Source organism: Rhamphochromis sp. 'chilingali' (assembly GCF_963969265.1).
Source record: "Rhamphochromis sp. 'chilingali' genome assembly, chromosome: 8".
In the NCBI taxonomy this organism is placed as follows: Eukaryota; Metazoa; Chordata; class Actinopteri; order Cichliformes; family Cichlidae; genus Rhamphochromis; species Rhamphochromis sp. 'chilingali'.
The window spans coordinates 30192176-30264264 of NC_137935.1; the positions used below are offsets into that span (position 1 = coordinate 30192176).

At 39.9% G+C, this 72089-nt stretch overlaps 2 long non-coding RNA genes across 2 annotated transcripts; both read left to right on the forward strand.

Moving 5' to 3' along the window:
• Window positions 1–22849: 22849 nt before the first annotated feature.
• Window positions 22850–23850, forward strand: LOC308401340. Its single transcript, XR_013972534.1, has 3 exons — window positions 22850–23123; window positions 23216–23279; window positions 23580–23850. It is a non-coding gene; the product is annotated as an uncharacterized lncRNA (long non-coding RNA).
• Window positions 23851–31106: 7256 nt separating this feature from the next.
• LOC308401232 lies at window positions 31107–32544 on the forward strand. Its single transcript, XR_013972496.1, has 3 exons — window positions 31107–31380; window positions 31473–31536; window positions 31837–32544. It is a non-coding gene; the product is annotated as an uncharacterized lncRNA (long non-coding RNA).
• The last annotated feature ends 39545 nt before the right edge of the window (window positions 32545–72089 follow it).

Here is a 72089-nt window from a genome sequence, read left to right on the forward strand (position 1 = left end):
CTACTATCCTGCAGCTTTTAGATGCATCCCTACTCCAACACAGCTGAATCAAATGGTTTGATTACCTCTTCAGCATGCCATCGTGTTTGGCAAAGGCCTGATAACAAGCCATTCATTTGATTCAGCTGTGTTGGAGTAGGGATGCATCTAAAAGCTGCAGGATAGTAGCTCTCGAGGACTGGGATTGGGCAGCCCTGTTCTAAGCCATATCCAGCTGTCTGTTAATCATCCAAATTGAAATCTGTTGAGCCCCACATGACAGTTACCAAAGTGTTGTTGGAAAGAACAGACAGTGTCTAATGCGTCTGTCTTTCCAGCATGATTGTTACATGTTTTACTTTAATTCTGTAGAATAAAATATTAACCAATCTGCTGAGTGCACACACATTTCCATTGTAAGTACTATCTAACCAATGAGTTTTAACAGTCATATTTGTTAATTGCTTAGTATACAGCAATTACTGAATATGACAGACTTCCCCATTTGCAAAACACAGACTTCTTTAGATAATACCATGCCCATCAAAGTGCTAATGAACAGCATTTTCATGTAGTTTTCACTTTTGTTGTTCAGAGGGTCTTCTTTGGTTGACTGAGCTTAAAACCAGTGATGGTGACATTTTAAGACTTCAGAAAACAAACTTCTGGTAGTGTCCCAGTGAAAATGAAGTGAAAATTCAGAAATCCACCCTTGTTAGTTCAAATGTAAAGCACTGTAAGTTGGTATAAACGCACACACACATACAGTCATACAGTGTCTATTACAAAGTGTTTTCTGTGCTCATTTTTATTCAACAGACTCGTGGTTTCTGAAAAAATAACACAAAACAACTTGTTTTTTCATCTGTTGGTGGGTGATTTGTGTATCCTATGTCTTCTGCCAGAGGGCATCGGAACAAACAATTGTGTGGATGCACTGGGTCTTTTAAAATTCCCAGGGCCCTCCTGAAGCATTGCTTTGTCTACAGCTCATGTACCAGGGCTGGACTGGGGAAAAAAATGACTGCTTGTGTGTGTGTGTGTGTGTGTGTGTGTGTGTGTGTGTGTGTGTGTGTGTGTGTGTGTGTGTGTGTGTGTGTGTGTGTGTGTGTGTGTGTGTGTGTGTGTGTCTATTTTGTTTGATTATAAATATTGAAACAGGTTTTAATCAGGATGGTACTTTAAAGACAGCATTTTACCTGAATCTTTAAATCTCTCCCTTCCTAATTATATCCCTCCATCTATTTTTCCTTTTTTTTTTTTTTCTTGCCTGTCCCGTTTGGCTCTTTTGCCATCAGAATTGTTGTCTAAAGGCAAAGAAAGATGCCCAACGGATTTACTTTACCAAATTGACCATCCCAGCCTTGCCGTAATGGTCCATTTGATTCACCTTTTATTGTTTCTTTTATTTTCACTTACTGAATACGGGACAGACTTGACTGGGGGAAAGAAGGGGAGAAAGAAAGAGAAACAGCTGAGAAGAGGGACAGGGGAGAAGGGCAAAAAACAAAAACCAACAGAACGGGCAGAGAAGAAAAAAATGCATATATCAATCACCTGGGTCACCTGCTGAGAAAGAAAAAAGAAAACAAGCAGAAGAGAACAAGAGCAACAGAACAAACAACACCACAATGATACATGGGAATACGACAGCAAATACCAAACACTAAACACCACTGTGCAGCACACAAGACCAACAGAACACAGTGTGCCCTGAGGTAGGAGCCAAAAAGGGTGTAGTTTGTGGGTGTGATCACCCGTGTGTACACCTGTGAGCATGGACGCGCTTGTTTTTTGTTTTTTAAAAGGTTCCTTCTTGTAATAATCTGCTAGAGGGTGTGGGGGGGCCACAGCCCCGTCCTCCAGGGCATGAAGCAGGTATGGAGGAGATCAAAACTCCAGACATCCAGAGGCCCCCAGAACACAAGAGACCAAGGAAGACCAACAGAGGGGCAGCCGCGCCACTGTCCCAGAAAGAGCTGAGGAGAGTCCCAGATGAGGGCTCACTCAGCAGCCGCGGAGCAGAAGCCAGGGGGACTTGCAGTGACGCGCCGGTGAGCTCCGCCGGCAGCCAGCCGCGCCTGAGTGACCGAGCCCCAGGCCGATAAGCGGCCGCCAAGGAGTGAGCCGGTGTGTACCTGGACGCCCATCCCCGGACACAGAGAACCACCAACGCACCGATGTCTGAGGGAGTCCGCCACTGGCAGGGGAAGTGGTGGTAGGGGGAGATAGGCCTCCAAACCTTGGAGGGCCTGAGATGTCCCCAGAGAGGTGGCGCCTGACACCCAACCTGACATATAGACACAGACATACAGGCACACACAGATACAAACATCCATCTATTTTTCCACCATGTTAATTTCATCTTCCTCACTTCTCCACAGCTGGTACTAGCAGCAGCATGCTTTTGTCACTGTGAGGCCTGGTTACTAGTTGTTGTAAGTACTACTGTTCACTGTGCAGCAGCACCGATAGCTAACATGTCATTTAATTTGACACATTTTGCTGTTTCTATTTTTAGGATGTTTTTTGGGGTTTTTTTTCGTTCTCGACGTTTTTTCCGCGCAAAACTATAGATACGGGACGGTCCAGTCGCATTAAGATATTTGATTGGGCAATCCAGTGTCAGTAATGAAAGTGAGCAAATAGGCTGTGCTTGTAAGGCTGGTTTGCAGCGACGTTTCAGGCTGCTCCAGTGTGTCCGACTACTGGTAAAAATGCCCAGTATGCCAGATTACAAATCCAGCCTTGTCGTGTACAGAGTAGCTAATACCCAGTGATGTGTTGAACCATTTACAACACTCTGCTTATGGTAGTTGCTGGTGGTGAAGCAGCCTGTCAGAAGGCTTTCTGCTATAAAAGCCCCTAAGGATTGGATGTCTCAGTCCAAAGGTCTTCAAACACCTGAAGTTGTAGAAGCACTGCTTTGTTTTAACAGTAGCAGTTCTGTGAGTAACCTATGTCACATCTTTGTGTTTGTGGGCTCAAAGACAAGTGTGAGGGCTAACCTGTGATGGCTGCATGCAACCACAGAATTGAAATGCTTAGGTAATATTCATTTGATCTCTTTGTCTTATGTTTACATTGTGCTCTAAAGCTGCTGTGATCATAAGTTAACTAATTTGATATTTTGAGTTTACCTGTAATGCATGACAGCACTAAGCTATAGTCCAAATGGTGGCATAGACTTTGCTTTGCATTGTTTGTTATTTTATATAGGTATATGTTATATTAATTATATTTCTGCTCTTTCTGAGTTACCTGATCTCTGCTCCAGTCCTTCCTGGTTTGGCTGAAAGAGGAGGTTGAGGGTGGAGCTGATGGAGAAGCCAATAAAATGGACTGGACCATCTATTGTGGTCATGTAGGGGGAATGGGGTTCTTCTTGAATGATGGTTAGCTGTTATCTCTCTAGTTTTCACCTTTGGTGTATATAGTGGTTTGTTCATTTGCTATTTAACTGGAGCTGTTTCTCCTTTGGGCAGGTCAGTTTGTTGAGTTATGTTTTCGTTAAGTGACTTTTGAGTAGCGTTCTGTTAAGTTAACCTCTTTTATGGGCCCACTTGGTTCTTAAAAAGTTTATTTTTGTTATTTTCAATTTTTGTAATCATCTTGTCCTTTTTGGGGTATAATAAAAACCCTTTTTTTTTTTCGAAGATTACATTTGTGCCTGTGTGTTCCTGGCTGCTTGGGTCATGACAATAACCCTTGAAAACACGTGTAAGAACACAGAGTAAGATCTGTGGGTCTCTGGTCACTGAAACTGCTTTCTGTAAAGAATGAAATAGTCCAGTTCATATGTAATAAATTCACTGCTGGTTTGTCAGAATCACTCTGAGACAGGAAAGAAGTCAGTCTAGCTTTTTTTTTGTTTGATGTGGGAGTTAATGGTTCATCATCATCTCTTGCATGTTGTATTTCATTACTGTTATTGGTCTTCAGAGGTAATACAAATGAACAGTCTAAGTCATCAGTGCCGATATATGTTATAACATAGTTAAATACATATTTCATGTAACACAAATTAAACAGAGCAGCCAAACTTTGTGCAAGTTTTTTTTTTTTTAGTCTCTGATGACTTTCATTCTGCCAAGAGCCTTACATCCCACTGACACATTTACAGCAAAACAGATACATACTTTCCACTAAGGGGTGTCAGCATTTGGTTAGTATAGACTTTTCAGTGTGTACAACATTTTGTACTACAGTGTGTACTACATGCCTTTTAGAGCATTCATTTAAGAATTTAGTGGCTCTATCGCTACTAATTCTATGCTGCATTTATTATACAGCGGCACGCGGTGCATGCACCAGGTTGGCAGGCAGCAAGTCATCATACTGTAGCTCAGTTTCCAGTGTATTGATGTGCCATTTGTGTAGTATTTTTCACAGTATGTGTAAAATCATGTATAAGAGGGATGCATGCCTTATGCTGCAGTGAACAGCACACTGTATCAATCATGTTAGTCTGGATGTCTTGAAGAAGCTGTTATGAGGCTGCCAAGCTAGAGCTAAAGCTACAGGCAAGGGCCTCGATACACAAGTCTGTTTTAACCATCAATCTTGATGGAAAGCATCAACTCGAGCCCCAACAGGATTCAGTAGTTGTAGGCAGTCATGATAATCAGTGAGCCTACTGTCTATTATAAGCTTTCAAGGTAGTGAAGAGGAAAATGTTAAGGTGGCACAGCAAACCATGAAAATCAGAAGCAGGCAAAAGGGGACTATAAAGAAAGCTGGAGAGGAAACTGCAATGCAACAACATCAAAGACGTATGGAGGGGAAGGAACACCAACAATGGCTTCAAATGGAAAAGAAGCTAGAATTCAGGATATATGGAGATGGCAAAGTTTTACAACATGCTTGACCTAGTGCCCTCTCCTGGCCTATCCCCTCCTTCATGACCCTCGATACCACAGCTTTAGCACTTTCTATAACAGCTTTAGCTCAACTGCTCTTTAGTATGGGACAGGTGAGAGATGAGCTGAGGTGGGACAACTAAGGCAAAGGACAGAGTAAGTCTCAGGCTCCTTAAAAACTGTACAGCTCAACTGATGAAGCTTTTTCACACCATCTTCAGGCTTGACCGTATCAAAGACATAATGTCTTGTACCAGTATCCAAGGGTGGCAACTGTTGACTAATGATAAATTACTTAAAAAAGACAATGGGAAGGCTACTTCTTTTCCTGCAGAGACCACATACATTAGACTCATTACAGCTTAAATAGTAGGAAAACACTGATGTGGTTGATGTGATCCTTTACTTGCTTCACAGGATTCATTCACAGGATCTTATTTTGGTTTTTCTAGTGCATTTAACACAATTTAACCCCAGATTTTGAGAAGATAGGGTGGAGTTCACATTCACATATATCATTATATATATATATATATATATATATATATATATATATATATATATATATATATATATATATATATATATATATATATATATATATATATATATATATATATATATATATATATAATTATTCAACAGAATGACCACATCTTGTTAAGCTTGCAGATTATATTTCTGGGATTTTGGTGAGCAATGTTAGTGATTCAAAGGAACCTGTTCTGGCTCTGTTCCTCTCTGAATCGTACACGCCCTCAGTGAGGCTGTGCATCAGAGATGTATGAGGAGTACAATGCACATCATCCTCAACAGCCCCATTCAACCCCTCCGTGTTATTCTAGTCAGACAGAGAAGCACACACAACTGGCTCCCATCCCTACGCTGTAAAACTGGGTGGTTCAGGAGATCCCTTGTCACTGCTGCTATTAGATTTTATAATGCTGATCGTTCATTTTATGGCGATGATTTGCACTTTTTACTCGTGCATTTTATTGCTTTTAACTATTGTTGATGTTTTATGTTCAGCCTGTACTTATTTTATGTTTTGACTCTGTCTATAGGACACCTGGATTTCCCTGAGGAGATTAATAAAATTTATCTGTCTGTCTATCTGACTGGGTACAGACAATCAGGATTTAAACCATACAGAGATGCGCTGAACAATCATCTGTTCAAATTTGGGTATAGGGGAATATATATAACATTACTTATAATGTAAAGAGACACTAGCTTGATCAGGATGATGAAAATCACTGCTTATTGCTGATTGATGCCTTCATGCCTTGCTTTCTGGCCACTTACTCCCTCTCTTTTTTCCTTTCAATTTGGCTTTTAAATTCTACTCTGAAATTTTGTAATCGTATTATTTAGAACTCGCTCAGTGCCACTGGCTCAAGGAACAAAACCCTTACTAATCAAACTCTTACAAGCTTTGGATGGTTGATCAAGTGATTTACAGAGCACCATCAGCTTCCCATTTGCTAAGATTCTAGTACTAAAGATTTTTCCCTAACTCTTATTTAATGACACTTGACAGTTTAAGTGCACTTATTGACTGTACTGTTAGCCTGCATCTCCATCCTTTTCTTTAAAACCTTAAAACGCTTCACATCACTCTTTACAATTTCCCTGTTTTTTAACCTGCCTGTTTATGTCACTTTCTGCTAACTGTTCATTGTATTTTACCCCTACTTTTTAATGTTATTCCCCTTCACCCATTACAAAACCCCTGCTCTCTCCTGGTGTGGACTGATGTTGAGTTTGAACAAGGAAAACAAACTACTTACCTCCAAGTTTCCTCTGCATTCCTAATTTATCTGTTAATAGGTGTTGGAAAGAATAAATCAAGAATATAATAAATATATAAATGAAAAAGGAATGTGCAGTGATTGGAGCACATCATGGTCATATCAGTGAGGGCAGGTGGGATGAAGAAGGAGCATTTAGATCACATGAGTTAAACAGCAAGAAGAAAGAGTGAGCACAGTGAATGAGGGCTGTACCAGTTTCCACAAGCAACATGGTCAGTATGACAACACTTCCCTAAATTTAGTGCTTCAAGCCCAAAGGACACTTATGTAATTTCGAGATCCAAATGGTTTTAGCAAAATTTCATTACTTGATGCCTTGAGAGGACAAAAAGCTAGATAAAAAAAAAATCCCAGACTGATCTTTGAAACCTCCTCAGCTAGTCTGCTTTTGGAAACAGGGACTGGAAATAATGACTGAAAACAGACATCAGAGAGGGTCTGAATGGTGATCATCATTCAAAAAATTATTATACGCAAAATAATTATAAAAACAAAGAAGTTGGGGGTTAGTGTTGCATGAATGAATAAGATGTTCCATCAACAACTGCGTCAAATTGTACAGATATCTTACAAAGGCATGGCTTGAAAAGACTGCCGTACACGTTGTTACTGAAGTATGAAAAACTGAAAATCTAACAAAAAAAGTTATAATGTTTGTAGTGCAACATCAGATATATCATGAAAGAGAGATTTAATTCAATTCAATTTTATTTGTATAGCGCCAAATCACAGCAACAGTCGCCTCAAGGTGCTTTATATTGTAAGGTAGACCCTACAATAATACATACAGAGAAAACAACAATCACATGACCCCCTATGAGCAAGCACTTTGGCGACAGTGGGAAGCAAAAAGTCCCTTTTAACAGGAAGAAACCTCCAGCAGAACCAGGGAGGGGCGGCCATCTGCTGCGACCGGTTTTAAAAACCTATTTTACAGTAGCATTGCCATAAAAACCAAATTATACATGAAAAAGTTTTATGTCCTTTTGGAGGTTTTGATTAAGAGGTGACGAACTTCCTAAAGAAGTTTCTGAGGTTTTGTAACAGTTCTCATGCTCGTTCCTTTGAATGCCTGGATAAGATTGTGGGGCCTTCCCAGTAGAAGTGAGTGATCCAAATGATTCAGCTTTTCAGAAAAGCATGTGCCGGGACTGGTTGAGTGTGAAGGGAGGGAGACTGGACATAACACACACTGATGAAGAGAGCCAGAACTGTATTTACTTGGACTGGTTCTTCATTATATCATAGAAATATGTAAAAAGTAATGTAAAGGAAAACAGGCAAACACACGCAAACAGGCATGAAAGCACACACAAACCTTGGGCTCACATAATTTTGCAGCCAATGTAGTCCTGTTGACATGACAGATCAGTTAGTGCAGCGTTCCCAGTGATGCAGATACTGTACCAGTCTGTTAAGCTCAAAAGAGTGCTGGGTGTCGAGGCAAAGGTCTAATTGCACTGACATGAACTTTAACATTTAACACGCTAACTGAGGCCTGTAGAATCTGAGATTTAGAACCTGAGGGTTTTTTGTTTTGTTTTGGGGTTTTTTTCACATTCTGAGTCCTGCACGCTGTGACCTTGGAGTGAATGGCTGCTACTTAAGAACTATGGAAGCAGTAAGAGTGTACTTAGTTTTTTTTACAGGACTGCATAGGAAAAAGTTATTTTTCACATGAGCGCAACTGATCATTTAAAAAAAAAAAAACAATTACGTAATTAAATTATAGGATATTTATATATCCTGTCCTGTAGGGACACTCAGTGCAGCAGGCCAAATGACAGTTTCACTGTCTGCGTGATGACTCAACCACAGTCTGACCCTCATTCTTTAACCTCTCACTTTTGTGATACGCTTCACTGTGCCGTCACATTAGAACCCAGACTCCATATTGAATCATGCTAATATTGTCCTACTTTTAACTTTCCCTCTTTCTTGTGGCCAAGTTGCTCTCCGTGTTGTGTGGGCTTAGTGAAGTTCTCCCCTGATCTCCATTACTCTCCGTGAACACTAGCAATGAATGTCTCATTTATTCTGTGGTCACTGGTGTGAAGCAGACTCTCTTAAGAAATTGAACACTTCAGTTTAGCAAACGCAGAGATGGTTGAATTTGTAAAACTACTTCTCAATAGTGTATGTGTCCTGCCTGTGTTTTCTTGGTGGGTGGAGTTATAACAAAAAAAACCCCAAAATGATAAGAGATGAAGGGTTCAGTAGCAGTATATTTCAATCTGGAATAATCATTATAAAACCAAACATTTATACCTGAATTCAAGATTAATATTCCCCACAAAGAGGTTTCTCACACACAATAAAGAGAAACACACTAAAACTTTGCTGGCTGTTGAACACTGTTGGAGTCTAATTAACACATCTGGTTGCACGTGCCTTTGATCAGCTTTTCTCTCCTAAACGATTAATGAGGCTATGCAAAACAACCAGCAGGAGTTCTAGATTATTCTTAGTTTTTTCCATCAGAGTAAACAAAAATATTTATCCTACTGGGATGTATCAGAGATGCTTATGTTGACTTCAAACATCATATCTGGAAGATCTCAAGCAGTAAGTCCACATACTTAAGAAGGCTAGTCTTAATGAACATAATGTCATTGTAAGTAGCACACAAAAAGCACCAATATATTGTTAACATTTGCTGGATATTAGTTTTCTGTTTTTCCCCTCAAGTAAAATGTAACTGATGGAAAATAATAGTCAAAATAACAGTCAGCTATTTAAAAAAATGTTATATATGTAAATTTTAGTTCAGCAGCATGAAGTTGGAGCACATTTCATCTTCAAAGTGGATGACACTTTATTCTACAGAGGCTTCAGATCACACTAATATTTTACCTCAATATAGTTTTCAGCTGACATCTCACAACCTTAATCATTTCATATATTTGTAGTTACTGCATGTTGTTATGCTCTTCTCTGCTATCATGCTTGGACTGATGATAGGTTTAAAATAAGCCTTAAAGAGATGCATCCACACTCAATATCAGGTTATTTTACCTGAGCCGTGCCAGTGAATCACATATCTTAATGGAAAATTAAACGGAATATTTCACTTTAGCTGCGGCTTTCAATTTGTATATTGTTGATAAAACCTGACACATACAGCAATTTATTGTTTCAATTCCTCTGTAGATCTTTTTATTGCATCTTTCCCATTTAACCAGTCTGGTCTTGTTTTCCACTCTCCTAAATTGTGGATTTTATAGAATTTTAAGGAAGTGGTTACTTTCTCCAAGCCTGCCATCAACTGAGCTGTGGGGAAATACTTCTGGCTATTTTCTGACCTCAACTGCTCTACTTACCTGTTCTCTAATTAATTAATTGCAGTGATTTTATACCCACAATAAAGAGGTTGTGCAGAATAATTGTTGGAGTTTAAAATTGTAGTCAACTGTATAAATCATTAACTGGGGAAGTAATGTTTTTAGCCTATCCGGGCCCCAAACTTTTTTGACAACAACAAAACTAATAATTCTTACAATCTCAGCTTTAAGATGGTTATGTGAGGATTATTGTTGAAGAGTCACTATAATATTTGTTTAATTACAATGTATTGGTGCATGCGGTTGTTGAGAGCGTGCATGGCAGGAGGTTTGAATTTTCTCATGTACAGTGATGGTTGAGTCGAAAAAAATGGGTGTTCGTATTGGAATAATTATAATTTTTTACTTATTAGTTATGTCGAGCCATTGTGTGTACAGCATAACTAATAGAAGCCAAGAGGTGTGAAACCCAATTACTCGCTTTTCTGCTCTTCTACACTGCTGTACTCAGCTGGTTGTCAGTCATGACTTTGTTCGTAGAATATGATTCTGTTTGTTGTATCCAAGCTTCAGAGTCCAGTTCAGCACTCCCAAATGAAAAGCAGGACTTCAGTTGTTGTCCGTGTTCTTAGAGTAAGAACTGTTTTGTTGTTGTTGTTGTTTCGTTTTTTTTGTTTTTCTTTAATGATGTTTAGCTGCTGTTACTAACGGGAACACTTTAAACTTGTTTGGTGGTGGATACCAGATAACCAGGAATTTCATGCAGGCTCTCATGTAGCTATACAAGAAGGCTGTTGATGGTGTCTGCAATGCAACCACGCGGGAGGGAGCTTGGGGAGAAGAGGGTAGAGCAGAGCACTGGAAAAAGCACTCTGGAGTTGAGAGTGGAAAGAGAGCGGGTACAATGAGCGGCTCGAGTTTTTAAGCAGTGTTCCAAATATTCATGAATTTAGTTTACAGTGTACAAATGAACAAACCAATCTGTGGCCTTCATCGTGGCTCCAACAGCTGTGCTACTATCTCAAAATGTTTGGCCTTGGTTTCATTACTGTCAACCTCATAGATGCAGAACAAAGATGATGGTGAGGCTGATGGAGGCAAAATGAATGCTTGTCCTCTAATTGTAAAATCAACTGTTCACCTATGCTGAAAACATATCTACAAACATTTTATCTATTTATTCACTGTGTTAGGGAAAATGTGTTCATTATAACAGAAGAGATAAAGAGATGCTACCATATGCAATCATAATATAAAAAAAAGATTATGATAATTAGCTCAAAAATAGATTCTGAGAGGATGGAGAGCATCTAATCTCCCTGTTGTTTCTGTAGCTCCTGTGATGAAGACGAGGGAGGAACTATGTTATCGAGGCAAAAACATCAGCTTCGGAAGTAATGAAGGATAATTTCCTTTTTCAGTGGAATACACTGCAAATTTAATTTGATTTCATTTATTAATTTAATTAATAATAATATTTGATTATTATTTAGGTAATAAATAAGGTGATTAACAGAGACTCACAGTCATATGAATTCATTAATGTTCACTATACTCATCTTAGCCATTGGCTGCCAATGCTAACTAGTGGTGCTGATGCTAACAAGCTAGATGACAGCTAGCACTGCACTAGTTGCTTGCAATGGCAGGTTTCACTCAAACTAACTGGAAAGTGTTAACTCTGATTGATAGCTGTATGAGTAAATGCCCCGTCGTTTAGCACACCACTGCTCATTAACATTTTTTGATCTTTTTTATATAATAATGACAACAATTCACTGAAGAACATCACAGATTAGAATATTCATCCTTTTTTCTATTTTAAACCTTTCCCAGTGAGCAGCTTTAGCATGTAGAGGAACTCTCTATAGGATCATCATGTTCTATAAATGAGTGGGTGAAAGTACTGAGAGCACAGATGCTGTGCCAAGAATCAGATTTTAATTCTGACTCTATTCAGTTTTTGCATTCTGTCTTGTCTGATCTTACAAGGACCAAAGGTTAAAGCAGACAACTAAAGAGGAAGTGTAAGCCACTCAAGCTTTAAATATGAAGTCTTAATTTGGCTGGTGTTATCTCTCTCCTAGCAGAGTTCTCTATGGCTTGACTTTCACACACAGTCAGTAATCAAATTAGGCACACTGTTCCTAATGTGGGTAAGTGCTAATTGTAGAAATTATTTAAAAACCCACCCTCTATTATTGTCAGCTATTAGCTGCACTCTAAATGTTGATGTCCCCAGTATTCCTTCATTTCCCCCTCAGCATAAATGCTCATGCAGATATTAAGCTATTAACAGTGTAATGACAAAAACCCACAGTACTGTCTTCTGCTAGTTAGTATCGCCATTATTTGCAATAAAATGACAATGATTGCTTTTAGTTTTAAAACTTTTTTTTTTTATTTCTGTCTGTAAATCCTCATTCTGATATATTTTTACTATACATCAAAAAGATTCAGTAAACAAGTTGGCATGTCTGCATGGATGTCTTGACAAAAAAACCCAATGTCATTCTGTCATTTTGCTTTGTTTGTACGTTTTACACCTCAAGACTTTCACTTTTATTAGTTAACACATTTTGTCTGGCGGTGAGCCATTACCGAAAAATCTTTCAAAGTTAGAGCTGAAGTCTGTGAGCCATGTGACAAATAAATGTACAAAAGCCAACCATATAATGATGAATGTTTTTTTTCCTCTGCCATTTAGTTTGTTTATGCAGTATGTGGGTAGAACAGCCTCAGCTATCATTTCCAACTTAAAAGGGAATCGCAAACTTCACTGTTGTTGTAAGCGCCATAGACATGGAAGATGATAAATGAGCGGACAAATAAAACTTTGTTTTCACTTTTTTTTTCCTTGGATGTTCTTTTCCTATTTAAATAAATAAATAAAACAAAGGTTAAAGCAGAAATAGCTCAGCATTTGTAAGTTAAATAAAACAGTATACAAGCTCTTTCATGGAAATAATCAGCGATGAATACATGTAGGAGACTTTTAAATGCAGTCCCCTCATCCAGATTTCTCATTAGTGGTTTGTTTCATCTCTCTGTGACGCTGCCAGTCAAAGGCCGTATTCCAGGAAACAGGTTCAACAAATGCCGAGTCTAATCATAGGCTCTGAGTTGATTAACTCAGAGACTGGCAACTCAGAGTTTCCACTTCCAGAACAGCTGATTAGAGTTACTTCATTGAACTGAGGCCATGCTCACCTTGAGTAGAGAAAGCAAGCCATCATCAGTGGAGGTTCAATAACAGGATTCACCATAACAATGCATTTAAAAAAAAGCCTCACACACCTAGCAGACCCAGGAACATCAAATATCAAATCTCAGCTTTGACCTTTGAGTCACTTGTATATTCTATTAAATTAATTCAGAGGTTTTCACTTACACGTGTAACCCATTCCAAGTGAGTGGCTAACACCAGCAATTTAAGCCAACCCAGCAGAGGATTCTATATTCTATAAAGCTTCCCTCTTCGTCACCTTAGATTTTAATGGAGTTGCTTGTCTGTTCTTGTCTGTTGTGTCACTAGAAAGTACTAGTGTGGCAAGTGTTGGCTTAGTCCTGTATAATTAGTGGTGTATTCTAATTACTGAACTGTGCTTGCTTATTATATATCAAGCAGCATGCCAGGCATCTGTGCAGTATTAATTTGGCCAGCTCTGGTCTTTTTGAAAAGTGAGTTTTAAGCTCTCACTCAGTGGGAGAGTGGTTTTTCACACGATAATGACATTAATTTCCCAAGTCAGCTTCAGATTAAATTAAATCTTAGACAAGTGACTGTAGCTGTTTTCTCCCACGCATTGCACCCCTGCACTCTTTAGACGTTATCCAGAAGTATTTGATCTAAGAATGTAAATGTATAATCCTGCATTTACTATAAGTATGTGTGAACAAAGCAGAGCAAACTGGGGTAATGTTACCTGCCTCCGGTGACTTGAATACAGCTCCCACCCTCAACTCAATGCATTTGGACATGGCAGGGTTAATTGGAACAAGTTTCTCTTCTGTTCTGTCAAAACTTAGTCACCAGTAGTCTAAATGCAATAGCTCTAATGCCTGTGAATGTATTTAAAGGCAACAAATCTGGTTTCCTATCATACAATGTTAAGCCAGTCAGGCTTCTTGAAGTTATAGCACATTTGTTGCATTTGAATCAGCTAGCAATTGCCAAAGCACATTTACCACCATTAACTAATGTTAAATTATACGAGGTAATCAAAATGCAACATAATGGATATGACAAGTGAGATGGAACCAGTGAGCCTGGAAGTAATGAAATCCAGAGTCAGCTGTCTATCAGTCAAGAACGAGAGCACGGATACAGAGAAGCTGACAAACTAAATAGACAGAGCGCTGGTCAGGATTGTGACAGTTAGGATTTCTGTATTGTGAAAATATGATATATGATCTACCCACTTCTATTCTTCTCACTTCTCCTTCCCTCTCAATTAATAGCAAAACAATCACAGTTTGGCAGCGGGGATGCTCTTTAATGTGTTCAGCTTCAAAACAGCTCTCTCCTTATGGTGGGGATTAGTTGTCCCTTCGTGCACTGTGGATAACGAAGGAGTGAATGAAGCCAGCTATTGATCCATGCGCAGACACACACAGGAGCAATTCATCTTACACAAAGAAAGAAAGAATGCAAGAGCCTGATGGGCGAAAATGTGAAACGTAGGCATCATGTATTGATGACATTTGAGTATCATGTCACAGTGGTCAGGTCTAGCATATGTTATTATATATGTCAGAGAACATGTTGGTTTATGAATTTTTGTTTTTGAAAATGTTACCTGTAATTTTAGTTTCTCATTTTCACCACAATATCCTTTTATCACATTTAGTTTATTTTGCCCACAGTTTTTAATGAGATCACTGAACACCCACACTTTAATTTGACATTAATTAGCTCTTAATCAGCCCAGTGATAGACTGTGCTAAAATATTGTGGAGAAAGATTTTAGTCTCTTGTGGCAACAGATGTGCAATGCATTTTCAGCACATGCTCACAGGAAGACACTAAAACTTGTCTGATGTTTCCTAAGATCAAATAAAAATAGTAAGATTTAATCTGGTTAAAGTGTAATCTTCTGCCCAGTGTGACTGCTGAAGCAACTAGTTGCTTAAGTGACACGTCATTACCCCTGCTGGTCTTTATCTACAGTTACCTTTATATTTCATTGTCATGCAAACAAAACGATGACCTCATGACTTCTAAAATGGGCTGACAAATGTTAGAATACCTATCAGTACCTTAGCAGTACAAATAATATGGTGAATACTCAGGATCTACTGTGTTTGCTTTCCTCAGTGACACAGGGAGCGATTAACAAGAAAGTTCCTCAGTTGGAGTCTCTGTGTGGAGTTATTATGCCTTTATTTGCACGGTTCTCCTCTGGGTGCTCCAAAGACATACGTGTTAGGTTAATTACTGATTCTAAGTTGGTCATGAATGTGAGGTAGATAAAGTATGTTAAGCGAATATAGTAAAGTCCTCTTATCTGATGGTTATATGATTAGGTGATCAGGTACACCTTTTGGGGGGGGGGGGGGTAATTCTGACACTATATGCTACCAAAGTGCACTTTATATCAAACAGTTAAGATGAGATTGGTAACAGTGTGTGGTGGTTAGTGCTGCTGCCTCACAGCAAGAAGGTCTTGAGTTTAATTCCACTATCTGGCTGGGGTTAGGTTAACTGGTGTTTCTAAATTACCCATAGGTTTGAGTGTGAATGTTTGTCCTGTGACAGACTGTTGACCTGTTCAGGGTGTACCCTGTTTCTTGCCCTATGACAGCTGGGATGGGCTCCAACCCCCCCATGACCCTGAAGTGGATGAATGGATGTTTAAGGATTATTTTTTACATATTTCCCCTCAAAAGTAGTCTCAAAAGTCATAATTTTTAACTGTAGAGGGCAGAGAAAAGGACTCTGACCTTTAAACCTCCTAATATGCATCAGGTTTTTTTTCATGTTGATCTGCACTGATCACCCTATAGTATCAGTGTTATGCACTGACAGTAAATCGCAGTAGCTTATTTTACCGTTCAAACCACTTTTAAGTCAAATACACAAGACGTATGTGTCAGATTAATGCATTTGACCTGAGTTTTAATCCTTTAATATCATATACCTTTGTCTTTTTAGAAGTGACTTGAAATGAGCCACACTAAATGCTCCATTTGGTTACAGAGGTCCTTTTAGCCTCTGAATAAAGTTTTAATTAGAGGACAAATGAAGTGTGGCAGAAAAATTAGAAGACAGTACTCCAGCTATCACCATTTCCAATTCTTTATTATTTTATCTCAAAAACTCATATTTCATGCTATCAAATGTATTCCATATTCAGCAAAGGGAACAGCCAATAAAAATGATCATAGCTTTCATAAAGACAAGTTGAATGAGTACATTTCATGCTTATTTCTTAAATTTAAAAAAAAATTGTGCTCACTGCCACACATGTACACATTAGCATTATTTATATGTGCAGATATATTTCTTGTTAATGAAATGAATGGTGGTGCTCTTTGGTCATATAGAACAAAAAAGGGGAAAAAAAGAAATAAATCCAAAGACAAAGGGGAGAAGGCCTGACTAACTGCTTTTAACAGAAATTTATCGCTGCACTTCACAGGGTCAGAATGGATTTTTGAGTCCATTCTTCCAAAGGAACAACTCTTTAAAACACTAAATCAACTGGCATCACAGATAATATGAACAGATGCTCCACAGAATACTTTGGAGGTTTTTATTTATTTATTTATTTTTTAGTCTCAATTGACAGTTGAATAAACATACTGAAAGTCATTTACAGCCTTTCCTGTTGTAGCAGATACATTGTTGAGTCCTCAGCAGTATAACTGTACCAGTCGAGTACTGTGACAATCAGCGCTGTTTTGGCAATCACATCTTTGGACATGTAAAGCCTTTATTTTCATTTGTTCTCTTGATTCTTTACATATAGTAAAGTTCAATAAGGAGAGATTATTAAAAGCAACTGAATGCGATTTATTAGTATACAAAATGCAATCATGCTATTTGGCAATTAGACTCCGTTGGCCTTCACAGCAGAATTGAACCCCAGCTGTGATACAGAAGGAATTAGAGTAGAGTCTAGAGGGTGGTGGTTGTGAAGATAAGAGGGAGGATTGGATGAAGTGAGTTGTGTGAGGTGGAGGTGGGGAGGAGGTGAGCGCACAAAGGAGTGTGCAAGCGAGAATTAAATATTAGCAGTGCAATTTAAAGTACGCAGAGTAGAGGCTGATTGGTTTGACGAAGGTGGGCAGAAAGATGATTGGACAGCAATGACGTTGTTATACATAAGCATCATTATTCATTAGGTCCTCTACCAGAGGCATGGGAGCTTGAGGGTCCTGTGCAGTGTCTTAGCTGTTCCCAGGACTGCGCTCTTCTGGACAGAGATCTTGGATGTTGTTCCTGGGATCTGCTGGAACCTAGCTTGGGAGTCACTGTGCTCTGATTACCACTGGGACAAAAGTTACCTTCACCCCCCACATCTCTGAGCCCTTGGTACTTCTCATGCTTTTTTTGTTCCTTCTTCCTGATGTTACTGTCATTCGATATTGCCACATCTATCTTCCTCTGCTTGTCTACCACTACTATGCCCGGTTGGTTGGCCATCACCATTTTGTCCGTCTGTAACAGGACCTTAGATCGGTCATTCTCATCCACTCTAAGGAGCATCTCCCATTTTGACCTCAGGTCTTCCAGGACATACTCGGCACAGGTGTTACTGTATACTATGCTGGCCACTTGCTTATGGTGTTCCATGTATGCCCTGCCTGCTAGCATCTTGCACCCTGCTGTTATGTACTAGATTGTCTCAGGGGCATCTTTACACAGCCTGCACCTGGGGTCTTGCCTGGTGTGGTAAATCCCAGCCTCTATGGATCTGATGCTGAGATCTTGTTCCTGTGCTGCCATGATTAGTGTCTCTGTGTTGTCCAGTATGTCCAGCCACTGACAGGATTCTGGATGTCAGCCACTTCCTCTATCTGCCGGCGATATATACTGTGAAGGGGTCTATCTTTCCATGATGGCTCCTCCTCTTCCTCCTCTTTCTTGGGTCTCTGCTGCCTGAGGTATTCACTGAGCACGGTTGGGGCCATCTTCCTGATATATTCGGGGATGTTCGTTCATCCTGAGCTATGGTGCTGACACTCACTAGTCCACAGCCTCCTATACCATATATGTAAAGTATGACTGTTTTCCCTAACAGAAAATGTTGCCTCTGTTAATCTGACTATTCTTACAGACTTTCATATCTTGTGCACTATGAGATTAGGTCTCATCAGGTTTACCAGGTGTAACAGCTTACTCTTTGCTATCACTTCTCAGCTGCAATAGAGAGAACGGTATAATGGATTAGCGTTCATACAGCCTGATGTGACAGTAGATATAGCAGTGCAGATTATAATATTTCTTCAGGATGTTTTAATCTGTGGTTAGAAGTATGCTTGCTGCTCTAAGAGTGTGGCCTTGGTTTGATGCTTCTCAAACACTACTGATTTTATGGGTTACGTAATGCATCCTAGTTTTCCCATTATAAAGTTTCCTTTTGGCAGAAAACGTACAATAAAATAGCTTGTGGCATAAAGAAATCTGCATCTATCTTCACCTGCTGTCATACATGGCTCATAATAAGAAAAAGGCACATTAAATTAAGCCCATAATAGCTTTCTGCTTTTGAATGGATCGCTGCTCATTACTTATCACTGCTAAATGGCCTGTCCCCTGTTGACATGAAATTCAATTTATACTCGAGCATCTATGGCCTACAGCTGTCATTAAGAAAGTAGCTTTCTTGTATCTTCACAATGTTAAAATTTTATTATGAAATGGATGGGTGTGATCATACAAAATAGGGTTTATGAATGATGTTGACCCACACATGATTTGATTTCATCAGAGTATGTTTTTGCATCTCTACCATTTATATCCACTGCTTTGGAGATTTACCTATATTTGAATCAAAGTGTTAATGATCAGTAGAGTTACTTTGGTAGTTTTGTCTGTGCATTTCAACAGCATTTCTGTTTTTCAGTTTGATTTTACCTGTACAGAGGTCTTGGTCTGTTATCACACTTTACTAAAGCTGGGACCCTGAACAAAATGACAGAATTTGGGAACATGTTGGGCAATTTTTTCATCCTTCTCTCAGAAGAAAAGGGGGGGGGGGAAAGACTTTGTGTCTTCCTTACTGTGAAACTTGAAAAAGGTTTTTGTCAATTGAAATTAATGTCTAACTGATTCAATTTTGTGTGTCTCTTTTTACAATTACACAAAGACAAGGTTAGTACAGTTGTGGCTTGAGAGGCAGCAGCATAGCCATAACCTTCTGAACAATATATTGAAATCCAGGCTCTGCTTTGCCTTGGGCATGTAGCTTTGTTTTGGTCAGGGGGACATTCTTCAGTATTATGAGTCCTCCCTCTGCTGTGCTCCTTGCAGCTCATAGGGTTACCAGCTGTGCTTTCCAAAGTGGCCACTTAGTGGTTGATTAAACACAGGGTTAGTATACATCCAGAATGTAATGTGTGCACCTAATCTTGAGTAAGAACTTACAGTTTGCAACAGCCATGATCTCCATTTAAGTGAGATGACTACTGAAAGCAGAGAAAGCTATATGGGTGGAAAAAAAACATATTAAAGCCGGCACTGTAAAAGATAAAATAGATACTTAGTTATAAGTATCTGCAAGGGCATAACTGGGCACTGTCAAGGAAATCAGAGGGACATTGCAATGTAAAGGCAAGTTATTAAAGTCTGAGTTTGATAAGGATGAGAAATTAATAAGTGAGCAAAACATTGTTACAGGCCATTTTCACCTTAGCTGTCTGTGTATCACTGCCAGTTTGTTTATGCTTGTTGCATAAAGCAAAGTGTCACGGTTGAGGTTAGAGATGTGGAGCCAAAATGGAGACAATGGAGATGAAGGTGAGTGTTAAACAGAAACTGAGCCTTTATTGACGGCTGAACAAAACAATCAACAGGAGGAACAGGGAAAACAAGCCAAAACCTAAACTGGGAAAACTAATTGTAACATAACACTAACCAGAAGCAAGAAACTAGAAACATCTGGAAACACAAGGGGACGGAGAGCAGAGGTTACACCGGGGATGACAAGCAGATGGACCAACAAAGAGCAAGGGATAACACGTGCTATTAGCGTGCGGTTAACAAGGAAATGGTAGACAGGAAGGGAAATACAGCTGAAACTAATAGGACAAGACAACAGGGAAACGAAACCCAAAACACTGAACACTCAGTGAGCTGCACTAGCTTAACTGTTTGAGCTATTTTTGCCTACCTGTTCGTTGCTCCGGCCGGCTCAGCTCCTTTTCCTCCACATAATCGAAGATGTGGTCCAAGATGTTCCTGAGCTGGTCGGCACTATTTTGGATTCTCCTGACGCTCGTCTACCATCCTATGGCTGGACTGCTCCGCTATACAGCCGCTGAGCTCCTGCGCCTTCGCGGGCAGCTATCACTCCCGTCGCCGGTGGAGCTCCACTACCACCCGGGCATCACTTTCCAGCCTCGCCGGAGATACATCCATCGCGGGTCCCGCAGGATTTTCCATAACTCCAATGGAACTAAATCGTTCTGGTCTGCTACTCGCCGCCCTCGCAGGAACCCTGATCGGGCTGTCAACCATCGATCTCTAGCCCACCTGCCCAGGTCGCCCACCGCGATTAGCAAAAAAAAAAGATACTCCACTCAACTTCGGTCTTCTAAACATTCGTTCATTGACAAGTAAGGGACCTCTCATCCAAGACCTCCTAACTGACCGTAAGTTTGACTTTTTCTGCTTAACTGAAACCTGGCAACAACCTGATGACTTTTCTCAGCTAAACGAATCTGCTCCTCTGGGGTTTGTTTACTTTTCTAAACCCCGCTGCTCAGGTCGTGGGGGTGGTCTCGCGATCCTTTTTCGCCAGCACTTGAAAGTCCTGCCAGTTAACGTTGATACCTTTAGTTCTCTAGAGGTCCTTGCATGTGAGCTGACTGGACCCATTCCCACCATCATAGCTACTGTATACCGTCCCCCCAAACCTAACCCTGTCTTCCTCAGTGACTTTGCTAATCTACTAACCCATCTTTCATCTCTCTCCCCAAATGTGATCTTGGTGGGAGATTTCAACATTCATGTGGACAATAATGACCTTCTGCTCACCAGAGACTTTTCCTCCTGTCTCGAAGGCTCTGAATTTCAACAATTTATCGACTTTCCCACTCACTCTAAAGGACACACCCTGGACTTGGTCTGCTGTTCTGGTCTTACTCCCTCGAATCTTTCTGCTACTGAAATCCCCATAACTGACCACTTCCTCCTTTCATTTAACCTCACTCTCTGCTGCTCTTCTACCAAGCCAACCCGTCTCATCTCGTTCCGCAACATCAAGAACATTGATATGGACATTTATAGGGGCAGGGATAGCTCAGTAGGTAAAGTGGTCGCCCCATGATCGGAAGGTCGGCGGTTCGAATCCACTTAACGGCTACCCTGAGGTACCCCTGAGCAAGGTACCGTCCCTACACACTGCTCCCCGGGCGCCTGCTTAGTGGGCTGCCCACTGCTTCACTGAGTGAATGGGTCAAATGCAGAGAAAAACAAGTAATTTCCCCATGGGGATCAATAAAGTATCTATTATTATTATTCTCACTACCAGTTTGGACAATGTTCAGATTCCGGACTTCTATTCTACTCCTGATGATTTGTTGTTATATTATAATAATTGTCTACGCACTGTCCTTGATTCTCTGGCTCCTGTAAAAGCCCACTCTGTTTCCTTCGCTCGCTCTGCTCCCTGGTTTACCTCTGACCTCCGAGCTCTGAAGGCCAAAGCTCGGCAGCTAGAGCGTAAATATAAGAAATCTGGTTTAACTGTTGATTCAGAAATCTATAAATACCACTTACTTCAGTATAAAGACTCCATCAACAAGGCCAAACAAAGCTTCTACTCTGGTATTATCAGTTCTTATGAGGGTAATGCAAGGACTCTGTTTTCAGTTCTCAACAAACTAATTCAACCCCTCAACGCTTTACCACCGCACTTCTATTCCTCTGAAACCTGCAACTGCTTGATGGTGTTCTGGACTACGAAAATCAATAACATCCACCAGCAGCTCAGATCAAATGTTGTGTCTACGCCCTCTCCAGAACCTTTTCTCCTTTTTGAGCCGTTTTCCACTTTCCATCTTCCTGATTTATCTGATATTTCCGAGTTAATATGTAAATCAAAGCCTGCCACATGTCATCTTGACCCCATGCCCGCGGGGCTTGTGAAATCCTGCCTCTCTTCTTTACTCCCACTCATTTCTGCTATCATTCACTCTTCTCTCACCACCAGTATCGTTCCCTCCTTATTGAAGACTGCTCTAGTCACTCCTATACTGAAAAAACCTTCTTTGGATCCTAACAACTTTAAAAACCTCCGTCCGACTTCCAATCTACCCTTCATTTCTAAGGTACTTAAAAAAGTGGTTGCAGCTCAACTTCATTTACACCTGGTTAATAATAACATCTACGAGAGATTTCAATCTGGTTTTCGCTCATGTCACAGTACCAAAACTGCTCTACTTAAAGTCACTAACGATCTTCTAATCGGAGCTGACTCTGGTCTTCTCACCATTCTCGTCCTTTTAGATCTGAGCTCAGCCTTTGACACCATTTCTCACTCTGTCCTTCTAAGCAGACTTTCCTCTCTCAGCATCTCTGTGTAACCCACATAAAATGGGGGTACCACTTTAAGGACTGATATGAGGAGAGATGGACAGCCTGCCCAACCAATCAAAATGCACAGGTCCCAGTATGTTTTGACCAATGGGAGAGCAGCCTGCCGCTGTATGTCCCACCTACGTGCTCTGTGTTCGCTGCTATGTGTGGAGGTAGTCGCGTGCTGGCAGGAGAAAAGAGAGACTGAAGCTTTTGAGCTGGAAAAAAGTATTAGATATAAGTTGCAACCAACTGTGTTGCACATAAGTTCACTGGTTATCAGCTAACTTTCATGTTAGAAGTAGCCGCAGTGAGTAAACAGGCAAATGCTGCATTTTTCTGGTGACTTTAGAAAGTACCACGTGGAGGTAAACTGTTAGCCTTTGTTAGCTCTGGTTGCTATCAACTGCCTGGAAGTTCATCTCAATCTGCTTCCAGAAGTAAGGTAACACTTGAAGCGCAACTTATGTTTATTTTTCCTTCATGTCGTATTACGGTTATTAAAGAGAAAACAACATGTCCTGTTACGTTATTTAGAGCCCTGCATTTTCCGACCGAGAGACACTATGCCATTGTCTTCGGCCGTGATGCGCTGAGATCGGTGAGCACATGTTGTATGTCTCAGTTAGTTCACGTCTGTTTCACATTTTATTGTTGAGAAACTGAATTAATCTCAATTGTTTGATCAATAATTGTCGACTATGTGACATATATGCATATGCACTGACTTTACTTGGTTTAATGCAGTTTGTGTAAGAGAAATGTTTTATTTTTGCAAATTTGAGTATTTTTATTGCAAATTTATGTCGAATGTGATTTAAACAAAATCCTAAGTTGTGAATTATAGCTAGAACAGCATAATTAATATTTGAATTGCTCTTCTGACCCTGTCTGTTGACAGGTCAGGTTTTTTTTGTATGCTGAATTGTTCCTGAGGTGGATTCCTCCAGTGAAATAGGATTCCTCCAGTGAAATAGATGGCGAGCCTTCCCACCTGGACTTAGAGAGACTGAGATTCGCTTCTTTTCCACTTGATGATCTGCTGCACCTTGCGGTGTGGTAGGACTGTATCACTCACACTTTCACGCACAGCTGGTTATACATAAGACCACTGACTGACATTCTTTCATCCCTATTTTCTTTCACACCCTGGGAATTTTTTGGACTTTACCCCTTGGACATTGTTTATTTGGGACTTTAAATAATGAGCTGTTGTGTAGAGCATTCTCCACATGTGAAAAGAGTGTGAGATTTTCATTTGAATGTACATTGGATTTGTGTAATCTGTTTCTATAAGAGTTAAGGAGTCAGGTTACTAGGGTGCACCCGAGCATTGAAACCCGAACATTGAAAACCAAAAATAACACTTGGCCAAGTCATTGCTTTAGTAGTTTGTGTTTTACTTTTCTTTTAATTTTTGTAAGTTTCCTTTCTACCATTGTAAAGTGTCTTTAACCTGTGCTTGTCAACCTTATGGTTTATGTCACTAAAGTTGGCTGGTTCTTTTGAGTTACATTCTTGTCTCTGTGTCTCATTTGAACACACCCCTGTGCTCCTATAGTCGAGCCTATTGGCCCATTGATATATTCTTTTCAACAATTCCCCTTACTGTGTTACAGTGAGAGCTTTGGCGAGCCAGCCAGGAGCATGGTTGTGTGTGTTTAAGTGCTAGACAATTTGTGTGTGGTGTTTAAAAGTGCTTAATCTGATCTATAACTTCTAGAGAGAAAATGGATGTTGTGCTAAGTGAATCCGTCAGAATTCCCAATTCTGTAGTTGTTAGTGGGATCACAGGATCAGAGACTGATGAGGAAGTGTCCACTTTCCTCCAAAAATATGGTTCCATCAACCGTTACTTTCGTCTAGACGATCCTGAGTCAGATTACCATAAGCACATGATCATCGAGTTTACACATGAGACTGCCATGCACACATTGGAGCCACTGTTACCTCTGCGGCTTCCAAGTACAACCCAAGCAGGCATCGTGTATGAGTTAAAGGCCTTAGGAAGTGTTTACTCCCTTGATGCCAGAAACAAAGCCACTAAAATGTACATGGAACAGCTCCGTGAAATTGCCAAACTGAGTGGAAATTCATTAGAGGAGATGTTAAAGGAAGAACTTAAAAATCTGGTTTCATCGGTAGGAAGTGCTATTTCCCAGTCACCTCAAACTGGTCCAGAATCCTCAACTGTACAGAGCCCACTTCCACAGAAAGACTTAACCAGCAAGGGAGACGCTTCATTTTCTGAGGACCCTCAATCAGGTGTACCTCTAGACTCCACAGTTTTGACATCACCAAATAGCGCAAGTAAATCTCTTACCTCTCCCAATTTCAGTGAAAACCTGACTGATTTCAGCCCCTCACAGACTCTTCCAGCTTCTTCTGGGGCCGCTTCTAGCCCCATAATTGATGTTAATCCAACTGCTGTTCAGCGAGTAGTTGTTGAGCATGTAGTGCGCAGCAATGAGAGCTCACCCCAGTTCGCATCATCTGGTAGACTCAGGGCTTATTCGGGCAAGAGCCCACGTCCTAGCCATGAGGCAGATTATGATACGTGGCGAGCTAGTGTTGAAATCCTTATTAGAGATCCTTCTGTGTCTGATCTGCACTGCACACATCGTATACTTGACAGTCTGCTTCCTCCTGCTTCCGAGATGATTAAACATCTGAGTCCACAGTCTAGACCCTCTGCCTATCTTGAGTTGCTTGACTCTGCCTACGGAACAGTCGAAGATGGTGATGAGCTGCATGCTAGGTTCATGAGCACATTTCAAAATGATGGAGAGAGAGCTTCTGTTTTCCTGCAGAGGCTGCACACTGCATTAAGTAGAGCCATGAGACGCGGTGGTGTGTCCGCTCATGATTTTAACCAACAGCTCTTAAAGCAGTTCATTCGAGGTTGTTGGGAGAATGCACTAATAATCGATCTTCAGCTAGAACAAAAAAAAGAGAACCCACCTTCCTTTGCAGAGCTGCTGCTTCTTCTTAGGACAGAAGAAGATAAACAGGCTGCAAAACTGAGCCGCATGAGGCAGCATTTTAGTCATGCTAAGTCTGCCCAAAACTCTAGAAAGCAGCACGCCACGTCACACGTGCAACTCGCTCACACCACCAATAATCTGGTGGACAAATCTGATCTTGAGACGCTAAAGCAACAAGTTGCTGACCTCAGCATTCAGCTTAACAGTCTTGTATCTGAGAATCATAAGACGAAACAACCTAAGCAGCAAAAAGCGAGGTCCGTCACACCTGACACCCACGGTGTGAAACCAAAAGTGGCCAGTCAGCATCCCTCCACATTTAAAGCTAACAGTAGACCACGTCCATGGTACTGTTTCCAGTGTGGGGAGGATGGCCATGTCGTCTCAGTTTGTGATAAAGCGCCAAACCCTTCCCTTGTAGCAGCTAAGAAAAGACAGCTGAAAGAAAAACAGGCTGCTTGGGAAGCCTCTAATGCTTCTCGAAGTGAGGCACATTTAAACTGAAGCCTACTCCCATAGAGGGACATATGGGAGTGGAGTCTCGCAATGTCAGTCCCAAAATCCTGAAACCTGCCATTAAAAACGTTAAAGTGGAAGGATCAAAATTTCCACATGGCCTTGTAGGAACTAAGACCACAGCTCAAGTAACTATTGCAGGAAGAGACACAAACTGTCTTTTGGACACGGGTTCACAAGTCACAACTGTACCCCAGTCTTTTTATGAAGAACATCTTGCAGATCTGACCATTCATCCCTTAAACGAGTTGCTTGAAGTGGAGGGTGCCAATGGCCAGTCTGTCCCTTACTTAGGATATGTTGAGCTTACCATCACCTTTCCTAAAGAGTTTGTTGGCTCTGATATTGATGTTCACACTCTGGCCTTGGTTATCCCCCATCTCCGCTCTACAGCCCATGAGCAGGTACTCATAGGCACAAACACCCTTGATGCCCTCTATGCTAATTACCAGAAGCTTTCACCCTTTCAGCCTTTGTTTAATGGGTATCAAGCAGTTCTCCAAATACTTGAGATGCGACAAAGAAACTTTAACTCTGGTAGCCTTGGTTGTGCAAAACTGACAGGTAAGATGCCTGCAGTCGTTCCTGCAGGACAGACTGTTGTCCTGGAGGCCTCTGTCAATGTAAATCCCGTGAACATGCAAAGAGATGTTGTCCTTGAACATCCTTCAGCCTCTTCACTACCAAATGGCTTGCTAGTTTCAGCAATTGCAGTCACTTTACCACGCAAACGTCAGTGTCTTCTCCCTGTCGTAGTGAGAAATGAAACCAACCATGACATTGTCATACCCCCCAAAACACCTTTGGCAGATGTTAATGCTATCTTGCAAGTGCTACACAAAGAGCAAACTGTCAGAGAACCAGACTGCTCTAAATTTCAAGCTAAGTCTTCCTCAGAACTGAGCTTTGATTTTGGAGATTCGCCCTTACCCACTGAATGGAAGGAGCGAGTTACAAACATGTTAAACGACATGCCAAATGTCTTCTCTCAGAACGAATTGGACTTTGGACACACTGACAAAGTCAAACACCATATCAAACTCAGTGATGCGACACCCTTTAAACAGAGAGCACGTCCCATACACCCCAATGATGTGGATGCTGTGAGACAACATCTACAGGAACTCCTTGATTCTGGTGTTATACGAGAATCTGAGTCCCCGTTTGCTTCCCCCATTGTTGTCGTTCGTAAAAAGAATGGCTCTGTTCGTCTGTGTGTAGACTACAGAAAGCTGAACCTGCAGACCATCAAAGACGCTTATGCCCTTCCAAAATTGGAAGATGCATTCAGTGCTCTTGCAGGTTCTAAGTGGTTTTCGGTCCTAGACCTCAAGTCTGGATACTACCAGGTCGAGATGGAGGAAGCGGACAAGAATAAGACCGCATTTGTTTGCCCACTTGGATTTTGGGAATTTAATAGGATGCCCCAGGGGATCACAAATGCGCCTTCGACGTTCCAGAGATTGATGGAGAAGTGTGTAGGAGATATGAATCTCAAAGAGGTTCTGGTGTTCATTGATGACCTGATTGTCTTCTCATCATCCCTGGAGGAACATGAACAGCGTTTGAAACATGTCCTGCAACGACTGATGTCATATGGCTTGAAACTGGCACCAGAAAAGTGCAAATTCTTTCAGACCTCGGTAAAATACCTTGGTCACATTGTTTCCGCAAGAGGAGTAGAGACTGACCCTGACAAAGTTGAGGCCTTAAAGACCTGGCCTATCCCCACAAATCTTAAGGAACTTCAGTCCTTTTTAGGATTTGCTGGATATTATCGAAGGTTTATTCAGGGCTACTCTATCATTGTCAGACCACTTAACGAACTAACCTCGGGCTACCCACCAATTAGGAAGCGGAACAACAAGCCAAGGACACACGCAAATTCAGAGTATCGCAACCCAAAGGAACCTTTTGGTCAGCGTTGGACACCTCAATGTCAGGAGGCCTTTGACCAAATAATAGCAAAGCTAACCTCCGCTCCAATCTTGGGATTTGCAGACCCCCAGCTTCCATATGTTTTACATACGGACGCCAGTACCATTGGCCTTGGTGCTGCCTTATATCAGGTACAAGATGGACAGTCCAGGGTCATAGCTTTTGCAAGTCGTGGTCTTTCAAAGAGTGAGAGAAAGTACCCAGCCCATAAGCTGGAGTTTTTGGCCCTTAAGTGGGCAGTCACGGAAAAATTCTCTGACTACCTATATGGTACAGACTTTGTAGTAGTGACTGACAGCAACCCTCTTACATACATTTTGACCTCTGCAAAGCTTGATGCAACAGGGTATAGGTGGCTGTCCAGTCTTTCCACCTATTCATTTAGTCTTCAGTACAGAGCGGGAAAACAAAATCTGGATGCTGATGCGCTCTCGCGCCGTCCTCACAGTCCACCAGAGGATGATTATGCATCTAAGAAGGAGAGTGAGAGAATCCGGCAGTTCACACTGTACCATCTGAGCAACCCTGAGAGTCCAGAGACTGTTCCCTTGGATGTAATTCAGGCTATTTGTGAGCGCCATATGGTCACCTCAGCCGTAGCTAATGTTGGATCCACCACTTCTGGGTTGACCTTAGTTGAATCCCTCACTCACCAGTCCACAGCTATTCCTGACTGCTTCCAACAGGAGCAAGTGGATGGGCTTCCCATTGCCCACTCAATTTCTGAGGAGGAGTTGAGGCAAAAGCAGACATTGGACCCTGCTATCAATGCAGTGATTGTACTCTTGGAGACTGGCGAAACTCCACCTCCCAGCCTTAGGTTAGAGCTACCAGAACTTCCCCTGTTACTCAGAGAGTTAAATCGGCTTGAAATACAGAACGGGGTGCTCTACCGTAAGCGGCAAGATGGTCCCAACACCTCATATCAGCTTGTGCTCCCTGAGGAGCTAAGAGCCACAGCACTTACAAGCCTTCATCATGATATGGGCCATCTTGGAGTCGAACGAACAGTAGACTTGGCAAGGGCCAGATTTTATTGGCCGAAAATGCACATGACCATAGAAAAAATGGTCAAATCTTGTGAGCGATGTATTCGTCGAAAAACGCCTCCAGAGAAAGCTGCTCCATTGATAAACATTAAGACCTGCAGACCTCTCGAACTAGTGTGCATGGACTTTTTATCAATAGAGCCAGATCGCTCAAACACGAAAGATGTATTGGTCATAACTGACCATTTCACAAAGTATGCTGTGGCAGTGCCAACTCCAAATCAACGAGCACAGACTGTAGCAAAGTGTCTCTGGGACAACTTCATTGTCCATTATGGTTTTCCCGAAAAGCTTCTTAGTGATCAGGGTCCTGACTTTGAATCAAAGACCATCAAGGAACTCTGTGAACTTACTGGCATGAAGAAAGTGCGTACAACCCCCTACCACCCTAGAGGGAATCCGGTTGAGAGATTCAACCGCACTCTTCTCCAGATGCTTGGGACACTGGATCGGTCAGATAAACTCCACTGGAGAGACTTCGTCAAGTCTCTGGTACATGCTTATAATTGTACGAAGAGTGACGTGACTGGATTTTCCCCCTATGAATTGATGTTTGGGAGGCAACCAAGACTGCCCATTGACTTAATCTTTAGGTTGCCCACTAATGCTACTAAGCAGACTCATTCCCAGTACGTCGGTAACCTAAAATCTCGTTTGGAAGAAAGCTACCGGATTGCCACCAATAATGCACAAAAGAATGCAGGTCGCAACAAAGCCAGATTTGACCGACGAGTGGTTGAATCAACATTGCAGAGTGGAGACAGAGTTCTTGTACGAAATGTGAAGCTGCGTGGAAAACATAAGCTGGCAGATAAGTGGGAAACGGATGTTTACATTGTCCTTAAGCGAGCTGGAGAAATGCCGGTCTACACAGTTAAACCTGAGGGTAAAGATGGACCTGTGCGGACTCTACATCGTGACTTGCTTCTCCCATGTGGATTTCTGTCAGCAGCTGCAGAACCCGAGACAGTCAAAACCCATCCAAACAGGAGACCCAGAACAAGGCAGTGTTCTGTTGTCGAGGGGGAAGATGAAATTCCCTCTGATATGGATGATGTATCTGATTGGACATTTCGCCCTCTCATTACATCAAAGTCCGACGTATATGTCCCAGTACATGAAACTCACAAGTTGAGTAAACCTCCTTGTGTGGTCAGAAGATCAGCAGAACCAGAGGTGCCTACAGTTTCACTTCCACCTGATCCTCCTGCCACTGAATCCCTTGTAGAGGAAGGTGAAGGAATGATTCAGGATGTACCTGACCATGGCAACTCACCTGAACGTGACAACTCACCTGAACGTGACAACTCACCTGACCGTGACAACTCACCTGAAGCAAACATACTGCATGGGCTTGACTCAGCCAAAGGACTTCCTCAAAGTTCAGAATTGCAGCAGTCTGAGGAAGCTCCTCAAGATGATGGGATGAGCTCTGATGCAGCATGTGAAGAAGGATTAAGTGATGTGAACAGACCTGTTACTGAACAGCCTGAACCTGTGATGATCCAGAATAATGGACTTCAAGATACTGAGCCATCTCTTCGTCGTTCTAACAGATTGCAAGCAAAGCCCAAGAGACTGCATTATGTGACACTTGGGAATCCTCTGATAACGGTGGTGAATTCTCTTTTTCAAGGCCTAAGTGAGGCATTGACTAGCTCTTTAAATGGATTTGAAGATCCAACTAGTAATTATGTTGGAAAGGTCAAAGCAGTGTAACTCAGTGCCACCCTGCAGATGCCCAGGGACGGGCATACCATCAAGAGGGGAGGGTGTAACCCACATAAAATGGGGGTACCACTTTAAGGACTGATATGAGGAGAGATGGACAGCCTGCCCAACCAATCAAAATGCACAGGTCCCAGTATGTTTTGACCAATGGGAGAGCAGCCTGCCGCTGTATGTCCCACCTACGTGCTCTGTGTTCGCTGCTATGTGTGGAGGTAGTCGCGTGCTGGCAGGAGAAAAGAGAGACTGAAGCTTTTGAGCTGGAAAAAAGTATTAGATATAAGTTGCAACCAACTGTGTTGCACATAAGTTCACTGGTTATCAGCTAACTTTCATGTTAGAAGTAGCCGCAGTGAGTAAACAGGCAAATGCTGCATTTTTCTGGTGACTTTAGAAAGTACCACGTGGAGGTAAACTGTTAGCCTTTGTTAGCTCTGGTTGCTATCAACTGCCTGGAAGTTCATCTCAATCTGCTTCCAGAAGTAAGGTAACACTTGAAGCGCAACTTATGTTTATTTTTCCTTCATGTCGTATTACGGTTATTAAAGAGAAAACAACATGTCCTGTTACGTTATTTAGAGCCCTGCATTTTCCGACCGAGAGACACTATGCCATTGTCTTCGGCCGTGATGCGCTGAGATCGGTGAGCACATGTTGTATGTCTCAGTTAGTTCACGTCTGTTTCACATTTTATTGTTGAGAAACTGAATTAATCTCAATTGTTTGATCAATAATTGTCGACTATGTGACATATATGCATATGCACTGACTTTACTTGGTTTAATGCAGTTTGTGTAAGAGAAATGTTTTATTTTTGCAAATTTGAGTATTTTTATTGCAAATTTATGTCGAATGTGATTTAAACAAAATCCTAAGTTGTGAATTATAGCTAGAACAGCATAATTAATATTTGAATTGCTCTTCTGACCCTGTCTGTTGACAGGTCAGGTTTTTTTTGTATGCTGAATTGTTCCTGAGGTGGATTCCTCCAGTGAAATAGGATTCCTCCAGTGAAATAGATGGCGAGCCTTCCCACCTGGACTTAGAGAGACTGAGATTCGCTTCTTTTCCACTTGATGATCTGCTGCACCTTGCGGTGTGGTAGGACTGTATCACTCACACTTTCACGCACAGCTGGTTATACATAAGACCACTGACTGACATTCTTTCATCCCTATTTTCTTTCACACCCTGGGAATTTTTTGGACTTTACCCCTTGGACATTGTTTATTTGGGACTTTAAATAATGAGCTGTTGTGTAGAGCATTCTCCACATGTGAAAAGAGTGTGAGATTTTCATTTGAATGTACATTGGATTTGTGTAATCTGTTTCTATAAGAGTTAAGGAGTCAGGTTACTAGGGTGCACCCGAGCATTGAAACCCGAACATTGAAAACCAAAAATAACACTTGGCCAAGTCATTGCTTTAGTAGTTTGTGTTTTACTTTTCTTTTAATTTTTGTAAGTTTCCTTTCTACCATTGTAAAGTGTCTTTAACCTGTGCTTGTCAACCTTATGGTTTATGTCACTAAAGTTGGCTGGTTCTTTTGAGTTACATTCTTGTCTCTGTGTCTCATTTGAACACACCCCTGTGCTCCTATAGTCGAGCCTATTGGCCCATTGATATATTCTTTTCAACAATTCCCCTTACTGTGTTACATCTGACACACCCCTCGCCTGGTTTCAATCATATCTCCTTGACCGTTCCCAGTTTATTCAACTAAGATCATTCCGCTCTCGTCTATTCCTTGTCACCTCTGGTGTACCCCAAGGCTCAGTTTTAGGCCCTCTTCATCCTCCCTCTAGATACCATCTTCTGCAAATTTGATCTTCAGTTTCACTGTTTTGCTGATGACACCCAGTTATATCTCTCTTGCAAACCTGATTCCTCCCTCCCACCTTCTTCCCTTACAGAATGTCTATCCGAGTTAAAATCCTGGTTTACCTCTAATTTTCTAAAGCTCAATGAGGATAAAACTGAGATCCTCCTTATTGGCACCAAATCCAACCTTTTGAAGGCAAACCATTTCTCACTCACCATCGATAACTCCACAGTTTTCCCCTCTCCTCAGGTTAAGCGCCTTGGTGTCATCCTAGACAGTTCACTTTCCTATAAATCTCACATCAATAATCTCACCCATTCTGCCTACTTCCATCTACGTAACATTAACAGATTGCTTCCTTCTCTTTCCACCCAGTCTACGTCCATTCTTGTACATAGTCTTGTTACCTCCCGTATTGACTACTGCAATTCTCTTTTGCATGGTCTCCCCCAAAAATCCCTCCATAAGCTTCAACTGGTTCAGAACTCTGCTGCTCGCATTATCACCAGAACCCCCTCCTACCAGCACATCACCCCTGTTCTTCAGGAACTTCACTGGCTCCCTGTGAAATTCCGGATAATTTTCAAACTTCTTCTGCTCACCTTCAAGGCCATTTATAACCTCGCTCCTTCTTACCTTTCTGACCTGTTAACCACCACTTGTTCTGCCCGTTCACTTCGTTCTTCTTCTTCTATCCAGCTTACTGTACCTTCCTTCCGCCTCACCACCATGGGAAGCAGAGCTTTCAGCTGCTCTGCTCCCAGGCTGTGGAACTCTCTGCCCCCAGAAATAAGAAATATTGGTTCTCTCCCCCAGTTTAAATCCCAACTCAAAACTCATCTGTTCAAATCTGCATATTCACTGTGAATCCACTGTTTGTTCATTTTATCTTGTGCTTTTATTTTATTGTTCTTATTCTGCCATTGTTTTACTAAGTGTTTTATCTTATTGTAAAGTGTCCTTGGGTGACTTGAAAGGCGCTCATAAATAAAATTTATTATTATTTATTATTATTAACACTGGACTCTCCAAAGTAAAACAGGAAATGCAAGACAGAAAACCACAATCCCCAGAATAAAACTTAAACCAAAAACACCAAACACTGGGCCGCAGACAAGGCTATGACACAAAGAAGGTGTTGTCGCTGTTGTAATTTGCCAGAGAAAACCAGAACATTTAGTTTGGATTGAGGAGAATGGAAATAAGGCTATGTTACTCAGCACAGGAGAGTTTACATTTATGAATATTACATTAAAGTATACTTTTATGCTATTTATACTGAAGAGGTATTCACATGACACAGGGCATAAAAGAAGCAGCAATCATTTGGGGGGGAAAGCTGTCTCATATTGTAAGAGTCTTGTGAGCACCAACCTCTTTGATTTCCCAGACAATGCAATTCATAAATAATTCCAAATTCATGTTTCAAAACATCCATACTGATAAAGGCAAATAGATGAAAAATGTCATGCATTTCAGAATTAGACAAGAATGTTAATTCTATATGTTTACATCTATAAACACTTTCCTTGAATAATCCCAATAGTTTTTAAAATGTAATTTTACTATAGATTTACATTAAAAAACTGCCACTGATGTTGATTTTATTAACAATTCATTTGAATCTTTTTTTGGTGACATTTGATTTAGTCATATTACAGTCGGATGCAATCTAGATGTCTGTTTTGACATTGTCCCAAGTAGTGTCTGTCTGTGTGTTGACCGTATAATTTGAGTGTGGGGGTTGCAGAGGAAGCACATAAATTCTCCTCAAAAACGTCCTCCTCAAAAGGGCAGTAGAGACAGTCCTTTGTCTCTGACTTTGCAGTCTCACCAGAGTCTGCTCAAGATAGAGATATCTCATCTGCTGCTTTCCATTTATCTATATTCAGTATCATCCAGACATCAAATGTGTTTTGCAGTGTGGTCAGCAAGTTTTTTGCAAAATATCACAATCAGCAAGCACAGGCTGTCTGTTTTGCACCTGCTGTCATTCAACAGCTTGTCTAGCTTGTTCATGCCTCCTTTTTTGATATTCTGGTTTATTATGCCTTTCGCTTTGTGATGCCCCTGACCACAGATCCCCATGTTGATGTGCAGCATACTAATTTCTCCCGACCCTGTGTTTAAATGTTAAACCCCATGGACATATCTGGCATGAACCCAATCATGAATGAACCAACAGGCCTGTTCCGTGTCAGTAGTTGAAATGGGAGCTCTAACCCTGGGATTATTACCACTTTGAGATGTCCACTTGAACAGCTATTGACACCGTGGACAATTAGTTATTCTTATTAGACTTTTCATTCGGAGTGTGCCTCTATAATACTGCTGTAAGACTGACTGTTTTATATTGTTTTGTATGGTTTTTTGGACTGCTGACAATTTCATGTTAGACTGTGAGGTAGATAGACTTCAACATAATCCTTTGGATAAACCATCCAACCAGTTTTCACAATATGCACTGCTAGCCAAGTGACTGGCTTATACAGCCAGCATATTTTTTCCCATTTTGGCTCTCTCTTTCCCTTATAGTTCATTTGTAGATATTTTTTAACATGCCTGCCCTTTTCTGCAGATTCCAAACGTTCCCTAGTTCGCTGAAAACAGAGCGTCACAAACTAGTGACTCGTTCCAAGCCCAGAAAAGTGGAGGGTTGAAATAGGAAGGCCATCTGGTGCAAAATCCATGTCAAATCAAACATGTGGATCCATCGGTTGTGTGTGCATGTCAGTTTATTTTGGTTGTTTTTAACACGCTGTTCACTGAAAACGACTGAAAGCAGTGAGCATCCAGTATTTTTTTATCACTACTTTTAATAGCTATTTTTTGTGTGTAATATTTGGGTACGTGGAAAAGAGGTAGGAGGGCCATCTGGTGTAAAATCAATGTCAGATCAAACATGTGTATCCATTTGGATCCATCTACTTGGTTGATGGGAAAATGTGGGTATGTGGGAAATTGGTCCCACATACCCAAATGAAGTAAATGACAAACAAATGCTAAGTTCAGTGCAAAGAGGTCTGTGCATTTTCTTTCAGTGAAACAGCAAAAATGAAAATATGTATAAAACAGCATACATACCTAGATTCAGTTCTTATCTGCTTTGCCCATATAGCTGCTTCAATTATTGATTGATTGAAGGTAAGAGGAATGGAAATAAGTTATAATACATCTAATAGTCATATGCTGGTAGTAAAAATGATTTGCCTTAATCCAGACTGGACTAATCGTTTCACTTTACATAGTTTAACTACCTTGATGTCAGAAAAAAAATACCCCAATTTCAAGTACAGTGGAACCCTGACTTACGAAATGAATTCGTCTTTCATAAGTCGAAAATTCTCGTAAGTCGAAGCACCCATCGCGCCTCTTGAGTGAACGATAGGCTATAGGCTAATTGCTAACTGCAACAACAAGACGTCGTTCAAGTGGAACAGCAAAGCGTAAGTATGAAAGCCAAGGGGGTTCTCACATGATTCGGAAGGCATTGTGGGCATTGTAGGCATTCTGGGCTCAGCCAATCAGAGCCAGCGGATTTTGTTATGCGGGCATTTTGCCGTAACACGGACAGAAATATTGCCGTTAACTTTAATTTTTCGTTAAATGGGGTATTCGTAAGTCGGGGTTCCTCTGTACTTGAATTCTCCCTATTAACAAAGGGAAACAAAGAAACAAATATGCAGTAAAAAGTGATATCCAAAAAGAAACAAGAAGTTTGAAGACAAATTCAATTCCACACATACAACAAGAGACACAGGAAATGTAGGACCCAAAAGAAATAAAAATAATCCTGTCTCAGATGTCTACAGACAGTTCCTTGGACTTTATAGCTTGTTTGTGCGCTGATGCATCATCAATTATGGGACCTTATATGTTCCAATCTCCAAATTCCAACTCATGTCCAACTGAGCATAGTTCTGGGTATCAGTGGGGAAAAAAACTCAGTCAATTTTTATTTAAATAAAAACTTATTAACATTTTATTTTAAATCTGCATGTTCATCATCCCTCTGAAAATGTAATGTTACAAGGGTAGTACAAAAGCAATCCCCTTAAACTGATTTTTAGTGTTAGTCTCCTTATGTTCCACTGAGTTTTTGGTTCTGTAACTAGTTACATAACATAAACTATGTCTTCTGTCTGTAATGTTCCATACTGACAGAAGATGGCGCTAAACATGTTTTTAAAACTTTAAGAACTTAATTCTTAAATCCAACTACAAGGTAATGTTTTATCTTTGTCAGCTTTTAAGAACAGAGCTCAATGGTTTAAATTAGCCTTTATACATTTAGTCTTTCGTTTCCACCCTAAAACTACTAAAATTGTGTGTTTCATCATCTTTACGTTGTAAAAATTTGGGATTTTAAGATATTTTCATCGAAAGTGTGAACTTTATTATGCCATTGTGATTGTGTGATTGTGAAAAATAAAAACCTCCATGCACTTTCATATGATATATTACTCAATATGTTTTCAATATCACAAGCAAAATGTCAACTTTGATATTCTGCACTAACAATAAATGTCAGGGTCAAACGGTTAGCCAACCTAGGTACTCCCCCAAGGTCACCATTTTAATCCAGGTAGATGGTAATGTGATAATTGTTCATAATGGAAAAAAATGAATATTTAATGGACTAATAGAAATAGAAATAGTTTATGTTCACTTTTATGTTTGTAAAAGGGTTCATTCCCATATTTTGTCTCAGAGCACAGAAAAAGCTTTTAACTACCTGCTAACGTTCCACTTATTTACTCTGCACCTGTTCCCATTTCTCTCTGGTATCTTGTATTTTTTACAGGCCCCCCTAAAATTTGCAGCAGTTGTCTGCTTTATTTCACCCATAAATTCGACAGCGGTAGAATTGGCATTTTCAGCAGTTGTTTGCTTTATTTCACCCGTAAATTCTCTGAATTCTGCAACAGTAGAATTTATTTGTTTTTTTTGTTTGTCTAAAATCTGCAATCTCGCTGCAAGATCTGTATGCTGCATTACATGTGTTTAAGCTGTATCGCACTTGTAACATGCTATTTTACTTTTCAGCGGGCAACATGGAAGAGCTTTTCCAAATGATTCACACAGGTAATTAGAACAAATTAAACTTTGTAATTTTAATGAGTGATTTGCCTGGTCCTTAGTTAACAGTGAAAGACACAGATGCAGTGAGATGGCAAGAGGAAAACTTGTTGTTACATGTTTGTCTGTCCTTAATGAATCCCACAGTCTCAAATAACTAATGAGATGTTTTCATTTCTGTCTTGAACTGGAAAAGGTAAATAGGGAAGACAGTGATTTATTTTTATTATGTGTTTGAGCCTTCAACAAACAAGGGGAAAGTAATAGACTTGGAAATATCAGTTCTGTCGAACTGTTGATTCCTTCTCTTCTGTCTACTTCTAATTGAATGTCATCATCAGTGAGACTCTAGTGATTTCCAATGTTGTGGCAAAAACATAAAATCTGTCCTGGTAATAGAGAGGAGCACTGAAGAGAAGATCAGTTGGACATAAATAGAGAGAGACTGTACAGTAGCCTTCAGTGCAAGTGAACAGTCAGGTCTGGTCAGAAGCAACCAGCTCGTTAACTAGAGGAATTGAAGCGTCTCTTTAGCCATTTCATTTTTTTTTCTAACAGGTGAACCAAATCGAGTAACTTGGTAATTGTGGGGGCTAAAAAGAACAGTACTGATGTTCATAAATGTGCTTACAAAATCTGACATTTCTTTATACTCCTGAATGCAATGCAATTTGAGGGAACAGCAAAGAAAATCTTACAGCTTTACCTCTTATATGATGATCGAGGACCTGTTTGTGTTGTGCATACTGACATGAAAGTTTATTATGTCATTCTTTTATTTAGTTATTCTTGCTGAATGCCAGATGGATGACGAGAGCTTCATGTAGAGGATGGTATCTGTGTGAATATCAGTTTGTTCCATCTCTCATGTTTGACCGATGAGTACACACCTTAACGTTGATTTGAGAAAGTTTGCACTGGGGTTGGCAACATTAGTGGAGCACTAACTAGGTTTGGATGGAAAACTGCATGCAAAGAATGATTTTCATTTAAAGAGTAACATGTGTAGCTTTATCTATTGAATTAAACCACACTCCCCGGGGGTGGCTGATGCCCCCACCTGTCGGTGTATTGGTGGTTCTCAGTGTCCGGGGCTGGGTGCTTGGGTATGTACTGGCTTACTCCAGGCGGCTGGTTGCCAGGGCCCCGGGGTGTGTAGGGTCCTCGGATCTCAGATCTCTGTGCTCGGGGCTTGGTCTGCTCTGGCGTAGCCAGCTGGCAGCGGAGCCTGCAGGCTCACAGCTCATTGTGTACCTGTTTGTACACACCTGCGTACAAACAGGTACTCACAGACACACATACTATCTTGGTTGGCTGCTGCCTCTAAACATGTTGTGCGTTGTCGGTGTTGTGTGCTGCTCAGTAACATTCAGCATTTATTATTTACTGTTACTTAATGCTTATGTTGGTTGTTGCTGTGGTTTCTCTACTGCATTGTTTTCTTTTTTTTCCAGCAGTTGATCAAACAGTGCTTTCCCTCCCCTTCTGCTGAGTCTCTTCCCAACTTCTCTTTACTTTGTCTTTTTCATCTCCTGGTCCTGTCCGTTTCGATTGTAATAACTTAAAAGTAAATTTTAAAAAATGTATTATTTATATAATAATAATAATAATAATAATTGAACAAACTATGGACCAGTATGTCAAAAGCCATAATGATTACAACCTTGATAAGTTAAAAATATCTGTTATGAAAATACAGTCAACCAATACACCACCACTAACTATAACCACAGAAATGTCCATGTTCATAGTTTCACTGACCCAGGCAAATTGCAACATTCTTAGCTAAAATATTAAGAATATTGTTATTTGATTGCAATACTATACATGTGCATATATACTTCTACTAAGTATAATGACCTTGAAGAAGGAAGCTTGAAGAGCATAAACATAAATTCACTTTATTTAGTAATATTTTGAGAAATTAGTCGTGTGTGAGTGGGTGATGTGGCTTTTAGTATAAATTCATAGGACTAGAAAAAATTTCAATTTATGTATTTCATAGTACTGTTCATTTTGACAGGTACTTAGATTGTTTAGTGAACCATGAGTTCTGACAAGGTTCTGACAAGTCCTCCACTGCTGTTAATATATCTAACAAAGAAAGCACTTAACTCAGTGCTACCAAGTTACTTAAAGGTCAAATAAATTCACCAGCATTGGAGTGTGTATGTGTATTGTTTAAACATCTTTGTGAGGACCAAACACTGGCATGCCACTATACTTGTGAGGGCTAACAGTCATTTGGGAACCAAATGTTGCTCCTCATGAATTCGAAGGCATTCTTGATGCTCAAAACGTGGTTTTAGGGTTAGTGTAAGGGGCTAAGCATTATGTCAAATCAATGTCATCACTGAAATGTGAATACAAGTGTGTGTGTGTGTGTGTGTGTGTGTGTGTGTGTGTGTGTGCGTGTGCGTGTGTGTGTGCGTGTGTGTGTGATAGCAAAGCAGAGTTAGCATTTCTGTAAATTCAGACCTGTCTTTGTCATCAAGTCTGAGCTCAGCTTAACTCTCTTTTATGTTCACCTAGTGTTGTCTGTTCATCATGAGTAAAATATCATTATAATCACTCAGACATGAAGATGCCCACTGTTGTACTTACTCTGTCATTATCTAGCAAAACCCCTGACAAGTCAAGAAATGATAAGGCAAATCCAAAACACTTTTCTAAATAACTTCTGTCACAGTTTCTATCATTCCAAACTCTATTATGTTTCTCTTGTGTTTGTAAAGTTTGAGTTTTCCTCTGTGCTTTAATTTAAGGTGTCTTACTGAAACTGAGTTACTTGGTACTTGCTGTTACTTGATATTCAGTGACTGTAAATGTATTCATTCATGTATTTCATTTTGAATCAGCCTACTTTATGTGTGAATTCTGCCTTGACCACACATCTGCCATCCTCCGAGGCAGAACAGCAAGGTAATTATTTCCTGAAGTTGTCAGCGTCCCTTGCTGTCAGGCTCTGTGTCATAGTGAGACTCCAAATATAGAACTGACTGGACAGTCATAGACTGTGCTCTGACTTCAGGTCACTGCATATGTAACAGCTATTTTAAATGAACTTCACAAAACACATCAGGATCTGCTGAACCTTGCAATCTGGTTATTTTTTTAATTCATTCCTGTCTCTGTTCTGTTAATCCAGATTAGCGTATATACACACAACTAACAACATAACAACATGGTTTTAAGGCAGATTTTAATCAGGTTGGTGCAGTTATTTGTTGAGTTAGATCTTAGTTGCAGTGCAGCATGTGAAAATAATTAACAGCTACACTTTACCTATTAGCAAAAACTCATGATGGTAATTTCATCTTCCTCTGTCTCTACCTCACTTCTCCACATCTGGTGCTAAGCAACAGCCTTGTGTTGTACTGCGAGGCCTGGTTGCTAGCTGTTTAGCTGTTACTAGTTGTTGCTGATACTACTGTTCATAACATCTCAATTCATTTGACACATTTTGCTGCATCTGTTTTTAGCTTCTTTTCATTGTTTTCTCTCTCTAAAATTTTTCTACAAGATGCATTAGCACAGAGCAAAGGTGGTGGAAGGTCTGGTCATGTAAGACATCTGATTGGTCAATCCAGTGTCAGTAATGAAAATGAACAAATGGGCACCTGTCAGTGCTTGCATGGCCCATTAGCAGTGATCTAAAAGTGGGTCAGCCCACCAGGAAAATGCCCAGTATGCCAGATTACCAGTCCAGCCCTGCTGGAGCCTGTCCCTGCTGTCATAGGGTGAGACACAATGGACAGGTTTTCAGATTGACACAGACAGACAGAGACATTCACTCTCCGATTCCAGCAGCCTGGGTCACAGAAACATGTTACTTCCTCCCCTCACCCTCAACCAGTCACTAGGGTACCAAATGAGCTGTTATTATTTTTATTTTTTTTTTCAGCTTACGTTTTTTTGGGATTTTTCAAGTTAAGAGCTCTTTGTATTAGTTGTAGTTGTTACTGCAATGCTGCACAGTCACCGTATTGTTGCGGTAAGAGGGAAATGTAGCAGGTTTTCAAGAATATTGGTGCTTTACTTTTTTCTTTGTGTAGGTGTTTGGAGAGTTCCCCCTTAAAACATCTAGCTTTCTAGTAAATTGATGCGTTAAGTTAAATGGAAATGGTCAGTGGGTGCTTTAAGGCTCAGTGAACAAGAAAGGGACAAACGTTTTTTGTGGACTTGGTTATCTGCTGCACTCTGGAAAATTGGTTTTCTCCATATAGATGTTATTTCCCTGTGACCACCAAGAGGTCTGTCTCGATGTCATTTACTTCCACATTTAATGAGAAATACGAACAATCAAGTATGGATTTAAAAAAAAGGGTAAGAGCACGGCAATATAGGAACAGAACTTCAGATCTTGAATTTTTTCCTTATTTAAAAAGAGAATTTCTTTGACAAATACTTAACTTGGGCCCAGGAAATTTGCATTTAAATAGGTATATAGTCCTGTGAAGATTAAATATGAGGCACTGGGTATTGTGTTGCCATCTTATGTGTCTTTGAATGTAACTTATTAAATGAGGAACAATTAGTAGAAGACTGACACGATGTGTTTTTTATGTTTCCTTAAAGAACTGCAGACACTTTATACTTGGTGTTGTCCTAGAGTTTACCAGCCTTTGTCATTCTTACTGTTGAACTTTCTAAAAAGAGTTTCTCTTATAAACACTACAATGCCTATTAGTCCTCTATAATATTATTGGGAATACAAATTTTCCATGTCAGGATGCGTCTCTGTCCAGATGGATGCAAATCATGTTCCTTCAAGGGGAATTATTTCTGCACACTAATCTGTTCAAACACAGTCTTACACATGATTTGAAAAAAAAATGCATTTCGCATTTTGTTATACCTGTGATACAGAAAGTCACAGATATACTCAATTTGTTAAACAGGCATTTACTTATTTTTCTTGTATATACAGTATAAAAAGGAAATGGAGAGCATCCTTCAATAATTTTTACTTTGTAATTTAAACTTCGGGTGTTTAAAAATAATTAAAATAAGACTTTTTCTTCTTTTCTCTGTTATTGTTTCACAGGTAAGATGGCCATACTTGAACCACCTACTTTGAGGGTCATTCCTGGAATGCGGGATTTAATGTAAGACTTCAAGTAACATGTCATCTACGTTACTTTGTTACAAAGGTTCTTTATTTATCAGCCCACTGAGTGAATAGGAAGAAAGAACCCCCCCCCCCCCCTTTTTTTTTCTTTCTTCACACTTGTATAAACCTATAAAGCTTTGAGGAGTGGAGATATGGACATCACTTGTGATTTATCGGACAAAGAAAATAGAGCATAATGGTAAAGTGCAAACTGCATCCATGAGAGGAACAGCTGCATTATCCTGATAACAGAACTCTTTTCAAGCATCTGCACAGATAGCATGTTAAGGCAAAGCCACCTTTAAAACCCAGAGTTATGACTGAATGACCCCAGCCCAGCAGCCGGACGCTGATCTTCAACTAGTAACAAAGTCAGTGATGAGTAGTCGGGCTTTAAACCTGAGTTCATGTTCTTAAAGTAGAATCACTGTGCTGATTGCTTTAAAGTGTCTTTGGGCTGCTGTTAAACTTTGCTTTGTGTTATTGGCTTTGTGTTCAAATGTAAATTAAAAAAAAAGATCACATATGTATCCTCATATGATACATATGGGATACCTAATATATTCCAGTAAATTGAGAACTTCACTTTTACGCTCAGCCTTCTTTCAACGCGATGGACCGGTTCACCGTCGTCATGACTGCAGCCTCAGCACCAGTCCATCTGTGCAACTCCTGTCAGCTAATATCAGGAAACTTTGTGTCGGCTCCCTGAAACTGAACAATAAAGGTTGTCTGATGAATCATCATTTCTGCTGTGACAGTTGTTATGAAAACAATGAAAGAACATGAAAACATGCATTCATCCTGCCTTATTTCAAGACATGCTGCTGCTGGTGGATTGAATTGTGTGGAGGATATTTTGTTGGCACATTCTGGGCCCATTAATACCAAGTGAGCAATGTTTAAATGCCACAGTCTTACATGGTATAACCATCAATCAATCAATCAATCTTTATTTATAAAGCACTTTTCATACAGAGAAAATGTAGCACAAAGTGCTTTACATAGTTAAAAGCAGCCCACCCCACCCTCCAACTCACTCCCCACACTCTCAATACACATATATCCCCCCACCCACACACACATACACACACGCGCACACTTAAAGAGTAAAAATTGGGCTGGGCTCGCATGAGCCAAGTGAGGAAACACTATAACAGGGAGCCGTCTGCACCGGGAGCCGGTCACAGACCGCAGCCTCCAGGCTGGGCACACAGCAGGAGGGAGGCAAAGGAGCCCCCCAGCCAGGCCATGTCAATCTCTTTCTGACTACAGTTTCCACACTTTCTGATAAATGGTGAAATTTATCACAAAGCTGAGATTATCTCAAATCATTTCAAGAAAGCATGGCGTCACTTGACCTCCAAACTAACCAGATGCCATTCAATTAGTCCACGTTTGAGATGTGGTGGGGTGGAAGATTTGCATTGTGGAGGTGAAGCCGACAAATCTGCACAGTGCTATCTGATCAGTATGTCTCACTCACTTAGTGAGTGGGCCAAAATCTCTGAGGGATGAAATTTGAGCGTCACAATTTTGTATCAAAAACAGAGGAAGCATAAATGAAGCAATGAAATGTTTGAAGCGTCTCCCTCCCTTTCTCCATTTTTGTGGGAATATATGACATTATAATCTAAAAATGGGATGCAATTAATTTAATGCACACTACAAGTATTGCTACCACTGCCTCTACTATTGCCAGTACCACTACTTGACTTCCAAATCACTCTTTGAGTAAAAATGAACTCCTGATTTCTCTGTTTTGTTCCTATCAACAAAAAAGTTGTGCTTTCTCAGTGAGCGTCTTTCTCCAGCTCTGTAATGATTTCATCATATTAAAAGGACACTGCCCTCCAGAATAACATTTGATCTCATTATAAACTGCTAGTGGTGGTAAAAAAAAAAAAATGTCAGCAGTCATCTTTTACTTCATTTCCTCTGAGCTGTGGGAATCTTCAGACTGTTACAGCTCCATGGCTGTGATCTGAAGCTTGACCGTTGGTTCAATCTCCCTCTACAGCTTAGCGGAGAAGTTAATCAATCTCCTGGTGTTTAAGAAAACTGGAGGGTCACCCTAACTGAAGAGTAGAGTGTGCTACTAGTAGAATGACATTCTGCTCATATTATTATTAATGGTAGTAGTAGTGGTAATAATAGCAGTTTTGCATGCTTTTATTTCCTCTCTGTTGTCTGAGAATTTGCATAGAGTGCTTGATGTTCAGGACTTAAGCATACGGTTATATTCTACAATGAATGAAACTTTATGTTGGAAAATAAAATCCTCTCGTCCTCTTCCTCGCTGTCTAACATTATATGCTGGGTGTTGTGCCACAGATGGAGGCAGGGTCTGCTGCTGTGATGATAAAGGTCACACAGGCTGTGTTGTAGGTTTGCCCAGAGTGTCATGAGAGGCTCCAGGAATGAATGTGATGAATAAAGAGGTTAAACGGAAGCCAAAAGAGAGAAGCAAAGCATCATCACCTCCTGACAGAGTGCTTATGTTTGGCCTGAGTTTCATATTAATGCATATGCTTTGCACTGGCTTGTAATTCACTGTTTAAACCGTCTGGCCTGGATCATGATATGATGGGATAGTGCGTGCTATATATGGTAAATGGTAAATGGCCTGCATTTGTATAGCGCCTTTCTAGTCCCTAAGGACCCCAAAGCGCTTCACACTACATTCAGTCATTCACCCATTCACACACACATTCACACACTGGCGAAGGCAAGCTACATTGTAGCCACAGCTGCCCTGGGGCACACTGACAGAGGCGAGGCTGCCGGACACTGGCGCCACCGGGCCCTCTGACCACCACCAGTAGGCAAACATGGGGTTAGTATCTTGCCCAAGGATATCTAGCATGCAGCCAGGAGGCAGCCTGGGATCGAACCACCGACCTTCTGATTAGTGGCTGACCTGCTCTGCCACCTGCCATATAGAGAGAAAGTATTTGCAGCTGCTTTTGTGGGTTATTGTATGTCCTCTAGGTATGTGCATAACAGCAAGTGACCTTGACTTCTAGTTTTTAAAGCGCAGCGATGTAGGTTACTGAGGAATCAACACTTGTTAGATTTGGTCTTTTGGCACAGAAGTCATTAATCCATCTGAATCTTATGTTCTCATCTGTGCTCAACAGCACATACAAAGAAGAGAGTTTGCATTTATAAGAGGTAATTGATTGATTGATTGATTTGTTTGCTTGTTTGTTTCTTTGTTTGTTTTTGGTTGCTCTGACATTTGAATTTAATGTCCAAATGAAAGTAGTTTATTTTTGCTGTATATGAGCTTTGTTTCTTTGTCTGATAAGAAAATAAGAATTCTCTGGTATTTAGTCCATGGAAGGATCTTTGAGCCACTGCCAAATTCACATACCTATACAGATAAACACATTTTGACACACAAACACACAACACACATTCACATTGCCAGAGGTTATTCGGCTGTCTGGTGTAAACATTTCCTTCCCTTAGCCAATTGGCTGCTGTAACTAGCCTCCAGCCATATTCGAGCACAAGGCGCAGCTTGTCTCAGCAGGAGAGGTTTGGATGGGAGCGTTGGTGAAACGCAGAGTCATGATCTGTCCTTAAGGTTGTATATGTCACTTGCAAAGGCAAGTGAAGTTTTACCTGAAACTCCGGGCTACAACTCAGACTCAGAGAGAAGAGTCAGACAGAAAGAAGATGTCATTTGCGGTGATTTGTCACATTAACAAAACAAAAAAGGGGGATATCTCGCCGCTGTCTTGTAATATCAGCTTATAGAACAATATCTGTGGGAATATTTTAAATTCAGTGCAGACATTTAAAGCTGTGGGTGACCGTGTAATTCAAGGAAAACCTTTGGCTGTCACAGAAATTTACTGTTACATACAATAATAATAATAAGGCTAGTAAACGGCTAGCAGACAGTTACTATTAGAAAAAAGAATTTAAAGGAGTCAGTTAAAAATAGCTTTTAATGTTTATGTGTATGAAGGTATATATTTTTATAATTCTCAATAATTCCCAGCTTTATTAAAGCTGGAGTGGTAACTGGCATTAACAGTTTAAATTGTATTTCTTTTAACTTATAGCTTTAAAAAGCTCTGCCATTAACACTGTTGATACATCAGTGTAAATGTAAATGACAAAAGACAGAAATCACATTGTTTTTCTTTTAGGTGCTTCAGTTAGTCACCTACATCGGATGCCCTTCCAGACACAGTCCTTCGCATTCATCCAGGCTTGGGACCAGCACTAGGAGTACACTGGCTTAAAGTTGCCTGTGACTATGTTAAAAAGATAAAAATCCACATACTCCATCATTTAATAAAACAAATTTGAAGCTGTGTGGTTGCTCAGCTCTTTCAGTCTCCTAATAAATCCACTACTGGCCGGCTGGGACCAACCCTATTCCAAAGCAAAAGTTCAAAAAGCTTAAATGTCCTCAGAACGTATTTAATTTAAGGGGGAAAAGGATTAAATAAGATGAAAGTGTCAGTGAAAAGAGGTAAAACAAAATAACAGAGAGAACAAAGGAAGGCAGTTGTAGAGACAGACTGCTGTGCCATGCAGGGAACAGACATTTATGTGATGCTGCGACAATTCATCCTGTAATTTAAAAAATAAATGTTGCCTGAAAAAACAAGAAAACAAAAAATAATTCATAAAACAAGAACAACTCTTCAACATCTTGATGGACTCACTATTGTGAAAAGTCATTCAGGTCAGGAGTGAATTTTTTACCTTTGTTTGAGTTGCCGATTTCATTTGTTCACTTATGTAAAGAGAGTTTATAGAAGCTGTAGTCCATGAAAACAGCAGACACACTGACAATACACAATTTATATTTTTGCCCTTTAAGGTCATAATTATTTCTTTCCTTTATGTCTTTATTCACTGGTTTGCAGATATCTTGCCTCACCACCACACTACTATGATTGCCTTCTTTTACAAACAAAAGGTTGTGCCACATCCAACTAAACAGTCTTCATCTATATTTAAACATTTGGTCGTGTATATGTAAACAAGCTGTTATTTTCCAACCTTATTTGAGCTGCAGTTTATGAAACACTTTGTATCTTAGGATCCAATTATACATTTTGTTTGCTCTCATAAACCTACATTTCTTTTAATTATAAGTTGTCCATCTCCCAGCAGAAGTCAGTAGGTGGAGATAATAATGTAACATAATAGCATAAAACAATACTTAAACCTGTAGATTAAATTATGATAATTCAAGCTCTTACCAGCTGTTTTATCAGGAAAAAATATGCCATATAGATAAAAAATTACCCAGGGTGGACAATGGATCTCACCTTAATACAATACAGTTATAACCATCAATGAAACTGTAGATGGTATATAGTTACTTTGTAAGTTGTGTGTATGGTGACATTTTACAGATGAAAGACTTTTACTAAGTAAACCATAAAAAACAAATGCCTTGGTAAAAACCTTCTGTTAAGCTGAAGATGTGAAATCCGACCCTCCAAAGATGTTTATGCAGATTGGCTGCAGCATTCTTAATAATATAACCAGTGTCTGTGATGTGCAGGTAGCTGCCCTGCATGGTGATGGGATGTGGCAGTGAAAGAAATCTTATCATATTATTTAAATTTGGTTAGAATCCAGACAGATAGACATCAGCTGGATTGTTCTCATTTCCCTGAGTGCTGTGCAATTATTGCAAATAAAAAAGAAAACAAAAAAGAAGAAGATGCTGCTGTCTGTAAACTACGTGTCATTCTGCCAGTAATGAAATAGCAGTTCTAATCAGTGGCCATGCTGAGCTCGTGAATATTTGTAAGTTGGGAGTACTCCAACTTGTAGACCGCAGCCAATTAGATTTGTTGTTTGAACTGGGCTTTGTATGCTACACAGTACGGCCCCTATCAGGTTTGTTAGCGCTTCTCTGCAACCATGTGAAGGACAATAAAGCTGCATGCACAATACTCAAAACAGCTGAAATAAATGAAGTGAAATCATTTTCAACATTATAAATGAAACGTGATCTTTTCCTGTAGGAACAACTTATAATGGCCTCTGTAAAAAAAAATTAAAAAAACAAAAAAACATCTGTCATCCTATACTGCTGGGAGCTCTGGGAGGTTAAGAGCCACTTCCACAACATTGTGTGAAACAGCATGCAAGAGAACAGACCTGCAGGAAACCTCTCAATGCATATGAGTGCAGTGAGAACAGATACAAATGAGCACAGAGAACAGGAATTTATTTTGAGAAAAAAAATTCTTTATTTATGTAAGAGTTGCAAATTGGCTGACGCAGAGAGTCATTAGCTAATGCAGTTCAATACGGCTTTCTGAGCTGTAAAAGTTAACAGGTTTATGGCTTCTTTCCTTCTCTCTCTCCACCAGGCATCGACCATCTTCAACAATTTCTTGGCAAACATAATGTCCATTTCCTTTATCATTTAATATTGATAAATGTCCTCAATTTAGGTAACCATAACCCCACAGTATTAGATACATCTGTTCTTTTCATTTTGAATGTTGTAAATACATTTCTGAAACTGAACTGGAAGAACACATTAGCATTCCATTAGCATTCCTCATTATCCCATGATCCATTGTGTGTTCATGGTGTTCATAAATCTTGGTGATTGAGTCATCTTCATGTCATTTGGACCATCAGTCACTGGATAATAGGGTCAAGGACTTCAGGCCACCATTGACAAGAATCCAACTGAACCACACACTGCAAAGCTTTTGGTGAAAACAGTGGACACGATGAGGTTTTTCTTTCATATTGCACAAAGACCTTAGTGATATTTCAAACAGGATTTAAGATAATGTAATATTTAGCACTGATGTCTAATCTGTCCTTAGCTCACTCACATTTATGAATGCAAGTGGAGATTAAATGACTGAATGGCTTTGTCTTTAGCTGTTAAAATTAATGTTTATGCTGCTCCCAATGACTTTTAACCCTATGAAGATGTATGCATTATGGTGACAAAATTCCATCTCTACTCACACAGTGAAATTGCCAAGACTTTATTGGCTTAGCTGCTCATCTCATCTCAGGTCACAGCAATTTGCATGCTAATGCTTACCCGTGACAAGCTGTTTGAACCTTGGAGGAATTTTTCCTGCATAGAGTCAAGAGTGACACCTCAATCGAATCACTTCTCTTCTGTGTGCGAGATGGAGATATGAATCAGTGTCTTTATTACAATCTGCTATATGCTTACAGGTTGACAAGTGACATGTTCTATGTACAAACAAACATGGTTAATTACTTGGCAAGCAGCTGTGAAAACATTGGAGAAGCCTCTGCCATTTCTTAATGTGTGATTTTTTTCTGGGGTGTGTTCATTAGTGCTACTTATTCTGTGGTCTGTGTTGTTGCTGTACATAGTTATCAAAGCAAGACAACTCTGAGACTATGATGGGCAATGCTGAAACAAGACACCTGTTGTCCTTATTCAGCTTCTACAAGTGTGGTTGTGTCTACACTATGTCGCTGTTACCGTGAACTGAATCAGAAGCTTATATTAACAACTGGAGGTTTGAAAGTATTTGCTGATGTGACAGTGCTGTACATTCTGGAGCAGTAGCACTAGGCTCCATATAAGGAACCAGATATCAGAATCAGAATACTTTATTGATGCCTGGGGGAAATTATTTTTTGTTACTTTAGTAACAACAGATAGTGTTGTTGAGCACGAACTGATTTCTGCTTAAACGGACAAAGTCCATCAGCTCCTTTTGGGGTATTGAAACAGCTTTAAATTCTCCAATAAGGTTGCTATGTACTTCCTTGTTCCTTTGTCTGATGCCTTCGGGGTGCTAAAGGATGGACTATGCAAATAACAAATAAATAAAAATGACAAAATTAAATAATTTTTGTTCCCTCATGACGATTCTTTGAAGTGGCTTCATGTGGTGTTCAGATACAGTATGCTTAAGGAAAGAAGTGGTGGGAGTGACGAATCATCTCATCAGTGTCTTCAAACTAAAGATTGAAGTCCCACACACATTAAAAAAAATCTTTTTTCCATTTCCTGTGACTTTATCACTGTGGTGTTTACAGCAGATGATTTCATGATTTAGATAATCAATATATAATGACTAGCTTTGTTTTAGTGCATGTCTGTGTCTGTGTATTCACTATTATTATATAGGTGCAAAGTGGCTAATTCAAAAATAAAGCACTAACACTGACATCAGCTGGTTTGAGCTTGAAACCAGATTGATTTTTTGCTTATTCATTTCAAATGGAACTCTTAGAAGGACACAGATTCAAGTGCAAACTAGTTTTATTGCTCAGCCTGTCGATGTTTAATCCTGAGAGGTTTGAAGAATCATAAAGATCTAGATAATCAACACTCTTCACAATCTTGTATAAAATTTCACTCTTTCAAAATATGGACTGTTAAGTGCCCCAGCTTCAAAAAATAGATCTCCAAAACTTTCTTATGAAGAGTCAGTGACAGGCAGCTGAGTGGAATCAAGCAGAGAGGAGAAATCTGTCAGCGTGATGTTTGCCTCCACACCGACACTGTGTAAAGAGTGTGAGAAAAGCAGGTGAATGTGAATATGAATGTTTGATTTAAAGTCACATGAAAAAAAACCACACATATACATATGAACATGATCAACTGATCAGTGCTTCATTTGCATTTAAATTGTAAGCATGTAGATTTTCTGTACTCCCAGGAAGGGAAAGTAGAGGCTGATAGGAAGGAGGTGGACAGAATGACAGTGAAGGAAACTGCTCATTAGTAGACAAGCAGTGGGTCTGCTTGGAGACAGATGAAAGAGGAAAAACTTTGAGCCAAGCCTGATAAGAACAAAGAGACACTTTCAGCTATGAACATGTCCATGTGCTTCTCTGTTAGTCTTCATAACATCCAGACAGAAGGTATCTATATCAAGTTTCCGGTTCAACTGCTCTTACTGGAGCAGAACTGCTTTTATTCAGCATATCTTCCCACCTGTCTGATCCTGTTAGACCACAACAATCTTTTTTATGGACTCGAAGAAGGGCTAATACTGGGAATCACAGGGACTCCTGAGGTGAGTACTGCACAAGGGGACCTATGTTTACGAGTGATCAGGTCCTCGTTTAACCAAAGTGAGTGCTGTATCAGACTGCTGTGGTAAAAAGAGAATGGAGTCAGAAGGTAAAGCTTTCAATTTACCACTCAATCCACATTCCAACCTTAACCTATGGACGTGAGATAAGGATCATGCCTTAAAGAGTAAGGTTACAAACAGAAGTAGTTGAAATGAGTTTCCTACATAGAGTGCCCAGGTCCGCACTTGAAGATTTGTTGAGGAGCTGCTGCGCCATGTCAAAAAAAGCCCCTTGAGGTAGTTGGGGCATCTAATCAGGAGGCACCTTTGTTTAGAGGTTTTCTGGGCACACTGAACTCGGGGACGCCCCGGTGTCGATCCAGAACCTACTGGAAACATCACAGATCTCAGCTGGCGTCATAACGAGATTCCCGAGGAGGAACTGCAACATGTTCATGGGGAGGCTGTCTAGAGTGCCCTACTTACTCTGCCAATACCACTCGACTTTGGATAAGTAAGAGATGAATAACCTCAAAAAGAGAGACTGAGCTCATAAACTTACCAAAAAAACTGAAGGAACTGTAGGCTGTTTTCATTTTGACTTATGTCAAAATTGACCGATAAGTCCTCAATCAGACTTTGTTGCTCTCTGAAGCAAGGTCATTACTGATGTAATGCCAGCAGTTTCTGACAAAGTGACACTATTTGAGATAAGCATTTTGCTTTGAGATGAGTTTGTGAGAGTTCATTAAAGAACCATCTGCTTTAAATGAGTGGCATTAGAAACAAGATGTTAGATGGTCTCTACAAAATCTACGACTGCAGTGCTGAGGGTACAGAAGAGGGCAAACAGGTGGGAAGAGAGGGTTCCAGCTTGCATTGGATTGACTAAATCCAGTGAACTGATTTAGTCCTAATCTACAGCTGCTTGTTTGATGAATTACCTAAGGATTAAAAAGTAATGTTACTCTGATATGTTGAGTGTTGAATAATTAGTTTTTAAATACAATGCTGTTTGCAAATTAATGGCCAGGAGCATGAAATGTGTGTGGTATCATTCATTTACAAATATGGAGGAATAATAAATAATCTTTTTTTTCTTCCATAATATGTAAATATTTTTTCCTTTTGATGGGCAGCTACTTAATCTTTCAGAGTGAAAACAATCCCAAACACACTACAAGCATTCCCGAATGGAAGAAAACACCCAGTGAAACATGATCAGTCACAAAGTGGCCTTCCCAGAGATTCAGTAACCACCTCAGTGAGTTGTAGTCAGTTTTTTTTTTAAACAAATCCAAAGGTTACTATTACACTACACTAAACTCATTGATGATGCTACCCCAGGTGACTGATCACAGCAAAGACACCAATAACAGAGAGGAAGGAAAGTGGAACGTGAATGTTCTTGATCACTGCTTCTCTATGTACTCAAATTATTTGATTGTTTGTGTTCTGTAGCTGTTTATGCTACAGAACTCTTCCTGTTAGTAATCAGATCCAAATTTCTATGAAGAATAAAGGCAAAGTTACAGAGTCTAACAGATTTTAACTGTATCTTGGCTACAAAATATTGCTTGGTTCTGCCAACATTTGGCTCTCTATTAAAGCAAAGTGTTATGAAACTGCCTTGAGGGAAGTTTTTCATTCAGCAGAGGGCCCGAGTATAATAAGAACAAAACAGTCATAAATCAAATGTTCAGAAACAGTCTTGGGTAATCAGCTGGGGTCTGGTGTGGTGGGAAACACTGGGGTGGAGTCACTAGAAATAGACAACTGAGCTCTTTATTCAGGACAGAGACCAACAGTGGAGGCAACTAGAAAGTAGAGCTCCAAGAGTCATTAGCATCTGAGTATAAATCCTGCAGACATCTGTGACTTTACTGTAAATGATCCACTTCTGGAGGTCACAGCACAGTGTGGAGAGAGTGCTGTGTAATGTGGTATCATTTTAGAGGTTAAATCAATACATATCTTTTTTAGTATCCTGATACTTGATTGAAAAATCATGTTTACACGTTGGGAAAGCGCATTGCTAGATGTGATGAGACTTTGGTCCCTTTGAAATTTCACCAGAGGTCTTTACAGGAATCCCACGAGGTTCATTCTGTTCATCTGGATGTAGCGTTTTCAGTGGGAGAAATGTTTCTTTTCACTCATCCAAGTGACTTCTTCAGCCTCAGCTGACTGCAAGTTTCCCCAGCTGTATAAACAGTACATTTGCACAATGACCGAAACTAGCCCACTAAACAAACACTGGTTGTTGATCAGTGTTCATGACCATTTGCATATTAATGATCAAGGAACTGACCACACAGCCCATTGTTCATGTGTTCTGTGTGAAAAAGTGACTGATTCTGCAAAGATGAGTGGACCAATATTCCTCCACAGCGCTGTGAAAGACTCATTGCCATGTAGGTTTGTATTATTTTTCCCCTTAATAATAAACACCTTCATTTAAAAACTGCATTTTGTTTTTGCTTATGTCATCTTTGTCTAATATTTAAATGTGCCTGATGATCTGAAACCTTTACGTGTGACAAACAGAGAAAAAATAGTCAATCAGAAAGAGGGAAAAAAACTTTTTCACAGCACCGTATGTTTTGGTGCAGAAAGCAACACAAATTGCACCCAATTACTAAGCAGTAAATTTACTTTTAGCTGCTATTTGCACATCAGGGGAATATTTTACAGCCTTTGTGAAACTGTGATGTCACACAAGTCTGGATGTCTGTACCCATAACAGATGCAACCAGATAATGAATAAATTATCAGCTTTTGATTAACCTTTCTCTACCTTTTTGATTATTTTATTAATCTTTCTACTCTTATGCCGTTTTTGCCTAAACTCTGATGTGTGTTGGCTAATTAACAGAAGTGTTAACCTTGACAACAGTTCCATTTGCATCCTATACATAGGGTCCATCATTGTGATATGCCTCCAGACTAGGAGACATGTCATGGAAGGGTCCTATATCTTCTCCACAGAGTCAGTAGAGGATTAAAATTCACCAACATTAGCTTGAAGATTTCACATTGACATCCAAAGGTTTGCCTGAGGATAGAAAGACTGTGGGCTGGAAATTAATTATGGATCAAGACACTTGGCAGTCAGGAGCTTTGACCTTGGTGCTCAGTGTTAGACATCAGTAGACTGAAGTCCCTGTTAAACAAATATGAATTATTTCTTAATGGAAGGTGGTGAAGAAGATTTTTTTTAACTGACGAGACGTCAGTAAAAGGTCGTGAAAATGTCTAAAGTTATGGTTTGAACCAAATTGATATGTTTGCCTCATTTCTTGATTCATGCAGTGTTGATGTCAGCTGGTAAGTTGGCAATACTTTTACAAAGATGGTGAAGACTAACTAATGTGAAATCAGTTTGTACCATCTGCAACATAATTATAATCATGAGATACTTTGTGGAAAGCCTTATTATTACTATGTTTGTTTGTTCTGAACAATAATAGTTAAAATTCTAATAATTCTAGTTTCTATTTAAGTACTTTAAACAGGAAGCTGAGAGATGATCTATACAGTTTGATAATGGGTGTGGTTTATACCAAAGATTAGCATTATGACTGTATTTATAGGCTTTGAGAAACACTAAATGTGAAGAAATTTACGATCCCCAAGGTGCACAGAGAGATCTTTTTTCATGTGGACGTGACATGAATAATGCACGGCAGCTTGGCATGGTATACTTTTCATCCACCTGGCTGATGATTTTTTTTCACAATTTGATACCAACATGAAACACAGCTTCTTCACTTGTCTTTGTATTTTTTTTGGTGAGACCGTTCTAACTGTTGCTTTTCTCATCTTGCTGCTGGCATGTTATAATGAAAAGTGTGTAAAATACAAGTAAGCTTGATGCAAATAAATTCTCTAAGCACGTAGCATCAGGTTTCATCAGTGAAAACTTCACAACTGAAGGGAACTGAAGGGAAACCCAAACACACTAAAGTATAAGCAGGTGTTTAAGTATTAATAATAACCGTGAACATATTGATAATAGTATGTTGATAACTGATAATAACTATACATTAATGTGGTGGCCCTGCTTTTCCCATTTGCTCAAAAAATGAAAGCTCTCCACTCTGATCCCAGGAGAAGACACAATTCTCATCCATAGGTTAAGAAAATGTTATAAATAGCTTAATTGTTCCATATTTATCTAAATTGTTGCCCTCTTTAATTGGGAATTGATAAAAAATATAACTGAAGGGTTAGCTTTTACAGTATATAAAGAAAAGAGAAAGACTAAGGTACACTCAGACTGGCGACAGACCCACATACGCACTCTCTGTCATTGGAGGTAGGGGTCGCTAATGTCCGGGAAGCACACGTATAAGCAGTCTCAGGCTCTCCTGCTCATCAGCTCCGCTCAGGCTGGGATTTCTTCCTGCGCTCGGCTTCATCTGCAGCGCTTTCTCGTCGGGAAACTTACCGCTGGAGACGGAGCCTCATCTGGAGGAGCGCGGAGCTTTTGCACCTGAGTGAAGGACACCATGGCTTACTTCTGGATACACACCGCGTGGATCGCCGGCGTCGCTTTCCTCTTTGGATTTCAAGGCAAGGGACCGTTTTATTCTTTTCATTTGGTTTCCCGCTAGGAATCACTGGAGTTAAGAGGAAAATTACGTCAGTGGATATTTAATGTGCGTCTGTCCGTCCGGTGCTGACTCGAGTTGTGAAGGTATGTGAAGAGACTTCCCTTCCTGTGAAACACCTGACAGGAGTGAAAGAAAGGTGTGGAGTCCTCGCGGTGAAGCTTTGGTCTAAATAAAGTTAGTGGTGAGTGTCTCGGAGCTGAGCTGACAGCAGTGAGCGCGCAGTAGCGCCCTGTGACACAGAAAAGAGCAGCACTGGAGGCTGATACCCCTGACAGCTTCACTTGAGTCTCCTCAGCAGGGGAGTAGAGCATTGCAGAAACGTGGAGGGTGCTGGACTGTCAACAGTTGTAGCTATTTAGGGATGTTGGCTGTATGTATAAATGCATGTCGGTGAAGAACGTGTAAAGTAATTGGGTTAGTGCCCTGTCTTATTTTTACTTCTAAGCCTGCTGATACTGTAAGATCTTAACATCTTAAAACTCATCTCTTCCCACTTTTGTAGTGACGCAACTGTATATCAGTTTGGATCATTCGTTTGTGACCCTTTGCAGTCTTTTTGGCACTGCGCTTGTGATGGCAATAAGTCCATAACTGTGGATATGCGATCCATGTGGACTGTCGAGAAAGGAAAAAAACAACAACAACCCCCCCCCCCCCCCCCCCCCCCCCCCCCCCCCCCCCCCCCCACAAAACAAAGCATTATGTGTTAGGAAACAGATGAACAGAAGATATTATGGCAGAACAGAGAGGAGGAATTAATTTTCACATCTTCTTTCGGTCTACTTTAGTAATTAAGTGCCAGTTGTAAGTAATGATGCTCTCCAGACTGAGAGCAGATCGACTTTAAAGGAATTGTGAATGTTTGGAAATAGAGCGGTGGCAGTGGATGCCTAGTTTGAGAGGAATTCAGTTTAGATGAGAAAAGCTGCTGTTCAGTGAGCAAAGCAGTGGAATCGTTTCTGTTTCAACCAGGGCACATACAAGGGACGAAGATGAGCACCAATGAGAGAACCAAGACCTCCATCGCATACAGGTCTACCTCAACAATATCCTAACAGACAAACTTTATGGCAATTTATTTAAGAAATTCTGATTAATGTAGAGATGTGTCAGGTGACCTGCCTATACCGATATTTGATGATTCTGACTTGGCAGCATATACAAACACAAATCAACGTTTCTTCAGTGCAAAATATAATTTTAGTAATAAATGATTAATTTAAGTAAACAATTAAACTTTGCAGTTACGTTTACAGGATCTTCCTTCAATCAAGCAACTGAAAAAGAAGCACTCTGTTACTGGAAGCAGGTATAGATCATTAAGTGAAAAGGAGTTCCTGTATCTGACGCACTGTTATCTAACAATTTTACATTAATGAACAGGTAGTTACATAATTTTCCAATATGCTGACAATGTCACCAGATTGTAGGATATCGATTCTTTTCTATTGTTCACTCATCTCCTAAATTTTCCCTGTAACTGCTTTGCTTTTTTGCTCATACCACAGCTGCTGGCTTGTGGCTGACTTACAGGTGTGGATACCTTTACCTTGAGCCACTTTGCCTTTGTCACTGCAATCCCTACATGGGTGAATGTGACTTAAGTGTCTGATAAGGTTTGCTGTTCCAAAAATCTTTGTGGTTTAATTCATGGAGCGTCCTCACTAACAGTGAAGAACTTGCTAATGGGCACGGCCAAATGCTATCGACATGTGCCTGCTCACAGTGTGTGGTTGAGACTGTGCCACTGTATGTGTGCCGTCTGCGTAAATGAAAAGGACCACCTCATAACTATATGAGGCTGACTGGTCAGCTATCAGTCTGCTAGAGAATGCTGGCTTGTTCCTCAGTATGTATTTTTTCTTCATCTTTGACCTCTATTACCTCTTACTTCATAACTCTTGTGATTTAAGCCATCATTTTCTTTGTATATTTCTGTCTTGCAATTATTTTACCAATTCTGCATGCTCATGACAGACAGTAAAATCGTTGACAGCAGGCTGAGCCATTGTTTCCTCTGAGGGGAGCAATGATGCCCATCTCTCTGCAAAGCTACTTTAAAACTGTCATCTGCTGTGACTTCAATTGATTTGGATGTTGACACTGTTTGCTGCAGGCTTTTCAAAGTGCAGCCAATGAACCAGACAACCAGATAAACTGACTTTATGAAATAGCCAGTAATATATATATATATATATATATATATATATATATATATATATATATATATATATATATATATATATATATATATATATATATATATATATATATATATTACTGTGTGTGTGGGGGAAACAATAGCTTAAATGTGCAGGTTTACCCTCTCATTTAAACGTGTAATCAGCTCAGCTGCTTTGTTCAGTTAACACGTATTTATCTTCTGCTAAGCATCCATTTTAATTACAAAGGTAAGTTTTTGTTCCGCCTATTCTCTCTCCCTTTAACAAGGGCAGCTGCTAAAGTGTGAATTCTAATTTATCATCACTGCTCTGTTTGGCTTCTCATTTATTTTCAACACAAAATTTAGCAACTGAAAAACAAACACGCACATTACAAAAGCTATTGCCTCAATAATGTCAAAAAACCCAGAGTGAATCTGTCAATGTTGAACATGAACAGGTTGCAGTTATATTTATTGTCTTAATTCATTATTTGAAACCAGTACAGCGAAGAACCTTAAAAGCAAACAGAGAAATATGTGTTTAAATCTATATTGCTAGATAGAACAGAAGAAAAATTGTCGGTAGTGTGATGCTACTGAGTAATTTCTGTCAGCATAGCAAAGTGCTGACAGTGCACCTTTCCTTGATAGTAGACTTTTTTGTGCTTTGTTTCTGTCACTATTTAAAAATCAATTAAAGTCATACGTAAGACCATATAATTACATTAAAGAATTAAAGCGTTTTTCTCTGTTTAAGTGTTCAGCCATGGCATCAAAATGCCTGTTTGATCATGATCACTATTATTTCAAACAGATAAACGTCTTTGAACAGGTTAATGGTAACACTGTAAGATGTAAATCGAGCTAACGCTATCAAAGCTCACTGAATTTGCTGGATGATTTCTCTGGATGCTGACGCTAAAAGACTTTTCTTAATAAAAAACAAATTCTGGTGAAAGGCTGAAATTTAGCACAATAATAACATGAAGTTTTAATGATGCCTAACAGCAGATTATGAAGCTCAGAACTAAGAGCTGGACATAAACTGGTCACATTTGTGAACAAGCCTGTGTGAAAATTGCTGCAAATTCTGCTGGACACTGCATTGTAGAAGCTGTTGTGATCAAAGCCAAATGCACTGATTAGTTTCAGTTGTGATTCAGATGCTTTGCTTTTCCAGAAATCCCAGATTGCATTTTGTGTGATGTGCAGTGCCAGTCGTACTGGGCCCACAGAAAGAGATTTTACAGTAGCTAAGTCTGGATCTGCAGGACAACAGTGGGGCCAAAGTTAGAGCTTTAATGCCACGAGTCTTAAAGAGGAAACATTAATACATTCAGTTCTTCTCTGAAGATATTTTTGCATCAGTTTATTTATATGCAACTATATTGAAGTGTTGAACAGCATGAAAAGCAACGTCAGTGGTTTTATTTGTGTATTATCTGAACTATTAATACCAAACCTTATGTCACAGCCATTTTAATCAGTCATCCAATGTTGCAGCCCCAATAACTGTTATACAATTTTTTCTCCCTGTACCATTTATGTTTGTACCCTTCACTATTACACAGTGACCCTAGAACAGGGGTCAGCAACCTTTAGCACCCATAGAGCCATTTGGACGCGATTTCCACTCAAATTAAATCACTGGGAGCCGCAAATACTTTTTGACATCTAAAATGAAGATAACACTGTATATATTGTTTTTTTTACCAATATGCTTTGTGTAAACAACTAAGGTGTGTTGCTTATGAAATCCATGAAGTGCTACAGAGAAAGTTACATTTTATTTATGTAATTAACACATTTTGAACTCTTAAAGAAATATAACAAAAGGAAAGACACCCAGCTGAACTAAAATGATCCATGTAGCAAACAAAAACTGTTGTGAGCCGCCCCCCTTATATCGCCTTTGGGCTTTTGGAGCCTTGACCTGACTTTTAAAAAAAATAACTGGAAAAAAAGCACTATGCTGCTGAAAATGAAAAATAGATATTTGCAAAATTCTGCCTAAATATGTATTTTACCCGGTCAATGTGTGTGGCGGGGCGTGGCCTGCAGCACCGCTGCAGGGGAGGCGGACGCAACTGAGCGGCACCCGCAATCACGCCTCGCCGCCTTAAAGTCTGTGCCATCTATGCTGTTGTGTTGGTGTGTGTCGGGCTGTGAGCTTTAACACCGGCTGTATACGTACAGCAACCGTGCGTGAAAAGTGGTCAATAAAGAGATGCTGAAAAGCAGCTGGTCTGCCGTGATATGTTTACAATGGGACTTCTGCTCCTGAACCTCTGCGTCTGCAAATCGGGGCTGTACGAAGTCACTTTCATCTTTACGGAGGACTGTAAGCTGTCATCTGTGAGGCGCGAGCGGTGTTTGTTTTTAACATAGTTCACGGTGGAGAATAGCTGCTGACATAATGTGGATCCGAAGATCCATAATTAGCCTACCTGGGGCTGAAAGTCTCGATAAATGCACGGCGTTTCGGCGGGAATATAGAATATAATTTTATATTTATATTTTAATATAAATATAAATATTACAAAGTATTGTAATATTTTCAATATTACAATAATCTTCCAATTTAGAACTACAAGTTAAAAAAGAACTAACATAAATAAAATACACTTCAGCTAATTACTTATAATAATAATTTATTTTCCCAAACCACGCGGAGCCGCCCTAAAAGGACTAAAGAGCCGCATGCGGCTCCGGAGCCGCAGGTTGTCGACCCCTGTCCTAGAACAAAGGACAGAGTATGGTATTTAAGGTTCTGAATATTTTGTTGTCCAAAATTTGGAAAAGATGTGAGGAAATACTGATGACACCTGACTGAGTAAATTGAAGAGATCTTCAACAGCATAGATGGTTCATAAATGCTTGTCCTCCACTGTGAGACCAGTTTGAATAGTTGGGAACACTTATTTGATTCAGTGAACACCTTTTCAACTTTTCTGAAAGTAGCTACCTGTCACAGACATTTAGATTTAGAGTTGCATAGATTGCATCAACTATTCATGATTAATTTTCCCGAGTTTTAAAGTCTTCACTGTGTCTTTGTACAGAGATGAAGCTTATGCGCAAGTTCAATCCCAGGTGTTTGGTGGCTAATCTAAGCTTTACATCACTTCCTCTTTCCCACGCTGTCAAACTCATTGCGACTTCACTGGTCTAGTCCAATCATCTTTCTGCCAAACATCTTCAAACCAATCAGACTTCACTCCGCATACTTTAAGTCTCACTGCTCATCTGTCATTCACCTTACAGACACCTCTTCCAGCCTCTCCCATGTTACTTAGGCTCCATCCAAGCCTCCATTTTTCGTTTCATATATCTTTTATTAGAAGCAAGTATCACAGTTGTTACAGGTTAATAGGACTTATGCCCCCTTTTTCCCAAGATATACAAGTAAAGGACGCCAAGTTAGTTCAAAATCTTTCACAATGCCATTCATGGTATATCGTATTTTTTCAAGGTGAAGTGTATTTGTAAGCTCCGCGAGCCACATCTTTAATACAGGAACCTCTTTGCCTTTCCAGAGCTGCAGGATCAGTTTCTTTGCAATGATCAGTGCATATGACATAAGACTTTTTTGAGCATATTGTAAGCTTTGTGTTTCTTTGGAAATCCCAAAGATAATTACTGTTGGATTAGGATCAATCTTGATTTTGAGAATATTAGATAGACAGGTGAAGATGTCACACCAAAAACCCTGAAGCCTTGGACAAAGTGCAAAACTATGTAACAGATTTCCATAATGTGTCATACATTTTTCACAGAAGGGAGAGCAGTCTGGATGAATTTTGTGAATTCTTTCCCTTGAGTAATGTAACCTGTGTACAATTTTATGCTGAGTTAGGCAATGACTGGAATTAATAAAAAGCGTATTTATGTTGCGTAAGACCTCCTGCCAAAAATCTTCCGATAGGGAGATCCCAAGTTCCTTTTCCCACTCCTCTTTAATTGAATGAGTAGAAGGTGTACTCATCTCCTGTAGTGAGTTATAGAATAATGAGATTCTCTGTTCGGACCCCCGGCTATCCGGCATGCTTTCAAACTGTGGCAGATGTGTGCGGATATAATTTCGTAGTTGAAGATATCTAAGAAAGTGGCTGTGCGGTAGTCCAAATCTATCTTTAAATTGTTGAAATGACATGAAAGCATTGTTTAAATACAAGTCTTTTAATTTACGAATTCCCAGTTCCTGCCACACGTTGAAAGCGCCGTCTGCACATGATGGAAGGAAAGAAGGGTTAGATGTAACAGGGATACACATTGATAGTGGTTTCAGTTTAAAGTGCTTAATTATTTGTTTCCAGATTTGCAAAGTGGTATGGATCACTGGGTTATAGTTATAGTGTGCACTTCTCAAGGGAGTAGGAGAAAGTAATATTCCACCAACACAGTAAGGTAGGCAGTCCTCCCGTTCCATCTGCAAGCCATGGGGGAGTAACGCTGTATCATCAAGTAAGGGGGAAATTATTCTTAAATTTGAAGCCCAGTAATAATGCATAAAGTTAGGTAGTGCAAGTCCTTCAGGGGATCCGCGTTTACAAAGATGTTCTTTCTTTATTATATGTGTTTTGTAGTTCCATATAAATGGCATAATAATGGCATCCAACTTTTTGAAGAAAGATTTGGGCACAGATATTGTGGGAGAAAGAACATCCTTATTGAGTTCACTCTTCCTATCAATGAAATAGGTAGTGTCCTCCAAAACTGAATGTTGTTTTTTAGCTTCTCCAATAGAGGGAGAAAGTTTTCTTTCACTAGGGAACTATATTTTCTCATTATTGTGATGCCCTGATATGTAATATATTCACAAGTTATTTTAAATGGTAGAGATACAAGTCACTCACTACTTTTAAATTTGATGGGCAATACTTCACTTTTTTCCCAGTTGATCCTGTAATCGGCAAAGGTGTCAAATTTATCAATAATGGAGAGAATTGCTGGGATGGAAGTTTGGTGTTTTGTTATGTATAGTAAAATGTCATCAGCATAGAGCGATTTAGTTTTAGAGATATATGCTGTGTCATAACCATGTATATCAGGGTTCCAAAGTAAGAGTGAACAGTAATGGACTGAGAACACATCCCTGACGTGTCCCTTTGCTGAGCTTAAACTGAGTGCATAATGTTTGGTTTGTAAGGATTCTGGCTGTGGGATTCTTATAGAGTAATTTTTTCCAGGAAATAAAATCTTGTCCCAATTGAAATTTCTCTAAGACAGCAAAGAGATAGGGCCACTCAATATGATCAAATGCCTTTTCGGCAACTAAGCAAAGTATAAGTAGGTCCTGTTGCACCTTAGAGGAGTAAATTATATTAAATAGACGCCTTAGATTGTTAAAGGAGCTCCTATCTGTTTGATCTGAATGTACCAGTTTATCTATTACCATACTGAGTCTACTCGCTAGTATTTTAGCCAGGATTTTTTGATCCGAATTTAATAAAGAGATAGGTCTATATGTCACGGTTCTGGGTCCGTCGGACCCAGTAGTTTGAGTTTTATTATGTTTTGGTTTTAGTTTGCATCAGGGATTGTTTTCTTGTTCTCTTGTAGTGTTGATTATGATGATGTTTATTATTTGAGTTTCATGTTTCTGTGGTGTTTAGGATTTGTTCTTCAGTTGTGTCTGCTTAGTATTTGTCTAGCTCCATGTGCCATTTTCTGTCTGTCTCTCTATGTCGAGTTTGTGTCTTAGTGTGATGGTTGCTTGTTCCTGTTTTATTGTGATGGTCTGCGTCTCATGTGAGTGTGTTCAGTTTTACCTTTGTCTCGTCTTGTTGATTATTCCCAGCTGTGTCCACCACCTGTGTGTAATTCCCCTGTGATTCTCTGTGTATTTAAGTCATGTCTGCCGTCATTGTAGTTGCTGGTCCGTCTGTGTATTCCACCCTGCGTCATCTGTGTGTTTCCCTGCTGTCAACCGCCAAGTGTTTCTGCTCATGTTCAGGTTCGTGTTCTGTAGTTAGTTTGTTCCCAGTCTAGTTAGTCATAGCTCCCTTTGCCGTTTGTATTTACTTTCATGCTCAATAAACCACCTTCACACCTTCACGACTGCCTGCGTTTGGATCCTCCTTCATTGCCTCCACACGGCTCACCTCACTCGCCGTGACACTATATATATGATCCCACTTCCTCCAAGACTTTACCTTTTTTGGGAGTACAGTAATAACTGCTTCATTCAATGTTGGTGGTAAGGTGCCCACATTGTATGCAAGGTTGTACAGTTTAAATGGATATGGAGCAAATTTGATCTTAAACTGTAAAATTCATTCCCTAACCCATCTGGGCCTGGACTCTGGCCATTTTTTAATACACCGATAGATTTAGTAATTTCTTTAGTTGTAATCTCGGCATTCAGGATCTTGCGATCCATTTGATCCAACACAGGGAGGTCACATTTGTCTAAAAAGTCCTGCATACCTTTAGGCCCTGCAGTAGAATGAGAAGTATAGAGAGATTCATAAAACTGTCTAAAGTTATCATTAATGTCTTTATGTGAGGTGACCAGGTTTCCATGGCGTGATCTAATTTTGTGAATCATTCTGTCATTTTCTAACTTCTTTAGCTGTCTAGCTAACAACTTAGGTGGCTTGTCCCCAAATTTAAACTACTTCTTTCTTACAAAGGTAAACGCTCTATTAATGTTGCTTGATAACATTTGATTTAATTTATATTTTAATGCGCAAATAGTGTTGTATTTATCTAAAGAGGGAGCCCTTGCATTGTTGGCAACCAAATCATGTATCATTTTTTCTAATTTTAACTGTTCTAGTTTATTATTTTTATTCCGTGAGGCCTGATATGATATTATGCACCCTCTAATATAGGCTTTAAATGTTTCCCATAATATATCAGGTGAAATTTCAGCATTATCGTTTATATCAAAAAATAAAGAGGTCTGAGAGTTTATATACTGTTGAAGTTTTGAGTCATTCAATATTTGTGGGTCAAATCTCCAGTTCCTATGTACTTTAGTGAAATTGCCAAGTGCAAAAGAACAGGTAACAGGACAATGATCAAAAATAATAATATTGTGATAGGTTACATTATGAACAAGGGGGAGCATTTTTCCATCTACCAGAAAATAGTCAATCCTTGAATAAACGTTATGTGCAGGGGAGTGGAAAGAATACTCTCTGCCTGATGGATTTAAAGTTCTCCACACATCACAAATATTCATATTGTTTATATACGTTTTTATAAAGCTGCTAGATTTACACAAAGTGGATTTTTTTTGGAGAGGGATTTATCTAAGTATGAGTCTAACACTAAATTAAAATCACCTCCAATTATTAAATTACCATTAGGTATATCTAGAATCAAACTAAAAACCTTTCTTTAAAACTCTGGGTCACCAAGGTCGGTCGCTTCAATCGCCACTTGCTTCGGGTTTGTCTTTTTTGGTGGCATTTTTGAAAAGAGTGCGCTCTTGACAACCACTGTATTGCTTTTTAAGAAAAAGATGTGTTACTTTGATGATTATCGCAGTTTCAACAAGTCAGGTGCAGGAGCCACTGACACACACGTCTTCATCCTGTCATAGCCTACCCGGAAGTCCCCCAATCCTCCATTTTTATCTCCATCACCAACATCTAGACTCAAGGGGGTCCTTCCCAAATCAGTATCACAGCTGCGATTCCATCCAAATAGCTTAATTGAATTCTGCATATCAATAAATCACATTCAGGTCATTTTAATGATCTCTCCTCTTTGAACTTGGGGTTGTGAAGACACAGACTGTGATTCATGCACAAGTAGGCAATCTGGATAAAATTAGTGAAAACAATGATGTAGGCATGCATCCCTTTAAAGCACTGTAAAATAAAGCTTGAGGGTCATAAAAATTGTGAGCTTCCAAGAAGATACAGCAAAATGAGAGGGGATGTAAATAGCTGAAGAGTGCAGACAGCTATGACACCTGGATATGACAACATTGGAATTGCTGAGGAAAGGCTAGATTTTTAATCAACACCAAATGAGATTTGTTTCCAAGGGGATTCGTCATTTGTCTTATAATGCTGCCAGAATGCGCTTCCTGCATAAATTAAAATAAATAAATAAATGCTGTTGATGCACCACAGAAATTAGTTTTGCCGACCCACAGAGGTTGTTAATAACAGTGCGTAATTTGACATGATGAGGTGAAGAGATGTGATGATGTTAATTTGGCTGAACTGCATCTTATTTTCCATCATTCTGTCCTCACTCATCAGGGGTTTATAAAGATTATCTTGCTGCCTGCCTTGCCTACGTCCTTTGATGACATGGCAGAAGCACACACACCACTGTGTCCTGAAAGTACTTAAATGCCCTTTCATATCATTAGAAATAAGTGTAAATAAGGACAGACCAATGGTAACAGTTTGCCAGATGTGGATAATTATAAATATACAAAGAATAGTGTGTAATTTCTTATAAGCTTATAATCTTATATTTAATCTATTAATATTAATCTAAGGCAGCACGGTGGCACGGTGGTTAGCACTGTTGCCGCACAGCAAGAAGGTCCTGAGTTCAATTCCACCATCAGGCCGGGGTCTTTCTGTGTGGAGTTTGCATGTTCTCCCTGTGTTTGCGTGGGTTCTCTCCGGGTACTCTGGCTTCCTCCCACCGTCCAAAGACATGCAGCTTGTGGGGATAGGTTAATTGATTAATCCAAATTGTCACTAGGTGTGAGTGTGAATGGTTGTCTGTCCCTATGTGTTAGCCCTGCGACAGACTGGCGACCTGTCCAGGGTGTACCCCGCCTTTCGCCCTATGACAGCTGGGATAGGCTCCAGCGCCCCCCGCGACCCTGAAAGGATAAGCGGAAGCGGATGGATGGAATATTAATCTATAAAAATACAGGGAGTGCAGAATTATTAGGCAAGTTGTATTTTTGAGGAATAATTTTATTATTGAACAACAACCATGTTCTCAATGAACCCAAAAAACTCATTAATATCAAAGCTGAATGTTTTTGGAAGTAGTTTTTAGTTTGTTTTTAGTTTTAGCTATTTTAGGGGGATATCTGTGTGTGCAGGTGAGTATTACTGTGCATAATTATTAGGCAACTTAACAAAAAACAAATATATACCCATTTCAATTATTTATTTTCACCAGTGAAACCAATATAACATCTCCACATTCACAAATATACATTTCTGACATTCAAAAACAAAACAAAAACAAATCAGCGACCAATATAGCCACCTTTCTTTGCAAGGACACTCAAAAGCCTGCCATCCATGGATTCTGCCAGTGTTTTGATCTGTTCACCATCAACATTGCGTGCAGCAGCAACCACAGCCTCCCAAACACTGTTCAGAGAGGTGTACTGTTTTCCCTCCTTGTAAATCTCACATTTGATGATGGACCACAGGTTCTCAATGGGGTTCAGATCAGGTGAACAAGGAGGCCATGTCATTAGTTTTTCTTCTTTTATACCCTTTCTTGCCAGCCACGCTGTGGAGTACTTGGATGTGTGTGATGGAGCATTGTCCTGCATGAAAATCATGTTTTTCTTGAAGGATGCAGACTTCTTCTTGTACCACTGCTTGAAGACGTGTCTTCCAGAAACTGGCAGTAGGACTGGGAGTTGAGCTTGACTCCATCCTCAACCCGAAAAGGTCCCACAAGCTCATCTTTGATGATACCAGCCCAAACCAGTACTCCACCTCCACCTTGCTGGCGTCTGAGTCGGACTGGAGCTCTCTGCCCTTTACCAATCCAGCCACGGGCCCATCCATCTGGCCCATCAAGACTCACTCTCATTTCATCAGTCCATAAAACCTTAGAAAAATCAGTCTTGAGATATTTCTTGGCCCAGTCTTGACGTTTCAGCTTGTGTGTCTTGTTCAGTGGTGGTCGTCTTTCAGCCTTTCTTACCTTGGCCATGTCTCTGAGTATTGCACACCTTGTGCTTTTGGGCACTCCAGTGATGTTGCAGCTCTGAAATATGGCCAGACTGGTGGCAAGTGGCATCTTGGCAGTTGCACGCTTGACTTTTCTCAGTTCATGGGCAGTTATTTTGCGCCTTGGTTTTTCCACACGCTTCTTGCGACCCTGTTGACTATTTTGAATGAAACGCTTGATTGTTCGATGATCACGCTTCAGAAGCTTTGCGATTTTGAGACTGCTGCATCCCTCTGCAAGATATCTCACTACTTTTTTTAACTTTTCTGAGCCTGTCAAGTCCTTCTTTTGACCCATTTTGCCAAAGGAAAGGACGTTGCCTAATAATTATGAACACCTGATATAGGGTGTTGATGTTATTAGACCACACCCCTTCTCATTACAGAGATGCACATCACCTAATATGCTTAATTGGTAGTAGGCTTTCGAGTCTATACAGCTGAAGACTCGAAAGCTGAAGTGGACCAAAATACTCATTTGCCTAATAATTCTGCACTCCCTGTACACAGGAATGGTTGGCACTTTGTGGAAACTGCCGTGTTCCTCTGGAATTACAGCTTTCTTTCGACTAATCGTGTGTGTGGTTGCTAGAGACCGCCCACAGAATAGAATAGAACAGAATAGAATACAATAGAATAGAAATCTGAATAGGAGTAGGTAATTGCAGCATTAGACAAAACAACTAAGAAAAACCACTTGTTTATTTATCTCTGTGATCTCCATGGACATAGATGACAGTAGTGCATTTGAGCAAGTGTCATCTGAGTGTAGTAAGGGCAAAATGGCTAACTAACCTGTACAATAGACTTGAAATAAGACAGTAAGTCACACTGAGTCAGATCTGTCAGAACTGACCTCCATCCTTTGTATGTACAGACCAGAACTTGTGAGAAAGTATTTTGTCATATGTAGCTGTTTATTTTTGCAGGGTTCTTTAAATTGCCTTGAGTCTTACAGCATATTGGGCACTCTGAAAATGTAGAGGTTGGCAATTTGCCTCAGTTTATATTCCAGTGCTGATGTGTGTGGAAATGATAAAAATCTGAGTCAAGTTTGCTCCTGTCCTCAGCACCATCCCACATTTGCTTTACTGACGTAGAGCCTGCCCTTCTCGGGCTGATTGTGCTCCAGATATGGAGCAACGTATGGACAATATGATAAAGTTGCTTTATCAAAAGATTTAGACCATTGCAGAATTTGTTTTGAGTATAATGTAAGTAAGACAGTTATGAAAAAATACTGACATATTTTGAGTGCAAATATTCAGCTATTGTATACTACAGCATATAGTGCTGCTGTTAATGCAAATATTTATACTGCCTATCTCTGCTGTACTGCACAGAGGTAAGGACAGTTTGAAACTGCAACAGTTTTTGGTTTGCCTTGAATTTATAACTGAAGATAGTCAAGGACTCCACATATTTGTACAATATATACATTTAGAAGTCGCAATCTACATGCATGCTTAAACACAATCTAAATTGAAAGTGTCTTTGTTAAGTCCGGCGCTGGTGTTTTTGAGAATCTCTATTTTGCAAGAACAATAACCAAGAACAATAACCAAAAAATCCATAGAAATGCATTTTAAAAAAAGTCATAAATTAATTTGAGTTTTCATGAAGTAAGTATTTGATTCCTTTGCAAAACGTGCTTTAGTACTTGGTGGCAAAAGCTTTGTTGGCAATCACAGAGGTCAGACATGTCTTGGACTGATTCTTATATAGCTCTTTATACTCTCCCGGAGTACTCAAAGCGCTCTATACAACATGCCACATTCACCCAGTCATACAAGCACTTGCTCTATACTGAGTGCTTCCTAACTACATTCATTCACACTCCAATGGATGCATTGGAGAGCAACTTGAGGTTAGTATCTTGCCCAGGGATACTTGACATGCAGACTGGAGGAACCAGGGATTGAACCACTAACCTTCCGATCAGTAGGTGACCTTTTTGCTAAAAACACCTTGTTTTAATGATCTGCTGACATGAGAGTCTTACAGTATACTGGGCGCTCTGAAAATGTAGAGGTTGGCAATTTGCCTCAGTTTATATTCCAGTGCTGATGTGTGTGGAAATGATAAAAATCTGAGTCGAGTTTGCTCCTGTCCTCAGCACCATCCCACATTTGCTTTACTGACGTAGAGCTGGCCCCTCCCGGGCTGATTGTGCTCCAGATATGCAGCAACTTCTGGGCAATTTGATAAAGATCCTTTATCAAAAGATTTAGACCTTTCCAGAATTTGTTTTGAGTATAATGTAAGTTAAAAAAAAATACTGACATATTTTGAGTGCAAATATTCAGCTATTGTATACTCGAGCATATATATATATATACTGTGGTCTATTAAGTATTTTCATATTTTTGTAAACTTTAGGAATGCCTTTTATGCTGCTGTTAATGCAAATATTTATACTGCCTATCTCTGCTGTACTGAACAGAGGTAAGGACAGTTTGAAACTGCAACAGTTTTTGGTTTGCCTTGAATTTATAACTGAAGATAGTCAAGGACTCCACATATTTGTGCAATATATACATTTAGAAGTCGCAATCTACACGCAGTCTTAAACACAATGTAAATTACAAGTGTCTTGTTAAGTCCGGCTCTGATGTTTTTGAGAATCTCTATTTTGCATCTGTATGGTTAGTAATATGTCATACAGTCAATTATTTGAACCCTTGCTATTTTTGTAAGTTTGCCCATTACCAAAGAAATGTTTATAATTTCAATGGTAGGTTTATTTAAACAGTGAGAGACAGAAAAATAACCAAAAAATCCAGAAAAATGCAAAGCGTGCTTTAGTACTTGGTGGCAAAAGCTTTGTTGGCAATCACAGAGGTCAGACGTGTCTTGTTGTTGGCCACACGTTTTGCACACATCTCAGGGGGGATTTTGTCCCACTCTTCTTTGCAGATCCTCTCCAAGTCATTAATGTTTCATGGCTGATGTTTGGCAACTCAAACCTTCAGCTCCCTCCAAGGTCTGGATACTGACTAGGCCATTTCAAGACCTTAATATGCTTCTTCTTGTTTTTTTGCTAAAAACACCTTGTTTTAATAATCTGCTGACATCAGAATTTTTTAGCAAGATCAGAATCAGTAAATGTCTTCAATAACAAAAAAACATTAGGTAAACACCATAATCATGTGTCCACATGAATCGCTATAGCAAGTTGTTCTGTGAAGCCTCACATCTGCTGAAGAGGTGAAATATTAACTTCATACTCACACAAATTCTATTCAAATTAGCAAGCCGTCTGCGTTATTATTACTACAGCTAATAGTAGACAGTAAAAGACTATGGAACAGCAGGTCTAAAGCAAAACTGACAGCTCAGGCTCATTTCTGTTTAATGAGATGAGGTTTAACACAGTCTCATATTCTCCACAGTGCAGTTCTACATCATATTAGGGAGGTATCTGAAGATTTTTTGCTTCACTAACTTTTAAGCTTTATATCTCCTGTTAGACATGG